This window comes from Cibotium barometz, chromosome 48 (genome assembly GCF_041138505.1).
Source record: "Cibotium barometz isolate CiBa-2024 chromosome 48, ASM4113850v1, whole genome shotgun sequence".
In the NCBI taxonomy this organism is placed as follows: domain Eukaryota; kingdom Viridiplantae; phylum Streptophyta; class Polypodiopsida; order Cyatheales; family Cibotiaceae; genus Cibotium; species Cibotium barometz.
This window is the reverse complement of record NC_141093.1, coordinates 4879102-4951190: the sequence shown is the minus strand read 5'-3', so window position 1 is coordinate 4951190 and position 72089 is coordinate 4879102. Positions and strand designations below refer to the sequence as shown.

The following is a 72089-nucleotide window of genomic DNA, read 5'->3' as shown; positions in this document are numbered from 1 at the left end:
GGCTAAGGGCTTCAAGCAGGAATATGGTGTGGACTTTGAGGAGATCTTCTCTCCAGTGGTCAAAATGACCACACTTAGAGCTGTGTTGGCTTTGGTTGCGCATGATGATCTGGACTTGATTCAGATGGATGTGAAGACTGCTTTTCTTCACGGTGATCTCCATGAGGAGATATATATGCAGCAGCCAGAGGGTTATGCAGTGAGTGGAAAGGAGAAGCTTGTATGCAAGCTGAAAAAGAGTCTTTATGGGCTCAAACAGGCACCAAGAGAATGGTATCATAAATTTGATACATTCATGAAATCTCAGAAATTCAGGAGAAGTGACATAGATCACTGCTTGTACACCAAGAAAGCTTTGGATGGCAGTCTATTGATTCTCATCTTGTATGTTGATGATATGTTGATTGCCGGGAAATCTCGTAAGGAGATGGATACCTTAAAGCAGAGGCTGCATCAAACCTTTGATATGAAGGATTTGGGTGATGCAAATCACATTTTGGGTATGCGGATACTTCGGGACAGAAATCAGCATGTGTTGTATTTGTCTCAGAAGGAATACATTGGCAAAGTCTTGCAGAGGTTCAATATGGACGGGGGGAAGAAGACTAGTACTCCTTTGCCTCCATATGTGAAACTCAGTGCTATGGACAGCCCACAGTCAGATAGAGACAGGGCTGATATGGCCAAGATTCCGTATGCTTCAGCTTGTGGCAATCTCATGTATGCCATGGTTGCTACTAGGCCGGACATTGCATTTGCAGTGGGAGTGGTTTCTAGATACATGGCCAACCCTGGCAAGAAGCATTGGGAAGCAGTGAAAGGTGTCATGAGATACCTGAAGGGCACACAGGATATGTGCATATGTTTTGGCAAACAGGATGCATTAGTGCATGGTTACACGGATTCGGATTATGCCGGTCATCCAGATAACCGGAAGTCTACTACCGGTTATGTGTTTACATTCACAGGAGGTGCTGTGTCATGGATATCCAGGATGCAGAAGTGCACTGCCTTATCTACTACAGAGGCCGAGTATATTGCAGCCACAGAGGCTTGCAAGGAGGCATTATGGCTATCTCGGTTAGTGGTTGATTTGGGTTATACAGGGGATATTCCATTGTTGCATTGTGACAGTCAGAGTGCCATCCAGTTGGCAAAGAACCCTGTCTTTCATGCAAAGACGAAGCATGTGGATGTGAAGTATCACTTCATCAGAGAGGTGATAGAGAACAAGCAAATTCAGCTTGTTAAAATTCATACGGATGACAACCCGGCTGATCTGTTGACAAAGAGTTTGCCTCCGGAGTGGTTTGCTCATTGCAGACACTTGATGGGCATTGGTGGATGAGGCCAGTTTCAACCTTGATATGGCCTTGTATATTATCATGTACATGTTGATTTTTTCTTTTCCTTTACTTAAGGGCACTTTGCCTTTAAGTGGTAGGTTGTTGGGGTAAAGGCGTTATGCCCACCCTTATAGTGTGTACAAGCCCATAAGTTATAGTACATAGTACACTTAGTACTTTTAATGTACTAAGTGCACTATGTGTACTAGTGCAATATACATGTGTGATAGGGGAGTCACACACTCACACTTGATGAGTTGACTTATCCCCACAACTCTCTCTCTCTTTCTCCCTTGTTCTTCTCTGTGTATGTCTCCCACACATAATTAACCTAACCCTAATTCCTGTTTCTCCCACACATCAGAGCCTTGTGCTGTTTATTAGGGTTTATGAGTGAGTGAGTGAAGAGGGAGAAGAAGCTGTGAAGCTTGCCATTGGAGCTGTGAAGCTTGGAGCACACCGAATCTTATCAGATCTGAGAGCTTGGCCTAACGGGTAAGGTCTTCTAAATATCCTTGAGCGGATTGCAGGTGATACAGGCAAAAGCAAAGCAAAATAGAGCAAATCAAAGCAAAGAAAAATTCTGGTTTTTGAAGCTTTCCATTAAAGCTTGGCAACATTGATGTATGGTGGAAATACATGTAAATCTGGCAAAGCAAACATGTATCTGACAATGAGAGATGTAATGGCAACTCTTATGCAAGCCCTATTGTGATTTTGGAGCAATTTGAATGCATTTCAAAGTGTGAAAATCTCTGGTTTTTGAGCCCTCACAAAACAGTGAAAAAGAAGCCCAAAATTGAAGCATTTGGAGCATGTATTTGGCAAAAATCAAAGCATTGGTGGATTGCACATGTGCCTAGGTGTGTTGGGCACTCAATACCATCATCAAATAGCACTTCAATCACTCCCAAAGAGCTCTATTTGCAGGCGGCGCAGCCAGAACAGAGGAAACAGGGTAGTTTTCTGGTTTTTTGCCTACGAGGAGATCAATTTCTCACTTGGTACTTGACATCTTCCACAATTTCTTTAGCAATTGGATGCTTTACACTTTGGAGAAGAGGGCTATGTGATTTGTTTGGTCAATGATGCTTAATTGAGCTGGGAATGAGCTGATTAAAACAGACTGTCCACTTTGGAGAAGAGGGCTATGTGATTTGTTTGGTCAATGATGCTTAATTGAGCTGGGAATGAGCTGATTAAAACAGGCTGTCCACTGGTTGCAGAGAAACAGAGCATTTTTAATCGAGCAATTAATCTTTGGTGTTTTACAATTGGACAAATTCCTCTTACATGGAGTTGATGGACACTATTGCTAAGCCAATGAATGCCTGGTTGCTCAATTTGGTGAAATATTGAAGAAATTAGAGCCAAATCATTACTGGTTTTTCTGGTTTTTTTGGTTTTTCCAAAAATAGAGAAAGGGGTTTTCAAAAATCGATATGTACACATGTCAGATGGTGTTGAAACTCAACATTGAGGTTCATTAGGTGTCAATGCAAGTTGCCCATACTTGATTGCACCATTACATTGTGATTTGGAGCCTTGGAAAGCGGATCAAAGCAGGGTATCCCGCACTGCGTGAGTCAGTTCATCTTGGATGATTACAGGTTGATTTTCTACATCAAATTTGGAGTTTGTTGGCTACCTTGGAGTATCTGGAACATTAATTGGAGTGTGGTTGAGCTGAGGAAGGCTCATTTACAGATTTGAAGTGTGCGGAAGGTGTACGCATTGAGTAACATGTCGGATAATCCAGTTCAGATTGTTGGTGAAAAGCTGGTGGATAGGAAGAACTTCCAGGCATGGAAGTACAGGATAAAGAGTTTCTTGAAAGGAAAAGGATTTTGGAATCTCATTACAGGTGCTGAGCCTGAGCCTGAGCTACCTCGGCAACCTACACAGCAGCAGCTTATTGCTCATAAGCAATGGTCAGAGAGAGCATTCAAAGTGCTGCATTATTTGTCTATATGCATTTCTGATGCTATGCTCATACACATTCAGGATGCTAAGAATCCCAAAGATGCATGGGATACTTTGGTCAAGATGTTTGATACAGATACGAGTGCTCGCAAGTCTCAATTGCGACAGTAGATACACAATGTGAAAAGAATAAAAGGAGCATACATGATTATGTGCAAGAAATCAAGAAGTTTGCAGATGCATTGGCCACAATAAATGCCCCCATGCCTGATGATGATTTGGTGGATATTACCTTGCGTGGTCTTGGCAAGGAATACAAATCCTTTGATACATCTATCTCAGTGAGGAGTACAGGTCTACCCGACTTCGATGAGTTGGTTTCACTCTTGTTGGTTGAGGAAATCAAGCTCAGTGATTCATTTCTGGATGCATCTTCTAGCCATGATGATGGCAGAAATCAGGCTTTCTACTCGCAGAGAGGTTTTAGAGGCAGGGGGAGATTCGCATCACGTGGACGTGGTGGTAATGGTCGTGGATGGCAGGATAGGCCTCCACAACAGAATTTTCAGCCTTCATATGGTGCTCGAGGTGGTCGTGGATATGCACCTCAGCGAGGCAGAGGTACCCCCCGTGGTCGAGGACATTGGCAAGGCCAACAAAATTCTATGTAAGATGTGGAATGCCATTATTGTGGCAAATTTGGACATATGGCGAGAGATTGTTTCCGCAAACAGAATGATTTGAGAGGGGGAAGAGCACAGCGTGGTGGTCATTATGGTGGAAACTATGCACAACATGGTGGCAACTATGCATCAAGTAGCAATGATGGAACTGCAAATCATTTGTTTGCCATGAAGCATGTTGTGGGTTCTATGACGACAAATGCTGAGAATGATGATACATGGTATATGGACTCAGGAGCATCAAATCATATGACATGCCATGGAGAATGGTTTGAGCATATGAAGCCCATGGATGTGAAGGGCTATGTGGAAACAGGTGATGATACTCAGCATGTCATTACACATGTTGGAAGTGTACCATTGGTCATGCACAATGGTCAGACAAAGTCTATGTCAGATGTGCTGTATGTGCCTTCGATCACTAAAAGCTTGGCCTCAGTTGATCAAATGGTGAAACAGGGATTACAGGTTCGCTTCAATGAGCATGGATGCTTCGTTGAAGATTTCAAACATGGATGTAGAGTAATTGCTAAAGGCAAGAAAGAAGGCAGATTGTTTAAGCTGGATGCTGGAATTCCTGAGCTAAAATCAGCCATGTTCTCAAAGAGTAGGAATGTGGTACATGACATTGATATGTGGCACAAGAGGATTGGTCATGTCAATATACAGAGATTAAAGAACATGCAAACAAGAGGCATTGTCAATGGATTGCCTAGGTTCAAATATGATGGACATATGCATGTTTGTGAAGCCTGTCAGTTTGGGAAGCAGGCAAGATTGAGATTTCCTAGAGAAGGAAATATGAGTAACAGGCCACTTGAGATAGTACACAGTTATATATGGGGTCCTGCACAAAACCCATCTATCAAAGGCAGTTTATACTATGTTACATTCATTGATGACTTTAGCAGGATGACATGGATATACTTTCTGAAAGAGAAGAGTGAAGTGTTGGAAAAATTCATGGATTTCAAAGCTTTTGCAGAAAAGCAGTATGGCTGTTGGATTAAATGTCTGAGGACAGATGGAGGTGGTGAATACACCTCAAAAGCTTTTGAGCATTTCTTGAGGAAGCATGGAATAAGAAGACAGTTGACTTGCAGGTATACACCTCAGCAGAATGGTGTGGCTGAGAGAAAGAATAGAGTCATATGTGAAGTGGCAAGGGCAATGCTTAATGAAAAGAGCATGCTAGATTACTATTGGGCAGAAGCATGTGCTACTGCAGTATATATATTGAACAAAACACCTACAGCAGTCATTCATGGAAGCACGCCAGAGATGCGGCTTACAGGTTACAGGCCAGACATTGGACATCTTAAAGTTTTTGGATGCATAGCTTATGTGCATGTGCCTGATGAAAGAAGAAGGAAGTTGGATCCTAAGGCAGAGAAATGTATATTTGTTGGATATGCACAGGATCGAAAGGCCTACAAGTGTTATAATCCACAAACTAGACAAGTGGTCATCTCACGTGATGTGGTGTTTGATGAGCTTGCTAGTTGGTACAAGGCAAAAGATGAAGGTGTTATTGAGTCACTTGAAGCAGATGTGCCTGTGAACTTGCCATCACAAGCAAGTTCTAGTTCTACTACTATGACTGGGCTAGCAGAAGCTGAGAGTAGCAGTGTACGTCCATGGTCAGGACGTTTGAGGCATGAGAGTGTAAGCACTGGGAGTAGTGCTATGGATAAAGGCAAAAAGAAAGTCGAAGGAATTAGAATCACAGGTTATGAGTCATCTAGTTCTGAGAGTTTGGATGAGGAGCTTGGCATACCTGTTTTACGCACACTTGGTGCTAGACAGGACAGATATGTGCCACCACATGCTAGAGTTACAGGTGTACAGAGTGACCCGCATGCATTGCGGAGATCCCAGAGAGTCAGATATCCTGTTGACAGATTGACATATAGAGATTTTGCTATGCACTATGCATACATGACATCTATGGTGAAGCATGTGGAACCTACATGCTATACAGAGGCTATTGGAGAGCATGTATGGGAGAAAGCAATGGATGTGGAGATGGACGCATTGGTCCATAATGATACATGGGACTTGGTTGCATTACCAAAGGATAAGAATGTTATTGGATGTAAATGGGTTTACAAAGTAAAGTGCAAATCTGATGGTTCTATTGAGAGACATAAAGCAAGATTGGTAGCAAAGGGTTATGCACAGACCCAAGGATTGGATTATGATGAGACGTTTAGTCCAGTGGCTAAAATGGGTACAGTGAGAGCAGTCATTGCTATGGCTGCAGCTAATGGCTGGGAAATGCATCAGATGGATGTTAAGAATGCATTTCTGAATGGAGATCTACAAGAGGAAGTGTACATGGCACAGCCAGAAGGGTATGTACACCCTAGATATCCCACTCACGTATGCAGGTTGAAAAAGGCATTATATGGTCTGAAGCAAGCACCACGTGCTTGGAGTGATAAGATGAGCAGATATCTTATCTCACTTGGTTTTCAGATTTCTACAGCAGATTCTTCACTGTATGTGAAGAAGACACAGCATGGGATTGTTTTACTAATCATCTATGTGGATGATTTGATTATCACAGGTGATCATGGTGCAGATGTGATGCATGTCAAGAAAGCTTTGAGTGGGCAATTTGACATGAAAGATCTTGGTGAGTTGAGATATTTCCTTGGAATTGAAGTGGTGAAAGATCATGCAGGTACTTGGTTAGTACAGCGCCAATATGCATTGGATATGTTGGCAAAGTATGGCATGACAGGGTGTAAGCCTATGAGTACACCATTGGAGCAAAATGTGAAGTTGCGGGCTGATTATGGCGAGGAATTAGATGATCCTTCTATGTACAGGAAGATGGTTGGTAGTCTCATATATATGACTATCACACGCCCGGATTTGAGTTATGCGGTGGGGCTAGTTAGCCAGTTTATGCAGAGCCCCAGGAAACCACATTTGGATGCAGTGAGACGCATCATGAGATATGTGAAGACCATAGCACATTATGGTCTACTTTATGAGAGTGCTAAAAGCTTGGACATACATGGCTACACAGATGCTGATTGGGCAAGTAGCGCATATGACAGGAGGTCTACTAGTGGATATGCTTTTACACTTGGAAGTGCCGTGGTGAGTTGGAGTAGCAAAAAGCAACCTACAGTTGCTTTATCCAGTACAGAGGTGCAGCCATTGCTACTTGCGAGGCTATATGGTTAAAGAGTCTCTTGGCAGATTTATGTGAGCCTCTTGATGGGAAAGTTGTCATTCATTGTGACAACATGAGTTTCATGCGAGGACCAAACACATAGAGGTCCATTATCACTTTGTCAGAGAAAAGGTGCTGGATGGTACAGTTGATCTTCAGTATGTGAAGACTAATGAGCAGGTGGCAGACATCTTCACGAAGCCACTTAGCAGGGAGAAGTTTGAGTACTTCCGGACTATGTTGGGAGTACATGGGATGAGCTTGAGGGGGAGTGTTGAGAGTCTTGTTATCCCAAGGTCATCTATATCTTCATCGACAGTACATCATGAGCTTGAGAGGGGCTGTTGAGATTCAAGCTCGATGTCAGTGTGAGCCAGCTATGCTATGTGCTGGCAGATTAGGTAGGAACATGTGTGAGACATAAATGATCGCGTGTCCAGTTGGTCATTGTGTGTGGACATTAGCTAGGGTTAGTAGAGTGTGGACACAACTCATTGTGTGTTGTGTGGATTATGGATTAGTGCATTATGCTTTGTGTGAGAGTGGATATGGCTTCCCTCTATGGTTAGGGTTTACAATATACATTAGGGTTTGCTCCTGTGTGTGTGTCTCCTCCTCCTCTACCGTTCTTTCAACATAGGGCACCCACATAAATTAGCAGAGAGGTGGAGAAGCGAGTATCCCCAAATATTCTAATCTCCTTTGCATGCCCTACTTGCATCACAGATGAGGACCTAGAACATGCTTGGCCCATGTGGGCTTGACCACCATCCAATTTTTTATTTTTATAAAAGACCTTTGCAAGCTAAATTGGTTCACGTGCAGTCACATAACTCATGATCCAAAAATTGATTTGATGTGTAGTAAAGCATAGAATAGAGAGGATCTCTAGGTTATCAAGAAGGGCACTATCCACCCTTTACCTCCCCTCAATATCTACCTATTACTTAGGTAAGTAGATGAGTGGTTTTGGGACATGCTTCTAATCATAGATTAGAAGCATGCTTCTCTCTATCCACAATTGCAATTGACGAGTAGTAAATCACAATAGATTAATTCTAGGCATGCTTCTCTCTATCCACAATTGCAATTGACGAGTAGTAAATCACAATATAAAGATGATAACATATTGGTGAAGGTCTGGTTTATGCCATCACTAACCTCCTACAATCATGGCTTTAGTTTAGGTGCTTCTTTTATCCTAATCTTACCCAACTTAAATAGTGGGTTAGCTTTAAAAAAATGATCATAACTTGTGAAGGAAGACTTTGATTGCTATGCTCGACAAAGCCTATAAATTAAAGGACAAGTTAAATTTTATAAATAAGCAAAAAATTGTCAAGATTAAACTTTATTATAAGATCAAAATTTGAGCATAAAGGTGAGATACATCACATCTTCCCCAACTTGAAGGATTCAAGATGGCCTTATTTTGAGAATAACTTCGGAAAATTTTTAATCAAAGAAGTCTCATCTTCCCAAGTGGCATACTTTAAGGGAAAATCTTGCCATTGGATGAGATGTTCCCTGATTGTCCTATTTATGAAAGTTCAATCTCTAGACTCTAGTATTTTCTCACCCTACAATTCTAAGGTGTTTCTAGTTGGAATTACAATTTGATCATCATTGAGAACATGTTTTGGGCTATGTATATATGGCTTTAGAAGGCTTATATGAAAAACATCATTTACTTTTAGGTGAGCAAGCAGATCTAGCTTATAGGCTTGAGTCCCTACACTTTTTTTTATCTCATATGGTCCAAAATATCTCGGACTAAGCTTCCTGTATTTTCCTAGAGAAAGTGTACTCCTCTTTGGCTTGACATAAAGAAAGATCTTGTCTCCTTTGCAAAAATGTATGTCTGACCTTTTTCCATCTACATAATTCTTTTGCCGGTCTTGAGCTATTATCTTAAACTCGACATTAAGGACGTGCTTAATTGTTGATTCTATCATGGTTTAAAAGTGAAAGACGTGAATGTGCTTAAGGTTCATTTTATCATGTTTTGGATGAATACTACAAGTTGTTAAGTGAAGAGAAAGAGGGAAGGAGAGAGCTTTTAGACACTTTATCTAAATTCATATCAATGTTATTTAATTCATAACATTATTAAACTTGCACTTAAATAAAGTTATATTAAATAAAGTCCTATCCCTTATCAGAGAAGGGATTTAACCACTTGTTGAGACTTTTCCTTAAAAGGCAAGATCAAACCTTGCTTAGACAATACTTGCTTTCTCCTCTTTTTTCACTCTTGTACCAAGTTGAATGGACCTTTTGGATGGAACTGCTGGTGTGTGTTTAACTAATTTGCCAATTGCCCAGGTCTGTTCTATATCATAATTACGGAACCATATCCATTGTGAAATTTGTCTTCCTTCAAATGTTTGCTTAGACCAAAATGATGGAGCAACAAGTGCTCTCCTACTTTCAATAACATTTGTGCATTGTTTTCCTTCAACTATTCCAAAACATTTTCTCTTGCAAAAATGAACTAGCATTCTTATTAGTGCCCACAATGACCTGTGAACATTTTCCTCTTCAACAATCCCATGATCTTCCATTATGAGATTCTAAACATGATTTCTTCCTTCCTCATCTAATTTATCCAACTCAACAACTATCTTAGGTGTCTTTACTTGCTGCTGAGATAAACCACCTTCAAACCTTATCTTTTGTGGGCAGCCACGTTCCTTGCGTTGATGAGCTACTATTGCATAGCCGGGTCGATGTGACCTATTATGTAAGTTGGACCTCTTCTTCCTTTGCACAGTCTCTTTGTCTCCATGAAGCACAGGCTCCTCAAACATTGGGGTTCGTGCAACCACACTTTGGAGAATTTTTGAGACATGCGCAAGCCCCGGTGTGCTTCCACATTGTGCTTTATTAAATAAGGTATCCATACCTGGACCCCTTCCCATATATCTTCCTGTTAAATATCCTTGTTGCTTTGCACATTGGATATATGAATTGATCACATCAAAAACACATGCATCATATAATGAAAGCTTCTTCTTTCCCTCTTCTCCTACAAGCCAACTTGCATGCACACTCTTTGAAAGATTTGTGTTGGGGATCAAAGCTCAATCCCAAGCGCTTCCATTATCCTAATATGCAACCATTAAACCAATAAATTGTTCAAAACTTAAAACATGTACTTATTAATCAAGATAAGATATTTGTGACAAGTAATAATAAAACATAAAGTACGTACACTCACTTGTAAACTATCCAATCGAGAAATTTTGTCTTCCCACCATGAAAACCATCTCTCCAAGGCTGAAATGTTATTTGTTGCCAAATCCCAATCAATCCACCATTTCATAGAGCACTATCTTCACTTGAGAGCATAATTTCATTGCACTTGATTGGTTTGCATTTCTCTTAATAGCTTCCAAGATGAATATTAATGCTAGCATCTTGATTGGTTTGCATTTCTCTTAATAGCTTCCAAGATGAATATTAATGCTAGCATCTTTTCTTTTAAATTTTTCTAGTATTATGATTCTGTATCTAAAGATAAAGTATGCCAAAGGAGTATCCCAAGTCCTCCATTTACATTTACTAAACCATCTTTAGCTATATACTAGCTCTCTCGGTAATGTGTGAGTGAATCAGAAAGCACAAAAAATTTAAATAAAATAATTAAAAAAAACATGACCAAGAAGATAGCCATTACCCTATGAGGAATCCTAGTAGGTCTTTGGAAAACTAGAAATGGTACCATAAGACCGATGCCTTGATTTCTCATAGGATGGGACCTTGTGTCTTTTCTTCACTAACAAACCATAATCGTCGGTTCTTAATATCCTTAGCGGGAGTCACTGGGCTATTGCTTTGGTCTCCATGGAGTGGTATCTTATCACTCTTCATTTCACAACAGAAGAAGAAGAAGAAGAAGAAGAAGAAGAAGAAGAAAAAGAAAAAGAAAAGAAAAGAAAACAATTTTGTTATGTAAGTAATCATCTAAACACGTATAGTTTTACTTCCAGAGCTAACATATAGCTCTAGATGGTTTATATGATAGTCATTTTTTTGAGATTGTGGTTATAACCTATTCATGATCGTAGACTTGTACCTATTTCTAAGTTAGATCCGCATTAATCTTCATCTTTGTAGCATCTTTGGGAAACTTAACCAGTCTTATCCCTGATTTCATAATTGCTTGTTTAGCTATTTCCTTGTTAACTTTTGCTTGTTTCTCAAAAAACAACTTACTTGTTATTAATTTTGCCATGCAAATCATTCTAAGCCTTGAATTTCTTTCCTCCTATGACCTCAAATCTTCTTCAACCACATCTTTCGAGGATGGAATGTGCTTTAGGAAGGGGGCATGTTAAGTGCCATCAAAGACTCTATCGAAGACTTCTATGGCACCATGGTCGGCCACCACATATTTTGACATTCATTGACCTAAGCATTAGAGAATTCATATCTCTTGTAATGGATTATTTTACATGTAAAATTACTGCTTGTATATAAAAGACATGCCATGGGATAATAAGGTTAGAGTTACTAGTAGCTAGGACAAGGTGTTTGCACTAGTGTAGGTAGTCTTAGATGCACTAAGACCTCATTGGCCGGCCAAGTGTGAACACTATGAGCCAAGTATAAAGGTCAAATTGTAACTCTATATCCTCATTCCTGTATGCATTCTTGTATGCACTCTTGCTCTCAAGTGAAGATAGTGCTCTATTCTTATCTCAAACCTTGCTTATCTCTTGCCTTCTTTAATGCTTGTGTGAGTGTGTGTGTGATGGAGGGAGTGAGAGAGAGCAATGGCTACACTTGAGGCGTGGTCATGGTGGCTTTGTTGAGCTACTTTGGTGTGCTTCTACTGATGTAGCTACCACAAGAAGTCTCGGATTCAAGATAGAGGTAAGTGAGAGTTTCCTCACTAATGCATTACATGTTTCCCATGGCATATTGGGTTTGGGTTGGAGTCTAGGCTCACCAAGGCATGAGAGAAAAGTCCCGTTGAGTGTTCAAAAGGCCCGACATACAGGATGATATGTTTTTTCCCATGTAGTTGCCTAACAAGTTCGTCAACTTTAGGGTGCACCGGGATTGTGTGCCATGGCATGTTGAGAAAATCCGCGAGCCAGGGTAAGTCCCACCCTTGCACATCTGCATTAACTGTGGTGATGTTGTTGAAGGGCTCAAAGGTTACCATGGTTGCAACAGGAGAAGAAGGTGTTTTGCAAGAAGATAGTGTAGGAAGTGTTGTAGGCAGAGTGATGTTTTGCAAAAAGCTTAGCATAGGTGCAGAGATGTAGATTCGAAAGCTCTATGCAAGAAGATACTCTGCATGCAAAAATATAGGCAACAGTAAGAATGGCATCACACGAGAATCTAAAAACTAGTTATCGTGCGTTGTTATATGCATGATTGCCACACAACCCTTGAGTGATCATGATTAACAGGTATTAAATCATTCGACTTTTCAAGCAAATCTGTGATGATTATCCCTAGAAGTGTGCTCGTATTAATGTGATCAATTTCCAAGTAGTAGATTACTAGCACCGCCTCATAAATGAAAGGGCTAGGTGGCATTGGCCTCTTGTACAAACAAAGGCGATAGCCGTTCACTGGCTTCTGCAAGTGCTCCCTCGTGAGCATCCCGAGTAGGAATGTTCCATCATAGAACTTTTCTATAGTCTAGAAGTGATTCGAACAGTAGGACTAGATCTTTGTCTTCGAACATCCGAAACCGGGAATGACAATCCACCCACTTCTTTCCTTGCTTCTGGATCATTGTGGTCACGAAGAAGCTATTGAATCTATCCTCATCCAGTTTTGCAGGAGCTAATTCAGGCAATGTTATAGGGATTCCTTTGGGACTTAGCTTTTTGGCTATGGAAATCGGGAGGCTCAACACCAAGAACTCCATTAGCACCACTGCTTCAGTGCCATATACTAGCTTGAACGAAGTCATCCCTGTGGACCTTATAGGCCAGTGCGGAATGCCCATAGTGCCCAAATACAACTTCTCATCCCAATCTGAGAGATTCTCATTTACCAACTTCTTGAGAATCCCCTACAGTATTTTGTTAGTGGACTCCCTTGACCATTGGCATGTGGGTAATAGACCATGGAATTCTTATGGATGATCAGGTGTACTGAGTGACCAGTTACTTGGATGACATCATTCACAAAGTGTTTGCCTTGATCACTTATCAGCTCTATCAAGAAGCCAAACCTGCTGATTATCATCTCATAGAGGAACTTCGCGATGGACTTGGCCATATTATCCTTAAGGGCTTTGGCGTCTACCCATTTGGTACTGTAGTCTATTTGCCACTAGAATGTATTTGTTACCTGTAAATCGGGCTGGCGGCTTGAATGGGCCCACAAAGTCAAGACCCCATTTTTGGGATGGTTCCAGTGGAAGGATTGGATTGTGAGGCATCCAATCTCTATCAATCTCTTGGTTGAGTCGCCTAGCACACATCACATTGTTTGGCCCATTTGTAGGCATCGCCAAGTACAGATGGCCACTAGAGACCAGCTTGGAAGATCTTCCTTCCTGTTACCTCCCCTGTAAAGTGACAGCTCACCCGTTGATCCCTTGATGAGATTCTCAAAGGATAGATTCCTGCTCATGAGGTGGAATTCACCTCCGGAGGATCTAATCAATGCCCTTTTTGTATAGCTGTCCGCCGGCTATTACTTAGAAATACTGGCTTCAGATAGCTATTCGCTTTCCATGATCTCAAGAAAGGTTATCCTCCATCAGACCTGTGGCCACAAATGCTAACATTTCATCGTGCCAGGTCTAAGGTATTGGCATGACTGGTTTTGTTGTACAACTCCCCATTGGTGGGTAAATCATCCACCAATCCGATCGGGGCTTCACTAGACTCCAGTCATGATAGGTAATCCAATCGGGGCTTCACTAGACTCCAGTCATCAGGATAGGTAATCCAATCGGGGCTTCACTAGACTCCAGTCATCAGGATAGGTAATCTAGTCGTCCAAAACAATTTGTTCATAGGCTCTATTCATACGGTCTACCATTCATAGGTTCTTTATTAAAAAGAAGCATTTTTTAATAAAGAGCCTTATCCTTTTACTTTACCCCCTCTTTATTTTACCCCCGCTACAACAATACACCTGCCGCCATCTCCCCAATCAGCGAACAAATTTGCCCTCCCTTCTCCTCCTCTGCCCCCTCCTTCCCCTATCCTCCCTCCTCGTTCACAACCCTAACCCTCCTACTACCCCTCCTACACACACAGAGAGAAAGTGTGTGTGTCTAGACAGAGAAGCACGCATCGTGCTTCATGAGTGAGAGAGAAATGAAAAGAAATGATATATTAACGTCTACAAAAGGCCAAAATGACCTATGAGACCAAAAAAGGTTACAACAACTGGTGAATCTCATAGAATGTCTGTGTGCTAAAAAAGACTAAAAAACTGAACTGAAATGCTGAAATACTGAAATACTAAAAAAGAGAGAGAGAGAAAGATGGCTTCACCATTGCTGCACAGCGAGAGAGATGCTCTCTCCAATGCTGGAGAGAGAGAGAGAGAGAGAGAGAGAGAGAGAGAGAGAGAGAGAGAGAGTCTCTAACAGCTAACAGAGACTGCAAAATGGGAAATACAGAGCTCCAAAATGTTTTGGAGGAATTGATGCCACTAGTACAAAACCAAAGGTGACTTGCTTTTCATTTGCGGGATATTAACATACGCTTTGACAATGCTAATGTTCTTTATGTTCTTCCATGTGTAGGTTTAAAATTATTGTGGCTTGTGAAAAACATAAGGAAGCTACGGTTATCGGTTGATAATATCCTCCAACTAAAAAAGAGATGCATGTTCCATTTTTTGCATGCAATAGGTTTTCCGGTCAAGTGGTCTTGATGACAAATGTCTTTTGTTTAAAATGTCTACTAGAGGGCCTGTTTCATGAGTAGACCTTGTGAACTAAATGCAACAAAGTGGACAAGGGGACCTTTGCAATGCATGGGTGCATTTTGTCTACACACACATAGAATTGAAGGATGGGTAACAATATCATGTACGATGTATGATACTAGGTAATTTGATTTTTCAGGCACACTAGCACTTCTCAATTTAATATTTATAGACTATTTAAATTATGTATTTTTAAGAATTTATTTTGTTCCTTTAGCTTGAAGGGCTTGATGGTAATTGTAGTTTGTGAAACAAAAGAAGAAGATGCTGATTCTCAAATCTTATTTTGGGAGAATCTCAATGCTTTTATGGTAGAATGTGGACATTTTGTACCAGAGTTTGTAGGGTTTATGGAAAATGAGGTAGGGGCTAGTTGGATTGCCATTCATACAGCACAGAATGTAATGGTGGGGAGAGAAAGATCATGTCTTTTTCATTGGGAGCAAAGCTTCAATAGGAACACAAAGAAGCTGATCCTTGTTGACAAAGGAACACATCATATAATGTTGTGTGAAGATTGGAGGCTTTGTGAATCAATGGTTGCTACAAACAAACAAGCATCGATTTCTCTCAAACCTTTCCTATCTCTTGACTTCAATGCTTGTGTGAGTGTGTGTGTGAGGGAGGAAGGGAGAGAGAGCAGTGGCTACACTTGAGGCGTGATGGCTGCGGCTTTGTTGAGCTACTTTAGCGTGCTTCTATTGACATAGCTACCACGAGGAGTCCTTGATTCAAGCAAATGAGTAGAGGTAAGTTCACTAATACATTGCATGTTTCCCATGGCATATTGGGTTTGGGTTGGAATTTAGGCTCCCCTAGGCAAGAGAGAAGAGTCCCATTGAGTGGTTGAAAGGCCTGACATAAATGGTTCAAGGGAACACTTGAAGTATGGAACTGCAAAAGAGAGATGTATGAAGAGCCAATTTTGAATACACCTATTTAAGTTGAAGCTCGTGAAGTCATTGCTTATCCTTTTACTCTTGATCTTGGTTAAGGACTTTGTAGCTACTTGTTGTCAAGAATGAAGATTGTTGTGTAGGTGTTTGCTATTGTAGAAGACTTTGTTGTTTCATCATGATGAAGTTGTAAAAATCCTTAAAAAAATCTCTACACATGTTGATTAGCCCCCAAGACTATATGAAGTACATGCCTGTTTGTCATTGATTAGTGCTCTCTTCTCTTACTATTTTTTGTTTTTTACTTTTTTATATTTTTTAATTATGAAAAACAAATAATGTTTAAGATGTTTACAAAGTATTAATGCTATACATGTTGGGCCAATACCAGTTTTTATGGCATTAAATTTTCCAACAAGCTCCCTCTCTATGTGAACTTGATGTGACCATTTCCAAATGCTATGTTGAGAAGGCCTAGGTGATGGTACACATGTGAGTGCTTGAGAAGTGCTTACATCCAATTAAAGGGGTGGCAATGTGCTTTCATAAGAGTGAATTTTTCTTAGGTACTCTTCATGATGTATTGGCATGTCTATTTCCTCTTGAGGGGGTGGTGCACTCAAGAGTTGGAGATCAGTAGCATCAGTTGATGCTTTGATGGGTGAAGAAGCCTCTTGGCAAGAAGGTCTATCGATTGTTGATGTTAATGCATGGTTTGAATCCCCCCTTCTTGAGCTATGTTGTATCTTCAAAATCTTTTTAAGTAGCCAAGTTTGGAGAGGTGGGGATGTTGTAGACATATCCATAAGTGCCTTGCCCTTGTCTACTCTCAGTGAAGCAATTACTACTGGTGGTGGTGTTGTCACAGTCTCTGTCCAGATAGGTTTCCTCTTCCAAGTGTGATTTAGACATTGGGGCACATTGGCCATGGTCATTAATAAAGAAACCTTGATGTACTTGGGATGGGGTAAGATGGTAGTTTGGTTTTGCTTAGGGACTCAAATCCAAGAATTTCCTTTATAAAAGCCTTGTGCTTGTAAAAGCTCTTTTTGGATCCACTGAGGAAGTAGTTTGTAGCTTTGACCTCCTCCATTTGTTGTTGTTGTTTCTCCTACTTCTTGTAAGCTTTGATTTTGGTGGACAGGAGTCAATGGTTGACAAACTATTGGAACTTCTTGGGAAGTATGCTCCCTAGTAGGTTCACATGATGTGGACTCTACAATACATTTTGGTTTTCATTTATGAGCTCTTTGGTGGAGAGGAGTCAATGGTTGACAAACTATTGGAACTTCTTGGGAAGTATGCTCCCTAGTAGGTTCACATGATGTGGACTCTACAATACATTTTGGTTTTCATTTATGAGCTCTTTGATTCTTATTTTTTGGATTAGTCGATGGGACAAGTTGAGGTCAAAGAATTTTCCATTGTCAATGGTGTAGAGGGGTTTGAGAAACTAGCTTCAAATCCATTTGATGCAAAGATCCCTCCTTGTGATCATCCTTGAGAGCTAGCAACTTTATTGAAGGGTGCGTAAAGACGAGAGTTTTGTAGTTTTTAGGATGTTCTACCATATGTTTACTCTCTTTTGCAGAGTCACTTTTACCTTTTGCACTTGTCAACTAATTGTAACCAAGGGTAATTAGGCCTTTGAATTTACCTTTAGGAAAGACTAGGAAGTCACCAACAAGGTGTTGATTATCACAATAGGTGCCAATTTTAAACCACCCCTCACTCTAGCTTCACTTGGTTCAAGCTCAGGTTTTCCTAGTTGGTACCAAGAAGAAAAAGAGATTACATTGTGTATGGTTTTCCCATCAATCAAAGCACTAAATTGCACTTTCCCATATGGACTAGCCTATTCAATGCACTTTCTTTTTGGTTCTAGAGCTATTGTAGCTGAAACCAATCCCAATTTTAGATTAACAAAGATGCTCCTCCATTTGAGAACATTAATAAGTGTTAGGTAAAGGTACTATATGCAAGATTCCTCCCTCCAGCTTTTGAGGTGTACAGGTGTAAGAACCTCCCCTTCTGATCTTGTAATTATTCCCCTCTCTGAAATAGAAAAAAGATCCTGTTTTATCCTGTTTTGGCATGGAGAGAGAAAATGTCTAGAGGAGGGAGGTAGTCCAGAATTGAGATATTTTTTGATATAAAAATCCTCCTAGTGTCTAAAATGGTTTCCCTTGAAAGATAAATTCAAAAAGAACTTTCCAATGTGCAATTGGAATTAATTGAAAATGTGTATAAAGGACCTATTGAGATATTTTTGGATATAAAAACCCTCCTAGTGTCTAAAATGGTTTCCCTTGAAACAAAAATTCAAAAAGAACTTTCCAATGTGCAATTGGAATTAATTGAAAATGTGTATAAAGGACCTTAGCCTAGGGTTTAGATTTTTTAAAAATTTTGGATTATGGTCCAATTAAGGTTCCTATGGGCCAATAGGATCAATCCAAGTGTGGGGAGGAGATAAATCCAATGAATAAAAGAAAATACCCAAAAATGAGTAAATGCCCACATAAGATGAACAGTTGACTGAGTACAAGGTTTATTAGTTAAAAACTATGAGATATTACTAAAAATGAGATATTTTGGTATAATGATACATTTTTGACACCTTGGTAAGGAGAAGGGGGGGACTTCAAGGAGGTGCCTATTTCACACATGTGGTGGAGTTTTTAACTCAAAAAAATTGTGATATTTTTATCTCTCCTCTCTCCTGGATCAAACCAAATCAAAAGGAAGCCAACTAGGTCCAAATCTTGTCCAAATTCAGCCAAACTGAACCTCGAAAATTCTAAAACCTAGTTGGACTAGGTTAGAGGCCTCCCTCACCTATAAATAGATCCTTAGTCTTTTGTAAAAAAATTTGTGAACTATACCATGCCAATATTATACTAAAATAATGATATTTTTTATTATCCTTTAAAAATCCTCTACTTTTGGAGAGAGTGAAGCCTCTCTCTCTCTCTTCAACCATCCTTGGAGCTTTCCTTTCAACACACAAACTAATTGATTGGTTGGGGGCTTCTTCTATGATTGAGAAGCAAGCAAAAACAAGAGGTACAGTGTAATTTTATGATTTTTATCTACTATTCTCAATATTTCTCACTTCTCAATCCCTCTCAAGCTTGAGAAGTTTTTAATTAAGTGGTTATAATACAAATCAAGCTTTTCTTAAGAGTTATAATGAATAATTAAGAAAAGTTTCCATTTATGCTTAATTTAGGATGCTTTTTATGTTTATCTCTCTCTCCCCCAAAGAATGATCATTCCTATGACCAATTCTCTATTCAATTGATGCTTCTCATGGAGAAATTCTCAATTCACAAATCAAACTCTAGGCTTATGAAGCTAGAGGTTAAGAAAATGGTTTTTTATACTTATATGCTAGTAAATTATGGTAATCTTATGAGTTAAATCCATAAATTAGATTTAAGGTTAGAAGATAGTTACACTATCATAATTATATTACTAAGTCTTATTCTTTTCAAAAATATTGAAAATTGTCAGTAATAGCAGCGGAGCTATGGAAATTTTTTTAAGAAATTGATACATAATTTATTCTTATGCATAACATGAAAAGAGAACTTCCTACCATATTCTAGGATTGAATATCCTAGGCTAAAAGAATGATTTTCATCACACTCAATGGACAGAGACTGTGACAACACCACCACCAGTAGTAGTAATTGCTTCACTGAGAGTAGACAAGGGCAAGGCACTTATGGATATGTCTACAACATCCCCACCTCTCCAAACTTGGCTACTTAAAAAGATTTTGAAGATACAACATAGCTCAAGAAGGGGGGATTCAAACCATCCATTAACATCAACAATCCATAGACCTTCTTGCCAAGAGGCTTCTTCACCCATCAAAGCATCAACTGATGCTACTGATCTCCAACTCTTGAGTGCACCACCCCCTCAAGAGGAAATAGACATGCCAATACATCATGAAGAGTACTTCATATAGTCTTGGGGGCTAATCAACATGTGTAGAGATTTTCTAATGATTTTTACAACTTTATCATGATGCAACAACAAAGTCTTCTACAATAGCAAACACCTACACAATAATCTTCATTCTTGACAACAAGTAGCTACAAAGTCCTTAACCAAGATCAAGAGTAAAAGGATAAGCAATGACTTCACGAGCTTCAACTTAAATAGGTGTATTCAAAATTGGCTCTTCATACATCTCTCTTTTGCAATTCCATACTTCAAGTGTCCCCTTGAACCGTTTATGTCAGGCCTTTCAACCACTCAATGGGACTCTTCTCTCTTGCCTAGGGGAGCCTAAATTCCAACCCAAACCCAATATGCCATGGGAAACATGCAATGTATTAGTGAACTTACCTCTACTCATTTGCTTGAATCAAGGACTCCTCGTGGTTATAGTCTTATCCCTGATTTCATAATTGCTTGTTTAGCTATTTCCTTGTTAACTTTTGCTTGTTTCTCAAAAAACAACTTACTTGTTATTAACTTTGCCATGCAAATCATTCTAAGCCTTGAATTTCTTTCCTCCTATGACCTCAAATCTTCTTCAACCACATCTTTCGAGGATGGAATCTGCTTCAGGAAGGGGGCATGTTAATAAGTGCCATCAAAGACTCTATCGAAGACTTCTATGGCACCATGGTCAGCCACCACATATTTTGACATTCATTGACCTAAGCATTAGAGAATTCATATTTCTCTTGTAATGGATTATTTTACATGTGAAATTGCTACTTGTATATAAAAGGCATGCCATGGGATAATAAGGTTAGAGTTACTAGTAGCTAGGACAAGGTGTTTGCACTAGTGTAGGTAGTCTTAGATACACTAAGACCTCATTGGCCGGCCAAGTGTGAACACTATGAGCCAAGTATAAAGGTCAAATTGTAACTCTATATCCTCATTCTTGTATGCACTCTTGTATGCTCTCAAGTGAAGATAGTGCTCTATTCTTATCTTAAACCTTGATTATCTCTTGCCTCCTTTAATGCTTGTGTGAGTGTGTGTGTGATGGAGGGAGTGAGAGAGAGCAATGGCTACACTTGAGGCGTGGTCGTGGTGGCTTTGTTGAGCTACTTTGGTGTGCTTCTACTGATGTAGCTACCACCAGGAGTCTCGGATTCAAGATAGAGGTAAGTGAGAGTTTCCTCACTAATGCATTACATGTTTCCCATGGCATATTGGGTTTGGGTTGGAGTCTAGGCTCACCGAGGCATGAGAGAAAAGTCCCGTTGAGTGTTTGAAAGGCCCGACATACAGGATGATATGTTTTTCCCCATGTAGTTGCCTAACAAGTTCGTCAACTTTAGGGTGCACCGGGATTGTGTGCCATGGCATGTTGAGAAAATCCGCAAGCCGAGGTAAGTCCCACCCTTGCACATCTGCGTTATCTGTGGTGATGTTGTTGAAGGGCTCAAAGGTTACCATGGTTGCAACAGGAGAAGAAGGTGTTTTGCAAGAAGATAGTGCAGGGAGTGTTGTAGGCAGAGTGATGGTTTGTAAAAAGCTTAGCGTAGGTGCAGAGATGTAGATTCGAAACCTCTATGCAAGAAGATACTCTGCATGCAAAAATATAGGCGATAGTAAGAAAGTAACAGCATCACATGAGAATCTAAAAAATAGTTATCGTGCATTGTTATGTGCATGATTGCCACACAACCCTTGAGTGATCATGATTAACGGGTATTAAATCATTCGACTTTTCAGGCAAATCTATGATGATTATCCCTAGAAGCGTGCTCGTATTAATGTGATCGAAAATAGTTATCGTGCATTGTTATGTGCATGATTGCCACACAACCCTTGAGTGATCATGATTAACGGGTATTAAATCATTCGACTTTTCAGGCAAATCTATGATGATTATCCCTAGAAGCGTGCTCGTATTAATGTGATCGATTTCCAAGTAGTAGATTACTAGCGCCGCCTCATAAATGAAAGGGCTAGGTGGCATTGGCCTCTTGTACAAACAAAGGCAATAGCCGTTCACTGGCTTCTGCAAGCGCTCCCTTGTGAGCATCCCGAGTAGGAATGTTCCATCATAGAACTTTTCCATAGTCCAAAAGTGATTGGAACAGTAGGACTAGATCTTTGTCTTCGAACATCCGAAATCGGGAATGACAATCCACCCACTTCTTTCCTTGCTTATGGATCATTGTGATAACGAAGAAGCTATTGAATCTATCCTCATCCAGTTTGCAGGAGCTAATTCAGGCAATGTTATAGGGATTCCTTGGGACTTAGCTTTTTGGCTATGGAAATCGGGAGGCTCAACACCAAGAATTCCATTAGCACCACTGCTTCAGTGCCATATACTAGCTTGAACGAAGTCATCCCTATGGAGACCTTATAGGCCAGTGCGGAATGCCCATAGTGCCTGAATACTTCTCATCCCAATCTAAGCGATTCTCATTTACCAACTTCTTGAGCATCCCCTACAGTATTTTGTTAGTGGACTCCGCTTGACCATTGGCATGTGGGTAATAGACCGTGGAATTCTTATGGATGATCAGGTGTACTGAGTGACCAGTTGGTTGGATGACGTCATTCACAAAGTGTTTGCCTTGATCACTTATCAGCTCTATCGAGAAGCCAAACCTGTTGATTATCATCTCATAGAGGAACTTCGCGATGGACTTGGCCATATTATCCTTAAGGGCTTTGGTGTCTACCCATTTGGTACTGTAGTCTATTTGCCACTAGAATGTATTTGTTACTTGTAAATTGGGCTGGCGGCTTGAATGGGCCCACAAAGTCAAGACCCCATTTTTGGGATGGTTCCAGTGGAAGGATTGGATTGTGAGGCATCCAATCTCTATCAGTCGCTTGGTTGAGTCGCCTAGCACACATCACATTGTTTGGCCCATTTGTAGGCATCGCCAAGTACAGATGGCCACTAGAGACCAGCTTGGAAGATCTTCCTTCCTGTTACCTCCCGTGTAAAGTGACCGAGATTCTCAAAGGATAGATTCCTGCTCATGAGGTGGAATTCACCTCCGGAGGATCTAATCAATGCCTTTTTTGTATAGCTGTCCGCCGGCTATTACTTAGAAATACTGGCTTCAGATAGCTGTTCGCTTTCCATGATCTCAAGAAAGGTTATCCTCCATCAGACCTGTGGCCACAAATGCTAACATTTCATCGTGCCAAGTCTAAGGTATTGGCATGACTGGTTTTGTTGTACAACTCCGCATTGGTGGGTAAATCATCCACCAATCCGATCGGGGCTTCACTAGAGTCCAGTCAGGATAGGTAATCCGATCGGGGCTTCACTAGACTCCAGTGATAGGTAATCTGTCACTGTATGGCTGGTTTGGAGTGTGCACGATGCTGAAATCGAACTCCTAAAGGATCAGCATCCACCAAGCCATGTTTCCTATCAAGCTTTGCTTATCAACAAGATAAAGCAAGGCCGAATGATCCACATGGATTGTGAACTTGTTGCCCATCAAATAGTAGCAAAACTTGTTGACTAAGTAGATCATGCCGAGCGCCTCCCTATGGGCGGTGGAATAGTTCCACTCTACATTTGATAATCTCCGGCTGGCATAGTAGACGGGCCGAAACCACTTCTTTTCGGCTTCCTGCATTAGGACACTCCCGATTGTTGCCACATCTGATGCATCCATGAAGACATGGAATGGCAATTCCCAATTGGGTACCTGGACTATAGGAGCTTTAGTTAGCATCAGCTTGAGTCACCTGAATGCAATGTCACATTCCTTCGTCCACTCAAGATTGGCCTGCTTCCGCTGCTGCTAGTTCAGTGGCATTTTTATTTGTGCCATTTGCTGGTTCAATGGGACTGCTATGTGTGATAGATATCTGAGCATTCGGCTATACCATCTGACTTGACCCGAGAACCTTGTTAGCTCCTTCACAACACTGATCAGGACCGGAGCTTTTCGAATCACCTCCACCTTGGCGGGTCTAGTGCAATGCCTTCCTGAGATACTATGTGGCCCAGGAGCATACCACTCTGGATAGCTAATGCACATTTTGTGGGGCTCAAGCTCAATCTTGAACCTTGGCACTTTGACAGAACAACTCCAGATGCGTCAGGTGTTGGCATGACTTCCCGAAGACACTGAAGTCATCGATGAACACCCGCATGAAGCTCGTCAAATGCTTGGTAAAAATTCCCTGAACCATCCGGAGCATTCTTTAGTCCAAAGGTCATTACATTGATGCAAAGGTAACCCATTCGGTGATGAAGCCGTCTTTTCTCGATATTTCAGTGCCATTTAAACCTGATTGTAGCCATTGAAGCCATCCAACAATGAATATATCTCATGGATGGCTTATGAAGAGCTTGTAGTGTAGGGGAGAAGGGCAAGAGTTTACACACTTACACCATCATTCTATGAAATAATGGTATCGACTCCTTGTCCCTTTTGGAGCATGGTGGGTCATTTCCTTGACAGCTTAGCTAGTGGTAGCTACTTAGCTGACTTGCATGTAGTAGTACCCATGCCATATCACAGTGAGGATGCACTCAGACTGTTGCCTTGTACGCCAAAGGAGGCATATATATTAGAATCAAATCGTGAGGATGATGAGCTTACTGACACTGAGTCCAACCCAATATATGAGTTATGGCTATCTGATGAGGATGAGTTGTTGGCAATGATTTCGAAATTTTTTTAAAGGTTCACAAGAAGCAACAATGGAAGTTCTCAACATTACAAGTACAATTCTATAAGACCAACTTTCCAACCATATAACTAACCAGGTGTATTCTCTCAAATATTGCTATTGTTTTCACTTTCGAAATTTTTAATATATAATTTCCATTTAATATTTGTTTGAGTGTTTGCGTGTATCCTCTTGTGTGACTGGCCTATCTTTCTTCTAGTTATTACTTGGATTACCATTAAGGATTTGTTCCTAGTTCAATCTTTACTTAGATCGACTTTGAATTATACCATTGGAGTATGCTAGGTACTCCAACTTTGTTAGTGTGCCCTCTTTAGTTAGAGTAGAGCTTCTAGGTGGATTGTGAAAGTGAGTAGTTTTTTTTAAGAAAACAATTTTAAAAATTAAATTTTAAAAAAGAAAACAAAAGAAAAAGAAAGGCCCAAGAAGATAACCATTGCCATGTGAAATCTTGGTAGGGCTTTTGGCTTTTAGTGATAGAGCCTTAGGACCGTAGCCTTGATCTTTATGGGATGGGACCTTGTGGCTAAACGGTCAAAAAAACCATCGCTATCGAGGGACTTGGCGGTTCTTAGATACTCTTGTATGAGTCTCTAGCCCATTGCTTGGGTCTTTGGAGGGTGGTGCCCTACTCTTACCTTTTTATCTTTGAAATAAACTTTATAATTTCTTTTTCTTTTTTTTAAGAATAAGAATAGTTTCATTTATGAGGCTAGATAATAGCTAGAGATGGTTTCACAACAATGATTATGTGTAGAGACTAGGATCATAACCCAAGACATGTTCTTTGCTCATTTTTGGTTTAGATAGAATTTGGACCAACCTTAATATTTACCCTTATTTTACCTAGGAAAATTTGATAAGTCAACAAAATTTTCTCATTGCTTGATTAAGTATTTGTATTGTGCTTAAAGTTCAATAATTTTCCATTAGCACACCTTATTGGTTATACCATGTTGCCTTGCAGACCTTACAAGACAACCGACATTTTCAACACCAACACACATTCAACATACAACCTCGACGCATCTTCATCGACATATTCCGAGGACGAAATCTAAGAAGGGGGGTATGTTAACCCTTGTCGAAGACCTCTATAACATTGATGCCGACCACCTTACCATCTTCAACAATTTTGGTCGAAGTTACTCTGGAAATGTTGGATTTCATTGGAATGTGCCTATAGTGTATAATTTTGTGTATGTGATCACTGCTTGTCTATTAAAGGTGCCCTGTGAGATGTTAGGTGGAGAGTACTATTTGTGGATTAGGTGTTTGCACAAGCGAGAGTGATTAAATGGAATGTGCTTATAGTGTATAATTTTGTGTATGTGATCACTGCTTGTCTATTAAAGGTGCACTGTGAGATGTTAGGTGGAGAGTACTATTTGTGGATTAGGTGTTTGCACAAGCTAGAGTGATCGAATGAGCCCTGGACATAATTTTTAACTTTGACCACGCCCAAGAGTGTAAACCCTAGAAGCTACACATAAGAGGCAAAATGTAACTCTCACCTCTCATTCTTTTATGCATAATGATAAGAGTTCTCTTCTCTACTCTTCTATACTATTACTTGTTTGCTTGCCTTCTACTTGTTTGAGCTCTTATGTATGCTTGCTTGCATGTGTGTGAGAGAGTGAGTGTGTAAGATTGAGTGGTGAGGAGGGTCGAGCTTCTATTGGCGTGCAGTGGTGCAGCTAGTGGTAGTGGAATGGAGCTTTCGGGTGTGGCTATGCAACAACATTGCCTCCTTTGAGAATCCCAAGCAACCGGCTTTCATGAGGTCAGTGACACCCCCTTGACCGTGCATTCATGTGCTAGGCCACGGTAAACGGGTTTCTCAGTTGAGTTGTTTGTGCTTCCCAGTGTGGTTGGGCAAAGCCCCATCACATTGGGTTGTTCCCTACATTCTTTCCATGGCACCAAGGCTTCCCACACCAATGTAAGCAAGATATTCCAAGACATCAAATTGCACAAAATAGAAAACGTATGTTGTGAACTACATAGATCCATGGCATGTGCGTAGCATCAACAAGATGAAGATGAAAGCGACAAACGTATGGGTCTAAGCTATACCCAAGGAAGCCATGTGATAATCCACACATGAAGGACCACGAGCTAGCTCCCACGATAGCTCAAATGAAGTACTCATGCGTACTCCAAGAATGACCATAGCCAATTACAAAATGATCCAAAAGTCCCAACGGCTCTATTTATAGTTGCTACCTAATAATAGGTTTATTCTATTTACAATCTTGGCATTTAAAATATCCCTTCATTACAGATACACATGTAGAATGCACTTTGCTAAAATGTAGATTGAATAACCCGAACATGAAGCTATGGTGTCCTTCTTCTACCCGCCTTCTTCTACCTGCCGAGTGTTTTACACCATGGGTTATAAGATTATTCCTCATTGAAAGCATATGCTGATTTTTATTTATTTTTTGTCTTTTACTCTAAAAACCATTCAGATAAAGAGTTGGTGGAAATGTGCCCTTTTTATTGAGTCCAAAACCATTTACAGAAAGAGAAGGTGGAAATGTGCCCTGATTTGGAAATGTCCACGTCAGAGAAGTATATCCACGTGTCAAAAGCTAATGCGTAAGTATTTTGGCTTAGGTGGCGCTTCCGCCGCTTCGTGCCGGTCGTCTCCTTCACACACACGTACCTCTCTTGAATCTCTCAATACGACAGGCACCTTGGAATGGGGCTCCTCTCCAACCGCGTCTCGCGAGAAGAGCTTCAGCCCGGAGACCACGTCTACTCCTGGCGCTTCGCTTACTCCTACGCGCACCACGGTACGGGTTTTCTGCACCTTGTGCTTGAATTTTCGATAGATCTGTTGTAGGCTTCGCCTCTGTATCCTGTGCTAATCACACAATTTCAAAAAATGCATTCATTGTTAATCTCTAGTAATTTGTGTGTGTGTGTGTGTGTGTTTTCGTATTTGAAATACTACGATGAAAAGTACTTAACCTCATGGGCTCCTCTGATTGCATTAGAAATGGGTCAATGTGTTATTTTCATGCAAATTTGCTAGGGTTTTCCCTGATCTATAGTATGGGAGGCTGCCCTCAAGTGGACACCAGGTGTGGAAATTGCTATTGTATGTAGCTATGGTTGGAGCTTATATAGGTGACTTGTAAGACTTCGGTTGAGTTACACACTGAAAGTTGCATCAAGGAGGACACTAGGCAGTAAGCCTGAGAGTTGTGGTATCTAGAGATTTCACCCTTGGTGAGTCAATCATCCAGCCTTTTGTATGGAGTAAATTCAGGACTACTTAGTAAGCCTGAACAAGGTGCACTTGCACGGACGTTACTCTCCCTTGGAATCATGGTTGTTACCTTCCATGTAGGGGAGAGAGAGCTTAAAATGCTATTGGTGTGAGTCAGTTATTGAACCTTTTGTATGGTTATTTTGAAGGGATACTTTATAGATTAGGGGTAAGCTAAAGGAATCTTGCGAGTGCTTCTCAGTATGATGGTTGGTATAAGCTGTGTTATGATCAGGAGATGCTTGCAGCAGGAGTATAAAATGAGGTTGACTTGAAGCTCCCCACACAAGACCCGGCAATTTGGACACGCTAAGTCTTTTCATATAGGGAAATCTGCACCCCTACCTCCGATTTCCTGTCAGACAGCCTCTTCCCTGGATGGCAGCACCTTTGACCATACTTTTGCTATTTGTCTCTCCTTCGGCTGAGTGGGTGAGACAGGAGATGGTGGTCCAGGCTCAGTTCTTTACTGCACACTGCTGAGCTCACCAGAAGGTCTTAGATAGGACCATGGATGATTATCTCATGGCATAAAAGAATAGCTCTTCAAGTTTAGGCAGCTATCTGTTGCATTAGGACGAAAGGGAGTATTATGGATCATACAGCTGGTGCAGGAGGATTAAAGGGAGTACAATAGCTTACATGACTTTTTGGTTTTTTTTTTTTTTTTTAAGGGGGGGGGGGGGATGTGTTTCTTGAGATCATGGACAGAACAGTGTCTTACACTCTTCTCTTTTATCTCTGTCAGTTCTGCAATATGCTTAGCATTTGAATGTTGTTTGTGTAAAGGTAAATATCTGAATTTTTCCCCTTCACAACTACAAATGCAGGCATTTATGTCGGTGATGGTAAAGTGATTCATTTTACCAGAGGACAAGGTCAGGAACTGGGGACAGGCACCTTCATAGACTTGTTCTTGACAAGCTCTAGGTCAACTCCTCATGCTTCCACCCCATGTGAGAAATGTGGCTCAAACAAAGATAGCAATGGAGTCTTGCTTTCCTGTTTGAATTGTTTTCTCTCTGGATGTCCCCTGTATCGTTTTGAGTACGGGGAAAACACAGCCGTTTTTCTTGCCAAAGGTCGGGGTGGAACTTGCACGCTTGCGTTGTCAGATCCTCCGGAAGTGGTGCTTCATCGTGCTAATTACCTCTTGGATAATGGGTTTGGCTGCTACCATATTTTCCGAAACAATTGCGAAGATTTTGCAACATACTGCAAGACAGGCCTTTTGATAACGAATGACAATACCATTGGGACAAGCGGGCAAGCTGTTTCCTTTCTTGGAGCACCTTTGGCAGCTCTCTGCTCTGCTCCTCTGAATTTTATCATGGCAGAGCCATTGGGGATGGCTGCAGTCACAGCAGGTATGTATTGCTTCAGCAGATATTTTGCGGATCTAGGCAATCGGAAGGATGTGGTAAAGGTTCCAGTTGAGGCCTTGGTTGCCAGAATAGGCCCAATTTCTGCAGTCTTGCAGCTTCAGGATGTTCGGTCTGCTCATCTGGTAGGTTAGAGAAGCAATGATGGGGTGCTAATGATGCCATATAATCTCTTAGTTTGAAGGTTTGGTAGCCTTAAGATGCACAAATGATAGGTGCTACCGACTCTGTAAAGCAGGAGATTAGGCTATGAACTGGACTTGATTCTAAGACTAGATTCAAGACATTCGATGGTTTGCAATGCAGTCTTTCTTGGTTTAGTCGAGGCAGTGCTATCTGATCCTTTCGGGGTTGAATCTTTCATAATGGGTCTTGATTTTCCTACAGTAGGCAGGTGAATGCAAGTAAAATCTCTAAGCTTGACCAAATTGTTTATGTTTAGTTAGTAAAAGGGAGTATTTTTAGAAGAAGTCTCAACATCTGCCAACATTACTTTATAACTTTTGGTATACCTTGGCATGTTTTCGAACATAGCTGTAAAAATATTGCATAATATTGGTATGAAGCGTTTAGTGCATTGCTTAAGTTTAAAAGGTTAGATAGAGCTTTGTAGTCATACGGTTTGATGCAAAAGGCTTCATGAGCTTGCTTACATCTTTAGATTTGTTTTTGAAAGCTTGAGAGTTGAGTTCCAGATTCTCGATGCTTTCTCTGTGCATTTCTGCATCATATGCTGTGGTAAGCTTTGTTGTGAAACTCCATGAGATTGATAGTAAGGTTTGATGTACCAATGTCAAAGTGAAAGGCAATTTATATGATTTATCTTAGTAATCATGTATGTCTTACGATCTGATGTACCAATGTCAAAGTGAAAAGGCAATTTTTATATTTTATCCTAGTTATCATGTATGACTTAAGAGTGCGTGTGATGCCATTGAGAAAATGCAAATTGAATTAAACTGTAGTAAAGGGGATGCAATAGGATTGTTAAGCAATGCCATTCAAATTGAAATAGACTGTAGTAAAGGGGGTGTTTTTGGATTGCCAAGTAGAGCTGTGGCTCAGGTGAAGGTGTTTTGCATGGCTTAGATTTGTTGGCTGCATTGTCATGCTTGTCAACTTTTACATACTCAACACCCCCCCCCTTCACACGTACATGCAAAATATTGAATGTGTGTGTGTGTGTGTGTGTGTGTGTGTGAGAGAGAGAGAGAGAGAGGTATTAACGTTGGTAGAATACAACACAAGGGCATATACGACCAACGGTGGGACTTGAACTCGGGTGGATTATGGCCATTATAAGGGCCCTCGCACTAGCCAATCTGCCCCACTTGTTGGTGGCAGAAAGGTAGTGCGAGGGTCCTCTTGTATTACACACACACACTATGGGAGAGAGAGGTATCAACGTCTACAAAAGACCCGAGGGCCTATGAGACCATTTTATCGTAGTTATCACGTATGACTTTTGAGAGTGCGTGCAATGCCATTGAGAAAATGAAATAGACTAGTGAAGGCAATGTATTTGGATTGCCAAGTAGAGCTGTGGTTCAGCTCAAGGTGTTTTGCACGGCTTAGATTTGTTGACGATGTTGTCACGCTTTTCAACTTCTTTTATAACTACATTGCAAAGCAGAAGTGTGCCCCGTCCCCTCCCTGCCTCTCCTCTTTGCCCCTGTCCCCAACCACCTCTTTCACACACATGTGCAATTATATTGAATATATATGAGAGAGAGAGAGAGAGAGAGAGAGAGAGAGAGAGAGAGATGTCTATAAAAGACTCCAAGGGCCTATGAGACCATGAATAGTACAATGATGCCGAGTGCCATGAAAAAAATAAAGAACATAAATACTGAAAATTGAATTATGACTCTATAAGAGTAATAGAGATAGATTGTTATCTCGACCATGAGTATTGGCTAGGTTTACAATGTATGAACTTGTCTTCTTGACCGCGAGTATTGGAAATCAATGTGTCATCCTTGTTATTTTGACTGCAAGTATTGGATAGCTCTACATTGTACCGCCCCATTCATATGGAGAAGTGGCTTTGTGTATGAGTACTGACATATCCGTATTTGGACATCATGGGGATGGCCCATAACATATGGGCCATCCATGGGTAAGGATGGCTTAGTACATACGTTTGGCATAATACTAAATAGGCTACATGCAAGCAGAAGTGTGAGATTACACCCAAATTGGACCACACTAAGGGTAGAGGGAAATCTTCTTGAGACACATGATCATTGGGTTACTATGTCTAAACGGGCACTAGGCAACCTCAAATAGGTCTAGATGTTGTACCATGACTATAGGCCTTCCGTTTCATATATTATAACCCAAATTGGGTGATGTGGTTCATTGGGCCCAACATAGGTTGGTCAACTCGACAACTGCCCCTAGGCAGTATACATATACATATTTGGTAGCTTGCCTTTCTATATTACATATACATATTTGGTAGCTTGCCTTTCTATATTACATATAGCTTTCTCACTGTCTATCTAAGCTCCCATGTGGGAGGCCATTTCTATCAATTGTAATATTGGTTTGTAATAGTAATTCAGATGATTCTCCATTTAGCTATCTTATTGAACCTTGTTCTATATATAGATCTTGGTGTTTGTGTTGACACACAAGTTGTAACTACTTACATGGTATCATAGCTTGGGCTTTAGGCAAGGATCTTTGGCAAGAAGTTATGTGCCAGTAGATTTGAAAAATTGGCTCAACTTGCAAGAAATGCCTCATGGGCTTAACTACATGGCGCTTTGGCAATGAAGGAAAGCTTGATGGAACATTACACTCTCGAAAAGTTTAAGATAAAGGCAATAGTAATATCGAATCCACAAGATCCAACTCAAACAATTTTGCTAGCTCACATTCTTGTTTTGGCATGTAGAAGAAGGATGCAAACACACATCCCTATATATGACCAATCAAGAACCGTGCATACATCTCTACAGCTAGTAGGAGATGTCATCATTATAGTGATCGAGAATGATGCCAAATGTCAAGCCAAGGGCATGGGTACTATCTCTTTTTGTTCAAGTAATGGTGTAAATAAAAAGATATCGAATGTCTCTATGTACCAAACATCAAGAGGCATGTTCTTTGTCACAGGTATCACTTGAATGTCGTGACATGAGAGTTCACTTCAATTGGGATGGTACACTCATCTTGGATGCTAGTGTGAATGTTGTTTGGAGAGAAACTAGACGTATCAATCTCTACAAACTCTTTAACTTTTTCTATCCAAGCCAATGTGGACACAAGCTATGATATGAGAGATTTGGACAATTGAGCTTTGCAGTCTTGAAAAAGATGTAATTGTGATTCACCTACTAGTATTTCTAGTGATGCCAAATGCATAAGAAGCTTGTATAATGGGTAAGCAACTTTAGCACCCATTTTCACAAGAAGCCAGTTATAGAATGAAGCCAACCACAACTTTGGGTGGTTCTTCCTACTTATGTTGATATTTATGGAAAGATGCCAACCACAAATCTGGGTGGTCCTTCCTACTTATGTTGTTGAAGATGTGAGAATATTTTTAGAATGATAAGGTTGAAGATTTTGGAAAGTTTAGAAATGTAGGTGTTAATGGAATGAGGCAGGGACAAAATTACATAATTCACTTCAATGAGATTCACACCTTACTGCAAGGAGCAAGCGGTAGTTTACCACACCCACCGATCATACCACCCAAGCAAAATGGTGTTCCAAAACACACGAATTTCATAGTTCTAGAGATAGCTTGAAGTATAATCAAGGTGAAAGAATGACCAAATAGATTTTGAGTTGAGGCAGTTAATACTATGGTGCATATTCTTAATGGGAGTTACGTCAAGGCATCTGTCAAGAGGATAACTCCCTAAACATGCCTACTCTAGAAAGAAGCCTTCATGTTCATATTCTGAAGCCTTTGAAGTCAATGTTTTATGCATAGTTCACATGAGTTTCAAACTCAAACATGACCAAGTGGGATCCAAAAATACACAAGTGCATCTTTCTAGGATACAATATCAAAGTGTAGGCTCTACAACCCCAAGGCAAGAAAGATCTTGAGATAAGTTGTGATGTGGTGTTTTTGGAATAGCCCCATCAAGTGGAGGAAGTGGATCCATCCACTTTATCTAGAACCAATAGCAATCATTACAACTAGATGCAAAACAATGATCTCCATGATCTCCCTTTCCAAAGAGACTACAAAGAGAACACTACCCAAGTGGCAAAGAAACTCTTGGATAGCAAGAATCCAACGACCATCCTTGTTGATGCACCACCTTAAGTATGCCATCAATTTAAAGAGGAAAAGGAGAAAAGAGGGGCCAAGCTGATATTTTCAATTATTCACTCATTGCAGAGATTATGGAAGCTAAATAGCCCAAAAGTTTGGAAGAAGCATAAGCAGATCCATGGATAGGAGCCATGCAAACATAGAGTACCGCTTCATCATAAAGAGCCACACTTGGGAGATCAACGAAAAAAATGCAAGGTCATGGGCACCACGTGGGTATATAAAGCAAAGTAAATATTGCTTACTCGAGAAGGAAAAGACCTAGCTTATGGTGAAGGGATTTACATGTTGAGGGATTGAACTTCTAGAGAAGACATTTGCTCCATAGCTAGATTGAACATAATTCCAATAGTCCTAGCCTTAGTTTCTTAACAAGAGTAGATAGTCATGCAAATGGATGTGAAATTAGCTTTTTTTTAAACACGCGTCTCATTTTTCAAGCGTGGTTACGCTTCTTGTAATCCATTTTTATGTAACCACGCTAAGCACGTAATGAAAAAGATATATGGGATGACCGAACTTATACGACTTGTGTAATGCTAGTCTCACAAGAATGCACCTAGATGTACATTGAGCTAGGAAGGTAGTTTTGGGCCCCCAATTATAAATGGGTGGCCGGCCATTTTAAATCAAAGGTGGCCTTATCCTCTACCTTTAGGGACCTAAACCACTGGCCAGCTTTGCCATCTAGGGTGAGGCCAAAGGCACTCACCTTCTTGACTTGATCATCCACATGGTCGAATGCCTCACATATCTGATTAAAGATTTCTAAGTGTGGTATGGGATCTCCAGTTCCATCGAACTTGGTGATCAACTTAGTGATGTTGGCTAGTTTGTTTCGCTCTTGTCTTGGCCCTTGTGCCACAACTGAACTAGTGTTGGCGATGTAATTTCGGCAGCTATCCCCCTCCCTATTTCCATGGCTATCTTTAATGTTTCAGAAGTTAGTCCTTGCCATGGCTGGAGCGGGTGCTAGTGGTTAGGGTAAGATAGGTGGGGGAACTGGGCCACGTAGATAATATACCATCGGGGGTCCGTGTCCCAAGGGAGGACCGATTTGTGCTTTATAAGGTCCCATATGGTATCTAGGGTGTGCCCCGCAAGGCGGGTACTGTTGGTACATTGGTGCTGCGGGTTGATATGATTAAGCTGGGTAGGCTCTCTCTCTTCAATAGGACGTTTCAAGCCCCTGGATAGTTGGTTCCACTGGCCTATGGTCGTGGTATGAGTTGGCCATTCTAGTGGTGGGCATAGCCCCCCAAACTGGTGGATTAGTCTGGGTTGGGATACTTTCGCTTTGCCCCATTTCTATTCTATGGTCTAGAGGTAGCGTGGGCTCTCTTTCGGGCTGCGTTCCATGCCTCTATCCCTGGCTTGCAGATTGTCTGATCGTGCATTTCCTAAGATAAAGTTTCGAAGTCTCAAAGTGAGACTTCTTTGTGAATGTGTAGGGGACTTTGGTTCTTGCTCCAAGGTAAGTGGTATGTCCGTGCACTGAGCCACCAGTCCTCCTGTCTCTAAGTCAGGGGTAGCGTGCCACGTGCTAGGATGCTCCTCACTCTCAATGGTGCTGTCAAAGACCAACACTGTTTGGCTCCATGCTGTGTTGATCAAAGGGTCTGGTCTTATAAGCGTAGAAGCGTCAGGAAGATCTATGTTGTTTGATGAACAGAGGGTTGTTTCACACCAATTTTCCCTAGCGTAAGTGCATGAAGGTGGGAAGCAGTAGTGCTGGATCTCCCTCTAGACAGATTCTACTTTTTTTTAAAAGGTATGGTCCTACGCTAGTTAAGGTACAGGTGTACGCTTGAAAGACAGAATGAGCGTTCGCTTTCGGAAGACACGGACATGGCTAATAGAAGGGTACGAGCATACGCTTGGAAGGAGGAAGAGACGGGCGTACTCTTGTGAAAGTCATGGCCATGGTGGGTAGAAGGAATGGGCATACTCTTGATAAGGACACGGACGTGTCTTGAGATGGTATGGGTGTGCCTTGAGATGGTATGGGGTGTCTTGAGATGGTACGGGCGTACGCTTCTTGGGTCAATTAATTGTGCAAGGTAGATGTGTCTTCTGACAGCCAAAAAGGCCTTCAAAGTTGGATACTCCGCCAAGGAACTCGATGGAGTCCAGTTGAGCAACTACACAACATAAAACAGAAGATTAGGGAAACCATTCAGGACTACATCAATTGGGTGAGGTATCTACATTCCCGCTGTAGTGATAGAGACAAGTTCTCTAATGAAAGGCCGATCGGGAGATTCTTTGAAGGCCTTGATGATGTACCCTCGCATAATTCCTTGTATGCTCTAGCCCACACTTCCTTTGAGCAATGCTGCAGGAGTGCTATGGACTTTGAGGATAATTTCAAAGGAACGTGTTCCCGAGAACTGCATGAGGGCACATCCAAGGCTTCCTTCAAAACAACCAGCATATGAGATTTGACACGAGAAAAGCAAGGAGTCCACCTCAGGACAACATGTTGAATGGCTAATGTAGCAAATGACCCAGCATTAGCATTGGAGAACCAGCCAAGGCCTGGATCGAGTCAGCCAACCCCATCTTTTCCTCAAGAGAGAACTAATGCAGTGTCCAATTTGTCGAGCTAACCATACTAGCAAGGAGTGTCCACATCTGAGATCGCGTCCAACTCTCTACTGCACTTATTGCCAAAGATGGGGCAATCATGAAATTGCTAATTGTTGCTAATCATCAGCAACAAAGAGTTGCTCAAGCTTGAGCCTTGCCTCAAGCCTTGTAGCAAACCCTAGGCAACCATTGGCCTTGCCAGCACCTGCACTACAGAATGCACCTCAACTAGGCCATGAAGTGGCCTAGAGAGGAATTCTTAGGGTATCAAAACTTTCCTTACCACCCCCTGTACTTCTACCACAACCCCCATTACCTCGAATCACCCCTGTTTATCAGTTAACCTTGATGGAAATCTTTGAAGAAGGTGATGAGGGGAAAGATGCTAAAGGGACCACTTTTGAGCCCCTTGAATTGAATAGTCCACCCTCCCAGATTCTAAGTCACTATGTGATAGAGGGAGACCAGATGTGCCCTGTATACCTAACCACCCTTGCAATGATATCATTGTGTAGGACCTCACAGAGTAGCTGAGTGCTCGATCAAAAAAGGAATGGCAAGTACTCCAGTGAGTGCTTCCACCTTAACCCCTTTATGCATAGGGTGCGGATTTGACCATATATACAAGGACTGTCTACTGAGAGCAGGCATAGTGGGAAAAGTTCATGAAGCTAATCCTAGCACTAGCATTAATTTGCTAAGTGTAAGAGACAGCTTCATCCCACATGGTCCCTCTTAATACAGTAATCAAATTGCAAAGTAGAAGAAGGACCGTAGCTCACGCTCCTCTACAACCATGATGAATCCGACGTCTATTAGTCTGTCAATTTCCTCCCGGACCATGATGAATCCAGTGTCTATTAGTCTGTCAATTTCCTCCCGGACCATCTTGGAGTATTTAGGATTCATGGGGTATGCTCTCTACTTTACTAGTCTCGCTTCATCTGCCATATAGGGATGGTATGTTTGACAACTTCGAGAGGTACACCCTTCATATCTGTGTACTTCCAAGCAAAATAATCCTAGAATTCTGTGAGAAGAGAGATGAGATAGTTTTCTTCTTTGGCCAAGAGGTCCCCTATGTAGATAGGCCTCAGAGCTTCGCCCGGGCCTGCCTGGTTAACTTCTTTAACCTTGGCTGGACCATCATAAGAGGTCCTTGGCTCTCCATTGTGGGTCCTTTGGGCCAAGTCATATTGCACAAAACGATCGGCCATCGTGAAGCTTCTAAAGTGCTTGGAGACTTGTTTAGTCTCCTTTTCTTTAGCACTTTATTCTTCTACCAATTTCTTGGCCTCTTTTTCTGCAAGTGCTAACTTTTTGTTTCGTGCCTTCTTGCGCACGGAGGAGCATCAAAACTTTTGGGGTTTAGGTTGGGGATCAACAAGTTCATTTCATGTGGAGGGGATCATATGGATCGGGTAAGAGGCCTTGGCGAGCTCCTTTCACCAAACTTGGCTGAAGTACTCGTGCGCTTCAATCGCCCCTACATATTTTAGCCAATGTGCATTGGAGTCATCATGGAAGACATATGTCTCCTCCCTAGAGAAACCATTGGGTTTACTAGTTATGCATGGATGGTTCCCCCGTAATGGTTCCTCATTGTTGTCATTTTCAGGCTCGTGATTGGTGACTTTAGGTAGACATGTGGTGCTTAGCATGTAGAGGGACATGATCTCTTGCACGTTAGCTATCTCCCGAACAACCGGGTTCTTGTGCGTCTTGGAAGTATATCCAAGGTAGCAAGGATATGCATCTAATTCTTAGAGTCTGCCGTCTTTGGAAGGAGTCTAAATTTCAAGCTATCCCTTTCCTCTTCAATAATTTTGTGGCATGTTTGGCATACTGAATCTTCCACAAAGGGTCAGTCACTCATGGGATGGACCTTCCAAGTGCGCAAGTTGATCTTAAATTTTTGGTCTTTTTTCAGGATATAGATGTGATTCATGTCCTAATCATGGATCATTTTCATTTCTTTAATAAAGGGACGTCCTAGGATGCAATCATATGAAACAGGCTATTTGTTGAAATATACAAGTGAATGGGTGTGTGCGGGAACAAGCCCTTAGCAAGAGGCTATAAAAGAGAATCTGTAAATGAGTGAGAAGCAGTGAAAAGGGGAGAGGTATCTACTGGGAGAGAATAAAGGGTAGCATGAGAAGATTTAGGATGTGTGGAGATATTCTGGGAAAAGTGAAGAGGTGGAGAGAATCAAGCAAAGGAGGTGGAGTGAATCAAGGAGAGATCAGTGGGATTAGATGCTTGGCATCTTGTGGATGTAAACTCTATAAATTGAGGCATTGGCCTAATGAGAATTTGCTGGTTTTTGAGTATCCATGCCTACATTATTAAGCTATCAGTTAATTGCTCACTAATCTCATCTTAATCATCATCTAATCTCTTTGTTAATGATGTCGACTCTTGCATTTGATCCACCATAGCTCATCACTTTGCTTGCATTTTAATATGGTATCAGAGCCTAGCTTCGAATTAATCCAATTTATGAGCTTATTATCTTGCTAATCACCCTATTAATTAGGATTAAGAGAGAATCATTTTTAAGACTTTTTTCAACCATTCTATGCATCCCCAGCTGGTGGAGGAGCTCCCTCTCCCTCCAGCCTTAACAATAGGCTTCAACCTTCTAACCACACCTCCTAGATACACTCCCCAAGCCCAAATCGCCGCTGGCTGCTCCTGGAAATTACAAATTTGCTGGCGCCTATTTCTGGAAGAAATTTGTAGATCTACTCCTCCACAGAAGCAATTGGTCTAATTCCTCTTGGCTTCAAGGGTTTTCAAGGGTGCTCTAGATGCTGGTGATGTTAGATTTGTGAAATTCTTCAAGGAGAAGTGGCATCAAGCTCTACATCAACTCTGCAAGTGACTTTGGTAAAACAGAGATTAAGCATTCAATGTTTGGTCAAATCTTTTGTTTCTTGGTTTAATCCTCTACTAGACTAACTGCTATTGATGCCTTTGAAAGGAGTTAAGCTCATTTGAACTCAAAGGCCCCAGATCTGGCCTCCCCGCACACAAAATAGGGGATTATTTTACTAATCAATGATTAATCAGCACTAATCATTATATTTTGGTACAATTGAGGGTTCAAATTTACCATTGTGTATCTGATACAGATCCCTATCACTTCATATTACAATTCGGAGATGGTTTGATACTCCAACCATTCAGTACAGATTTGTTACCCTTGGCTTTATGTAATTTTTGGTGAATTTATGCTGCTGATAAATCTGTTTGTAATCATCACTTAAACACCAGATTGAGTTGTAAAAGGGTAGATATTGCCCTTGAATCTTGAATTGGATCGAGGTAAGACCCCCTTCACATCATCTCATGAGCACGGCACAAGAGATAGCTAAATTTAATGGGGAGCAATTTTATACATGGTAAACAAAAACCATGTATTTTCTCATGAGGAAAAATCTGTGGGGGCTAGTTGAGGGAAGAGATGAATGCCCAAAGGTGATTGGGAAAAATGAGTGGAAGAGTAAGAATGAGAAAGCATTAGGACTCATCGCACTCAGTTTAAATGATGAAATCATTCACCACATCACATGGATACAATGGGTAAAAGATGCATGGGATGAACTCAATAAATTATTTGGCACTCAAGCAAAAAATTCAAAGATAAATCTGCTAATGCAATTCTACAAACTTGATATGAAGGAAAGTGAACCTTTAATCACACACTTGAACAAATACAAAAGCATTAAGCAACAACTGGAAGCCACCATTGGTAAGAAGGTAGAGGATGATGAGGCACTAGCAATGCTTCTGAAGAGTGTGGACAAAGGTGAATATGAAAATATCGTGGCAATCTTAAAAAATTTACCTGAATTGAAGCTGCATGAGATAGAAGGAGCTCTACTAGAGCAAGAGACCAAGGTCAAAGAGAAGGTCAAAGAGAAGAAATGGGTGGACTCAACAACTGGAGAGGAAAAAGCATTCTTCACCCAAGGAGGATTCTCACAAGGATAAGGAGGAAGGACCTTCACTTGCCACAACTGTGGGAAGCCAGGACACATGGCAAGAGACTGCTATCAACAAACCCAGTGGAGAAGGAATGACATCGGCAAACTTCATGGAGACTCCAAAAGAAGTGGAGTCAGATTATCTTTTCTGAGAGAGAGAGAGAGAGAGAGAAACCCCACAACCCAATGTAACCTACCCCAACAGAGTAAAACCACCTCTGAGCCCACTGATGATGTAGGCCATGTGGTAGATGTATGTGTGAGCACTTTAGTCAAGGTCACGAGCACTTGTAGGAAGCCTTGGACACATAGAGAGAGAGAGTGTCAAGGACTATGAGTTTAGGGACTTGTAGGAAGCCTTGAACACATAGAGAGAGAGAGTGTCAAGGACTATGAGTTTAGGGACTTGAGGCACTGGTCGCGGGTACCAAGTAAGAGGGAAACTTGGTATAGGGTCCAGGTGTGCTAGGATTATTCACTTGAGGGGAGGTGTTGAAATATACAAGTGAATGGGTGTGTGCGGGAACAAGCCCTTAGCAAGAGGTTGTAAAAGAGAATCTGTAAATGAGTGAGAAGCAATGAAAAGGTGAGAGGTATCTACTGGGAGAGAATAAAGGGTAGCATGAGAAGATTTAGGATGTGTGGAGATATTCTGGGAAAAGTGAAGAGGTGGAGAGAATCAAGCAAAAGAGGTGGAGTGAATCAAGGAGAGATCAGTGGGATTAGATGCTTGGGATTAGATGCTTGGCATCTTGTGGATGTAAACTCTATAAATTGAGACATTGGCCTAATGAGAATTTACTGGTTTTTGAGTATCCATGCCTACATTAAGCTATCAGTTAATTGCTCACTAATCTCGTCTTAATCATCGTCGAATCTCTTTGTTAATGATGTTGATTCTTGCATTTGATCCACCATAGCTCATCACTTTGCTTGCATTTTAACACTATTGGCCGAAATTCATCACCACAAAGGCGTGGTGGAAGTTGGTACCAAGAATCTTGATCTTGAAGTCCCTTAGGAGGCCTATGGGCCTTGTGGTGGCTCCATCAGTAAGTTTTACCAATAAGGTTGTGTCATCCATGGTAGGTGCTCCCCTATTTTCCGAGCATTGTTTAGTGACAATGCTTACTTTGTCTGTACGAGGGTAAGAGCTTCATCTACTCTTCCCCCTTTGTGTTTGCCAGTTTTCCATGTGCAAATGAAACACATTGAGGTAAATTACGACTTCATCAGGGAGAGAGTCTTGGCAGGCGACATTAACTTAGCCTATGTCAGCACACATGATTAGGTCACTGACATCTTCTCACGAAGGCCTTGGGAGTTGAGAAGCTCTGTAGATTTCCAGATATGCTTGGATTTCATGAGCTGGAGTTGAGCTTAAGGGGGAGTGTTGAGATGTCAAGCTCAACATGAGCTGACACTCACGAGGCGCCTGCATGGCCATTCGACATTTACATCACTGGCGGGTTTGGTAGCTGGCACCGACATATCTTCGTCAGAGATTTTACACTCACCTACCCACTCCTCTTAGTATGTTCACATTATGGACCATTTGTATATACTCTATTATGTGTGTTAGTCGCTTTATCTTCTTTGTAGACCCCTTTTGTTGTGGTAAGAAGAAGAAGAAGAATTTTTAACCTCTCACCTTGTGTGTTCTCTTCTAGGGTTTGTGTGAGTGTGAGTGTGTGTGTGCTTGCAAAAGCCAAGCTCTCCTTTCCCTTGCATCTTTTCATTATTTTGGAGGAGGTTGAGGCGGATGGCTCCGAAGTTAAGATATAGGAGTTGGGTGGGGTTTTGGTGGGGAGGAATAGTGAGGGTAGGGAGCGTTGTGGCTGTGTCCATTAGCACATCTACCTTCTTCTCGACCGCCCTAGGGACAGGGCTAGAGGGGGTGGGTCGGGGTCGGATGGCCTAGGCTTCTTTAGCTTGGAGTTGCTAGTTAGTGTAAGAAATTCTTTACTTATGATAGTTAACATGACCAATGCTAGTTAGTGTAAATGGGTGTTAGATGGGTCTCTTTGTCATGCAAGGCACCCTTGGCGACTTCCACTGCTGGCAAGGATGATGATGCGGTTATCGTCTTCTACGTGGGCCACTCTCTGTCAAAGGTCATGGGTTTCTGTTTGGCTGAGGGAGAGGGCATGGAGGGCCTACTGCTCGGCATCTTGGGCGGCATGCAGCTGAGGCTAAAGTGTTGTGAGAGAGGCCAGTGTGTTGGCAAGGGTGACTTCATGGTCCTCTAGGGCCCTTTGGAGGTGATGGTTTGCCAAGGTGGCCTCATGGAGGGCCTCCTAGCTCTACTGGTGGTGGTGGTGGTTGAACTTTGCTATCAGCATCTGTTGTGCTGCGCCAGTTGTGTTGCGCCACTGTGACTTGCTCTTGTTGATGCATGTAGTCAGTCATTTGTGTCATGAGCTTGTGGTGGTGGCTAAGCTGGAGAAGCCCTAGGCAAAATTAGGTACCGCACCATGGGTGGAATGGATACCCTTGGAGTATGCTTCCTGTGAGAAGAAGTTGCCGATAAGTGCCCAGCATAGGGTCTCCAAGGCGTTGCGCTGGGAGGAGGAGGCGGGGGAGGAGGTACCGGCTTCCAAGAAGTGAGGAGGGGAGGGGGAGGGGAGGGGGTGTCTTGTAGAGATTCTGATCAAAAAATTATGTGCGGCACTGCTACTGCTCTTCAATAGCCTTGCGGTAGGCTTCAACATCCTGTGCCACTGAAGCTATTCTAGCTGTGGCGTGGTAGGGAGCACACTACTATGTGTTGAGTGTTAGGGTGTGGCGCTTAGCGAGTGGAGAGGTTGGAGAGAGGCGAGGTGGAGGGGAATGTTGAAAGAACGATAGAGGGGAAGGAGACACACACACATGAGCAAACCCTAATGTATATTACAAACCCTAACCATAGAGGGAAGCCATCTCAACTCTCACACAAAGCATAATGCACAAATCCATAATCCACACAACACACTATGAGTTGTGTCCACACTCATCTAACCCTAGCTAATGTCCACACACTATGACCAGCTGGACACGCGGTCATTTATGTCTCACACATGTTCCTACCTAATCTGCCAGCACATAGCATAGCTGGCTCACACTGACATCGAGCTTGAATCTCAACAGCCCCTCTCAAGCTCATGATGTACTGCCGATAAAGATGTAGATGAGCTTGGGATATCAAGACTCACACACAGGAGCAAACCCTAATGTATATTGCAAACCCTAGCCATAGAGAGAAGCCATCTCAACTCTCACACAAAGCATAATGCACAAATCCATAATCCACACAACACACTATGAGTTGTGTCTACACTCATCTAACCCTAGCTAATGTCCACACACTGGGGACACGCGGTCATTTATGTCTCACACATGTTCCTACCTAATTTGCCAGCACATAGCATAGCAGGCTCACACCACTGACATCGAGCTTGAATCTCAACAGCCCCTCTCAAGCTCATGATGTACTGCCGATGAAGATGTAGATGAGCTTGGGATATCAAGACTCTCAACACTCCCCCTCAAGCTCATCCCATGTACTCCCAACATAGTCCGGAAGTACTCAAACTTCTCCCTGCTAAGTGGCTTTGTGAAGATATCAGCCACCTGCTCATCAGTCTTCACATACTGAAGATCAACTGTACCATCCAGCACCTTTTCTCTGACAAAGTGATAATGGACCTCTATGTGTTTGGTCCTCGCATGAAACACTGGATTCTTTGCCAACTGTATACTGCTCATGTTGTCACAATGAATGACAACGTTGCCATCAATAGGCTCACATAAATCTGCCAAGAGACTCTTTAACCATATAGCCTCACAAGTAGCAATGGCTGCACCCCTGTACTCAGCCTCTGTACTGGATAAAGCAACTCTAGGTTGCTTCTTGCTACTCCAACTCACCACGGCACTTCCAAGTGTAAAAGAATATCCACTAGTAGACCTCCTATCATATGAGCTACCTGCCCAATCAGCATCTGTGTAGCCATGTATGTCCAAGCTTTTACCACTCTCATAAAGTAGACCATAATGTGCAGTGGTCTTCACATATCTCATGATGCGTCTCACTGCATCCAAATGTGGTTTTCTGGGGCTCTGCATGAACTGGCTTACTAGCCCCACAGCATAACTCAAATCTAGGCGTGTGATAGTCATGTATATGAGACTACCAACCATCTTCCTGTACATAGATGGATCATCAAGCTCATCACCATAATCAGTCCGCAACTTCACATTTTGCTCCAAAGGTGTACTCATAGGCTTACACCCTGTCATGCCATACTTTGCCAACATATCCAATGCATATTGGCGCTGTACTAACCAAGTACTTGCATGATCTTTGACCACTTCTATTCCAAGAAAGTATCTCAACTCACCAAGGTCTTTCATGTCAAATTGCCCACTCAAAGCTTTCTTGACATGCATCACATCTGCACCATGATCACCTGTGATAATCAAATCATCCACATAGATGACTAGTAAAACAATCCCATGCTTTGTCTTCTTCACATAGAGTGAAGAATCTACTGTAGAAATCTGAAAACCAAGTGAGATAAGATATCTTCTCATCTTATCACTCCAAGCATGAGGTGCTTGCTTCAGACCATACAATGCCTTTTTCAATCTGCATACGTGAGTGGGATATCTAGGGTGTGCATACCCTTCTGGCTGTGCCATATACACTTCCTCTTGTAGATCTCCATTCAGAAATGCATTCTTGACATCCATCTGATGCATTTCCCAGCCATTAGCTGCAGCCATAACAATGACTGCTCTCACTGTGCCCATCTTAGCCACTGGACTAAACGTCTCATCATAGTCCAATCCTTGGGTCTGTGCATAACCCTTTGCTACCAATCTTGCTTTATGTCTCTCAATAGAACCATCAGATTTGCACTTCACTTTGTAAACCCATTTACATCCAATAACATTCTTGTCCTTTGGTAATGCAACCAAGTCCCATGTGTCATTATGGACCAATGCGTCCATCTCAACATCCATTGCTTTCTCCCATACATGCTCTCCAATAGCCTCTGTATAGCATGTAGGTTCCACATGCTTCACCATAGATGTCATATATGCATAGTGCATAGCAAAATCTCTATATGTCAACCTCCAACGGGATATCTGACCCTCTGGGATCGCCGCAATGCATGGGGGTCACTCTGTACACCTGTAACTCTAGCATGTGGTGGCACATATCTGTCCTGCCTAGCACCAGGTGTGCGTAAAACAGGTATGCCAAGCTCCTCATCAAACTCTCTGAACTAGATGACTCATAACCTGTGATTCCAATTCCTTCGACTTTCTTCTTTCCTTTATCCATAGCACTACTCCAGTGCTCACACTCTCATGTCTCAAATGTCCTGACCATGGACATACACTGCTACTCTCAGCCTCTGCCTGCTGGCCCAGACATAGTATTAGAACTAGAACTTGCTTGTGGCAAGTTCACAGGCACATCAGCCTCAAGTGACTCAATGACTTCCTCATCTTTTGCTTTGTACCAACTAGCAAGCTCATCAAACACCACATCTCGTGAGATGACCACTTGTCTAGTTTGTGGGTTATAACATTTGTATGCCTTTCGATCCTGTGCATATCCAACAAATACACATTTCTCTGCCTTAGGATCCAACTTCCTCCTTCTTTCATCAGGCACATGTACATAAGCTATGCATCCAAAAACCTTGAGGTGTCCAATGTCTGGCCTGTAACCTGTAAGCCGCATCTCTGGCGTGCTTCCATGAATGGCTGCTGTAGGTGTTTTATTCAGTATATACACTGCAGTAGCACATGCTTCTGTCCAATAGTAATCTGGCATGCTCTTTTCATTGAGCATCGCCCTAGCCACTTCACATATAACTCTATTCTTTCTCTCAGCCACACCATTCTGCTGAGGTGTATACCTGCAAGTCAATTGTCTTCTTATTCCATGCTTCCTCAAGAAATGCTCAAAAGCCTTTGAGGTGTATTCACCACCTCCATCTATCCTCAGACATTTAATCCAACAGCCATATTGCTTTTCTGCAAAAGCTTTGAAATCCATGAACTTTTCCAACACTTCACTCTTCTCTCTCAGAAAGTATATCCATGTCATCCTGCTGAAATCATCTATGAATGTAACATAGTATAAAATGCCTTTGATAGATGGGTTTTGTGCAGGACCCCATACATCACTATGTACGATCTCAAGTGGCATGTTACTCATATTTCCTTCTCTAGAAAACCTCAACCTTGCCTGCTTTCCAAACTGACAGGCTTCACAAACATGCATATGTCCATCATATTTGAACCTAGGCAATCCACTGACAATGCCTCTTGTTTGCATGTTCTTTAATCTCTGTATATTGACATGTCCAATCCTCTTATGCCACATATCAATGTCCTGTATCACATTCCTACTTTTAGAGAACATGGCTGATTTTAGCTCAAGAATTCCAGCATCCAGCTTAAACAATCTGCCTTCTTTCTTTCCTTTAGCAATGACTCTACATCCATGTTTGAAGTCTTCAATGAAGCATCCATGCTCGTTGAAACGAACCTGTAATCCCTGTTCCACCATTTGACCAACTGAGGCCAAGCTCTTTGTGATAGAAGGCACGTACAATACATCAGACATAGATTTTGTTTGACCATTATGCATGACCAATGGTACACTTCCAACATGTGTAATGACATGCTGGGTATCATCACCTGTTTCCACATAGCCTTTTACATCCATAGGCTTCATATGCTCAAACCATTCACTATGACATGTCATATGGTTTGATGCTCCTGAGTCCATATACCATGTGTCATCATTCTCAGCATTTGTTGTCATAGAACCCACAACATGCTTCATAGCAAACAAATGATTTGCAGTGCCATCATTACTGCTTGATGCATAATTTCCACCACCATGTTGTGCATAATTTCCACCATAATGACCACCACATTGTGCTCTACCCCCTCTCAAATCATTCTGTTTGCGGAAACAATCTCTCGCCATATGACCATATTTGCCACAATAATGGCATTCCACATCTTACATAGAATTTTGTTGGCCTTGCTAACGTCCTCTACCACGGGGGTTACCTCTGCCTCGCTGAGATGCATATCCACGACCACCTCGAGCACCATATGAAGGCTGAAAATTCTGCTGTGGAGATCTGTCCTGCCATCCACGACCATTACCACCACGTCCACGTGATGCGAATCTGCCCCTGCCTCTAAAACTTCTCTGCGAGTAGAAAGCCTGATTTCTGCCATCATCATGGCTAGTAGATGCATCCAGAAATGAATCACTGAGTTTGATTTCCTCAACAAGTAAGAGGGAAACCAACTCATCAAAGTCCGGTAAACCTGTACTCCGAACCGAGATGGATGTATCAAAAGATTTATATTCCTTGCCAAGACCGCGCAGGTAATATCCACCAAATCATCATCAGGCATGGGGGCATTTATTGTGGCCAATGCATCTGCAAACTTCTTGATTTCTTGCACATAATCATATATGCTCCTTTTATTCCTTTTCACATTATGTATTTGCTGTCGCAACAACTGAGACTTGCAAGCACTCGTATCTGTATCAAACATCTTGACCAAAGTATCCCATGCATCTTTGGGATTCTCAGCATCCTGTATGTGTATGAGCATAGCATCAGAAATACATATAGACAGATAATGCAGCACTTTGAATGCTCTCTCTAACCATTGCTTATGAGCAAGCTGCTGCTGTGTAGGTTGTCAAGGTAGCTCAGGCTCAGGCTTAGCACCTGTAATGAGATTCCAAAATCCTTTTCCTTTCAAGAAACTCTTTATCATGTACTTCCATGCCTGGAAGTTCTTCCTATCAAGCTTTTCACCAACAATCTGAACTGGATTATCCGACATGTTTGCTCAATGCATACACCTTCCGCACACTTCAAATCTGTAAATGAGCCTTCCTCAGCTCAACCACACTCCAATGAATGTTCCAGATACTCCAAGGTAGCCAACAAACTCCAAATTTGATGTAGAAAATCAACCTGTATGCATCCAAGATGAACTGTCTCACGTAGTCCGGGATACCCTGCTTTGATGCGCTTTCCAAGGCTCCAAATCACAATGTAGTGGTGCAATCAACCTGTATGCATCCAAGATGAACTGTCTCACGTAGTCCGGGATACCTTGCTTTGATGCACTTTCCAACAATGTAGTGGTGCAATCAAGTATGGGCAACTTGCATTGACACCTAAACAACCTCAATGTAGAGTATCAACACCATCTGACATGTGTACATATCAATTTTTGAAAACCCCTTTCTCTGTTTGGGAAAAACCAAAAAAACCAGAAAAACCAGTAGTAATTTGGCTCTAATTTCTTCAATATTTGTCCAAATTGAGCAACCAGGCATTCATTAGCTTAGCAATAGTGTCCATCAACTCCATGTAAGAGGAATTTGTCCTAGCACTACTCCTAGTGCTCACACTCTCATGTCTCAAGCGTCTTGACCATGGATGTATAGTGCTACTCTCAGACTACTCTGCTGGCCCAGACATAGAAATAGAACTTGTGGCAAGCGTCTTGACCATGGATGTATAGTGCTACTCTCAAACTACTCTGCTGGCCCAGACATAGAAATAGAACTTGTGGCAAGTTCACATGCACATCAGCATCAATGGAATCAATGACATCCTCATCCTTTGCCTTGTACCAACTAGCAAGCTCATCAAACACCACATCTCATAAGATAACCACTTGCCTAGTTTGTGGATTGTAACATTTATCTGCCTTGCGATCTTGTGCATACCCAACAAAAACACACTTTTCTGCCTTAGGATCCAACTTCCTCCTTCTCTCGTCTGGCACATGCACATGCACATAAGCTATGCAACCAAACACTTTGAGGTGTCCAACGTTGGGCCTAAAACCTGTAAGATGCATCTATGGCGTACTTCCATGTATGGCTGTTGTGGGTGTCTTATTAAGTACATACACCACTGTGGCATACGCTTCTGCCCAATAATAATCTGGCATGCTCTTTTCATTGGGCATCGCCCTGGCCACATCACCACAAATGACTCTATTTTTTCTCTCAGCGCAACACCATTTTGCTGAGGTGTATACCTGCAAGTTAACTGCCTTCTTATGCCATGCTTTCTCAAGAAATTCTCAAAAGCATGTGAGGTGTATTCACCACCTCCATCTGTCCTCAAACATTTTATCCAAGAGCCATATTGTTTCTCTGCAAAAGCTTTGAAGTCCATAAACTTTCCCAACACTTCACTTTTCTCTGAGAAATTAAATCCAAGTCATTCTGCTAAAATCATCAATGAATGTCACATAATATAGGCTGCCTTTAATGGATGGGTTTTGTGTAGGACCCCATACATCACTATGAACTATCTCAAGTGGCCTGCTACTCATGTTGCCTTCTTTAGGAAATGGCAACCTTGCTTGCTTTCCAAACTGGCAAGTGCTCAACCACACTCTAATAAGTATTCTAGATACTCCAAAGTACTCAAAAAACTTCACTGTTCATGTAGAAAATCAACCTGATAGATAAAGGGAAAAATAAGGTTGAAGGAATTGGCATTACAGGTTATGAGTCGTCAAGTTCAGAAAGTTTGGATAAGGAACTTGGCATACCAGTTTTACGCACACCAGGTGCAAGGCAAGATCTAGATATGTGCCTCCACATGCTAGAGTGACAGGTGTTCATAGTGATCCACATGCATTGCGGAGATCCCAAAGGGTCAGTATCCAGTTGACAGGTTGACATATCGTGACTTTGCTATGCATTACGCATATATGACCTCTTTGGTGAAGCATGTGGAACCTACATGCTATACAGAAGCTATTGGGAAGCATGCATGGGAGAAGGCAATGGATGTTGAGAAGGACGCATTGGTTTAAAATGAAACTTAGGATTTGGTTGCCTTACCACAAGGCAAAAATGTCATTGGTTACAAATGGTTTTATAAGGTGAAATGCAAATCAGATGGTTCCATTGAGCGCCATAAAGCACGGTTGGTAGCTAAGGGTTATGCACAAACCCAAGGCTTGGACTATGATGAAACATTTAGTCCAGTTGCAAAGATGAGAACAGTGAGAGCAGTCATTGCTATGGTTGCAGCAAATGGTTGGGAAATGCATCAAATGGATGTGAAAAATGCATTTCTAAATGGTGATTTTCAAGAGGAAGTTTATATGGCACAGCCAGAAGGATATATACACCTAAGGTACCCCACTCATGTATGCAGATTAAGGAAAGCATTAAATGGTTTGAAGTAAGCACCTCGTGCTTGGAGTGATAAGATAAGCCGATATCTTATCTCCCTTGGATTTCATGTTTCTTCAATAGATTCTTCACTCTATGTGAAGAAAACAGATCATGGGATTGTCTTGCTTGTCATCTATGTAGATGACTTGATTGTCACATAGGAGATCATGCTACAGATGTTATGCATGTCAAGAAGGCATTGAGTGGGCAGTTTTATATGAAAGACTTGGGTGAATTGAGATATTTTCTTGGGATTGAAGTGATCAAAGACCATGCATGGACATGGTTAGTGCAACGCCAATATGCATTGGATATGTTGGCAAAATATGGGATGACAGGGTGTAAGCCAATGAGTACACCTTTGGAGCAGAATGTGAAGCTGCGGGCTGATTTTGGTGAAGAGATAGATGATCCATCTATGTATAGAAAGATGGTTGGCAGTCTTATTTACATGACTCACACACACCTGGATCTTAGTTATGCTGTGGGGCTAGTAAGCCAATTTATGCAAAGTCCCAGAAAACCTCATTTGGATGCAGTGAGACGCATTATGCGTTATGTAAAGACCACTGCACATTATGGTCTTCTTTATGAGCATGGTAAAGGCTTGGATGTACACAGCTACACAGACATAGATTGGGTAGGTAGCTCGTATGACAGGAGGTCTATTAGTGGTTATGCCTTTAGATTTGGAAGTACAGTGGTGAGTTGGAGCATCAAGAAGCAACCTACTGTTGCTTTATCTAGTACAGAGACTGAATACAGGGGTGGAGCCATTGCTACATGTGAAAGAGTATGGTTAAAGAGTCTCTTGGCTGATTTGGGTGGGCCTATTGATGGCAAGGTTGTCATTCATTGTGACAACATGACAATATGCAGGAGTATGCATCTCACTTATTTCTAGCTCTCTAAATGGGTGCAGTGATGCAAAGTCTCTTTTGAAAGAACAAAAATCCATTTGCATAAAAATAATCATTTAGTTGCAAAGAATTGTTAGCATGTATGGCATTCCATGTAGGTGAAAAATTAGGATCATCAACATATGAGTCAATCATGGCATCAAAAGATTGCACTTGAATAGCAGACACATTATTCAAATAAGCATGTTTAAGTTCATCAATGAATTAGAATTACAAAGAGAACTTTGGTTATCATCAAAAGGTCTCTGACTAAGAGAATCTGCAACTACATTAACGCGGCCTCGTGGATATTGGATCATAGGGTAAAATTTTTGGATAAAAGAAGCCCATTGGATATGGTGATCCGATATTAAAGATTGGGTCAACAAGTGCTTTAATAGCTTGTTGATCCATCTTTGTGAGTACCTCATATTCCATGAGATAATGCTTCCATATTTTGATGGCATGGACAATAGCCAAAAGTTCCTTGTCATAGGTATTATACTTGGCTTCATTGGGTTTGAGCTTGCGGCTCTCATAAGATATGGGATGGTCATCTTGCATGAGGACTGTGCCTATGCCAGATCCATTAGCATCTGTGACAACTAAAAAGAAAGGACAATCAAAGTCAGAGGTAGTTGTAGGACAGGTGCATGGGTCAATAAATACTTCAAAGTTTCGAAGGATTTTCTTTAACTGTCACCCCATCGAAAAACTGTCTTCTTGGCAAAGCAAGATAGTCAATGGGAGAGCAATGAGCAAGAAATTCTTTATGAACTTGTGGTAAAAACCTGCTAGACCTAGAAAAGATCTAACTTCATGGGTGTTTTTAGGAGTAGACCAGCCTTGAATGGTTTGGACTTTCTTAGAATCTACTCGAATACCATCGACCGAAACTATATGGCCTAGATATTCCATCTCAGTTTGAAAGAAAGAACATTTGTCAGGGTTAGCATATAATTGATTTTTCCTTAATAAATCAAAGACAATGCTTAAGTGATCCATGTGCTCTTCTTCAGAGTGACTGTAAACAAGAATGTCATCAAAGAAAACAATCACAAAGTTTTGATAATCTGTTTAAAAAATTGTTCATCATGCGTGCAAATGTGGTGGGAGCATTAGTGAGACCAAAGGGCATGACAACAAAACTCATAATGTCCTGATGGAAAGCAGTCTTATATCAGCAGGATCCATACGGATTTAATGATACCCAGACTTTAAGTCAATTTTACTAAATACACTTGCACCTTTCAATTTATCTAATAGGTCATCAATTCTAGGGATTGGGTAGCGGTTCTTAACAGTCACTTTATTTAGTGCTCTATAGTCTATGCACATCCTAAAAGTTTTATTATTTTTCTGCATAAGCAAGACAAGCGCACAGGATATTTTATCCGCAAAACAATCATTAAATGAAGAAAGAAATTCTCTTTTGCGGATATTTTATCCGCAAAACAATCATTAAATGAAGAAAGAAATTTTGTTGTTGTGGTGAAAGAGAAGATTCTTTCGTTTCCACTTCATTAACATAAATCATGTATGCTTTCTCATGTTTCCTCAATGCACGATGTGCTTGTGTGTGACAGAGATGAGTGGAAACATTTCAAGAGAAGAGTGACTAGATAAAGAGATAGATTGATTATTGAAATTGAAAGACATCGTGTGTGTATGATAATCAATCTGTGGATTATGTTGGTGTCTAAATGGCATACCAAGAATAATATCTGTGGAGTGCAGAGGTGCAATAAGAAAATTTCATTTTATGGTCTAAGTCACCACAAGAAGGAGGTAGATGGGGAGGATAGTTATCCGCAAAACAATCATTAAATGAAGAAAGAAATTTTTGGTGTTGTGGTGAAAGAGAAGATTCTTTCATTTCCACTTCATTAACATAAATCATGTATGCTTTCTCATGTTTCCTCAATGCACGACATGCTTGTGTGTGAGAGATGAGTGGAAACATTTCAAGAGAAGAGTAACTAGATAAAGAGATCGATTGATTATTGAAATTGAAAGACATCGTGTGTGTATGATAATCAATCTGTGGATTATGTTGGTGTCTAAGTTGCATACCAAGAATAATATATGTGGAGTGCAGAGGTGCAATAAGAAATTTTTGTTTTTCCCTACAAGGACCAATAGAAATTTCGAGATCTTTTATTTCACGTGTGCCATTGTACTAGTTCCTTGAAAAGAAGATTTAACTTTATAAGCAGAAGGAGAAGTTTTAAGTTGGAGTTTCCTAACAAGTCTTTCTAAGATGAAGTCATGGGAACTACCATCGTCATGTAAAACAGATACTTCAGAACCATTTATATGACCTTTCATTTGCAATAAAGCATGTATTGAGGAAGGCATACCTGGATCAATAGATTCTGTGTTGTTCACCTCGGATTGAAGAGCATCTTCAGTCCAATCTGGAGCGAAGTTGAGATCATCAATAGCGCTATCCTCTTCAATATAGTGGAGTTTTGCCGATGAAGGATTGTCCTTTGGAAGCTTAGCAGGGCACTGAGATTGTTTATGGCTCGGCTTATGGAATTTATAGCAAAATATGAGATATTTGTGTTGCGAGTCAACACGGGGTGCGTGCACGCTATTGTGGCTAGCATTGAATTTACATCATTTGGCTTGGAGTTAGCCACATTAGATACATTTTTATTTGGAAAAGTGGGTGCACGAGCGTTGTTAAAAGTGTCATTGCGTAGAGTAACAAATGGCTTACGAAAGTTACGATTATTTGTTACCCAAGACAATTGTCGATTTTGAGTTGCCTCTTGTGGGGTTGGCGAATTTGAGTAGCCTTTTGAGAAGAGCGAACCATTTGGGCAATAGATTGAAACTCTTTCTCCACGTCATGTGAGCGACAGAAATTGCTTCATAGAGTGAAGAGGGTTTCAAAGTATTGATTTTTTCTTGTATACCACGTTGAAAACCATCTTCGTATTTGCGTTTAAGTGAATCCTCATGCACATCTTCAAGCATGCGAAGCAGTAAGAGGCGTTGCCAAAAACGCTCAGTATATTGGCTCACGTTTTCTCCTTCAATCCATGAGAAATTTGACCATGCGTGACATGCATGAAGATAAAATTGAGGTGGTAAGAATGATTATTTGACCTTCTCTTGAAATGAGGACCAAGTGGTAGGGTGATCAATGCTATTGCGGAGCACGTTCCACCATAAAGCAGCTTTATCATTCATGTGGTTGGTGGCGCACTTAATTTTGTCATGCTCAAAAAAAAATTCTTCGCATTCGTTTATGATACAAATCACGCATGGCAGACAAGTCCCCATGAGAGGCAACCGAGATAGCTGCTACATACAGCTTGACTCAACCATGATAAAACAATTTTTCCATCTTTGCGACCATCAAAGCAAGAAAAAGTAAATGAGCGATGACTTATCTTCTGTTCTTTGCGGGTTTGTTGAGCGTTGAATGCGGCTCTCAAAATTTTAGCAATTCGGTCATCTTCAGCAGCCAAATCCCCCAATCATTTGTCGCAGTCTTGTAATTGGCATTCTGCATCTTGAAGTTGTTGTTGCAACAAATAAATTTGTTGTTCCAGTGTAGCATCAGGCAAAGGAGTATCCATGTCGGAGTTATGTTGCAACGAATTGTCGCTTGATGACGGCATGATGAAGAAAATTGAAAGCTGAGTGGAAGTTACCCGAGCATCGATGAATTAAGTTTGTCAAACAGACCAAAATAAAAAGTGTTGGAAGGCTTAATGTAAAAGCCGTATGATAGGCTTTAATCCGAGTTTGAAAATCAAAAGGCTTGGGAAAAAAATGGCTAGGAATACAGAATTGGGAAGCTTAAAATAAGAGGTTTGGGAAGCTTAAAATAAAAAGGCATGCTTTCAATCAAAAGCTTCAATTGAAAGGGTGATTCAAAGGCTTTATTAGGCTTGTGAAATAAGATTATCAAAACCCTGTGAAAAAAAAGAAAGTGACGACCTTCTGTAGTAGAGGTAAATGCTCAGCCACCATTGATATTGAGAGGATGCTCGATTGTCGCCAATCGCCAGATGGAGGGTGGTTTAGGAAGCTTCACGACAGCATGACCCCATCCATGTATACTGATGTTGGCAAGTAGGCCGCGGGAGTAAAACCACCGAAGATGGAAAGCGGATTTGGAGAGTAGTTTTTGCTCTACATAGCCAGAAACCAGGGAGGATGGATACTTGGATGATTGAGGAAGAGCCCTTGAACACGGCTATGGCCGTAGTTTTGATTGTGGGCTGAGCAATTGTGATACTTGCTATGCTGTAGCGGTGGCGCTGTTATGCTAGCCCTTGTGCACCCGTGGATGTTTCCCACCTTGTTATAGTGGTTGGAGTTGTGTGACGATGCTCGCAGTTCGCGCCGTCATGGTGGCTGCGAGGGCCGTTGATCGCTCACTTTTTAGTGTTATAGATGGCGCCCTTCCATACGCCGTTATCCTTGGCCATCCGTACTGCACCCAATTCTATGGTACACGGTAAAAGGTATAGATGAAATAAAAGGCTTCCACAAATTTCAAGGAAGAGAGAAAAAAAACCACTGGTTAATAGCTTGTATTTAAGGGTAGGAAAAGAGACCGCTCCATCATGGGCATGAGGAGGCTTTGTACGATGTGACAAGATAACCAATAGAATATGAGCTTTGATACCAATGCTATCAATAATGTTCCATAACCATAGCTTTAAGCTTTCAAATAAACAAGAAGAAGATAAATATAGCAACTATGCACTACAAAGAGAGTGCGTTCAATCTCCCCCTTCCCCCCCCCCCCCATGCATGAGTGAGCACGCTTCCTTATGCATGTATTTATGTATTAGCAAAAAGCAAGTGCTCACAAATATAGCTTGATACATTCCACTTTGGGCCATTAATATCAAAAAAATAACTTGGTCCCCAAGCTAGTCTCTTTACATTAAAATTATAGCAATTAAATGAAACTATGGGCGGGTGACCATTGTTGCACATCAAAGTACAACGATTGCACACCCGCCAAAATCCATCGCACCCACGCTACTCCGTGCACTGATCTGCTCACCAAAAACACAAGGCACATTAAATCTTGCTTATCCACCCACCAACACAATGCGACCACTGCTCCATGCTCTCGCACATAGCCAGTCACGACCAGGTGGCAAATGAGCATACCATAAATATCGTATAAAATATCAAATAATTCCATAATTAATTCCACAATTCTCATTTCCATAACAGTTTTCACTCTCCCATAGTGCTACTTTGGCTACTCTTTGCAAGTTGAGTGTTCTCAAAACATATCAATTCGCCTACTCATTTGGTGACTTTTATAACATATGATTTAGGTTGGGTAGTGGTTGGTAGCTCCTTTAGTGTTGTTGTTGGCTCGAGATCTCCTTGGTTTTGCTTAATGAAGATCTCTTATTGCTTCTTTCATTCTTCATGTCGATGTCGTGTCCTTCTTCACATTGTTAAATGCTTCTTGGATCTTGGTCTTTGCTCTTGGGCTTGACTCTTGGCTCTTTGACAGGTTCTTTAATGTGGACCTCGTTCTTCTTGTTGCCACTTTTGTGCTTGGTGCTTTGATTCTTCTTCCTTAAGTGCAATTTGTGCTCCATTGCATATGCTTTCAGTGTGAGTGCCATACATGTGGTCACTTCATGCATATGTGCTTTTGGCATGCTTAGGAGAATGTTTTTTGCAATCAAATTATGCTTCATGAGAAGCTTGATATCCTCAAGATATCCCTAATGAACTTCCCAATGTTTACTGCCTTACGAGAGGGTCTTACCATGAGCTTGTGACAAGTCTCTATAGCAATTGAACTGTACTCTCTTACAAGATTAAGCTCTGATTTTTCGTGTAATGATTGATTTCAAGCTAATACGAATGATTTAGATGCAAACTATGTATTAAATTGAACTGAATGCAATGAAAAACACTCAAATTGAGCAATGAAAATGGATGAGATAGACTTGGATGCAAACTATGTATTAAAATTGAACTGAATGCAGTGAAAAACACTCAAATTGAGCAATGAAAATGGATGAGATGGACTTGGATGCAAAGAGGGCTTCCCATTGTATATTTACACCCTATTTTGAACCTTAATTAGTCTATTTTTTGCTAATAATGCACTAATGATAGTGATTAATGCTTAATTTGAGTGATTAAGAGTGACAAAAATTGGAAGAGCGGCAACATCTCCTACTACTCTTCTTGAGCTTAAGTGCATGTAAATGAGTAGCAGGCAAGCACTTCAAATGCAACATGATAAGCTCTGATAGAGCCTTTTGAGCAAGTCATCTTGAGATATTCTGACATAAAGGATTCTATAAGAAATTTACCTTCTACAATTGGACTCACAACTAGCAGTTTTTTTGTTACCAGGCCCAACCATGATTATGCAAGAAATAGAAGGACCTTGACTTTATGATGTGTTTGAGTAGCCAACCAAGAATGATACCAATAGTTTGTAGAATCAGCCTATCCACCTTTCACGAAGTTATGACCACCATGATCAAGAATCATGACCGTGATTAGATGGTCATGGGCGTAATTTTGTAGTCTCATGGCGTGATCAATAATCATAGTGTGATTATCAAACATGGTCATGATTGATAATCATAGCTAGGATTATTCTAACTATGATATATTTGACTTTAGTAATTATGAGCTTGATGATGATAGAAATAAAGCCTTGTAATGAGGACTATTAGTATTGACAAGGAATGTGTCTATGTGTTAATTTTTTATGTGGGTCTAGATGACTGCACAATACACGCATGGCCTTCCTTATATCCATAAATCTCTTATGGATTGCATATTTGCTTGGATGGTCTAACATTGATAGAAAGTCTATGATATATCTGACTTTAGTAATTCTGAGCTTGATGTTTATAGAAATAAAATCATATAATAAAGACTATTAGTACTAACAAAACGAATGTGTCTATGTGTTATTTTTTTATGTGGGTCTAGAGATGATTGCACAATACACACATGGCCTTCCTTATATGCATAAATCTAATATGGATTGCATATTTTCTCCCATGCTAAACCTTGATGGTCTAGCCCCTAATCCTTCACTAGAGATGTGCCCAAAGATAGGATAATTAAACACCCTTTTCATGAAGTTTACAATGTTGTTCACAAAGTTTGAAAGGTGGGTTTGGGGCTTGGGAACCCGAGGCTATGGATGTCACTGTTAAACAATGACAAAAAGCCCCGGCATCCCCACTACCTCAATGTTGTAGGAACATTGCTAGAGAATGTTGTTATGCCCTCAACGTGTTGTAATGAACCAATTATGGAAATCAAGATCAGCAACATCATGATCATGAATCTGTGGATAGAAATGGAGGTGATGGTGATGAAGATGATGACAATGATAAAACAACGTTTTTTGAGGAAGGGATAGACATTGCAGTAGATATTTTTGGAGCCATAGGTCTTGTAGAAGATGAACTTGAAAATTTGTAAGCTGAAATTTCAGTGCTAACCACCACATAACCTTGTTTCTAGTATGAATCTCCCGACTATGTATGAAGCTAACTATGGCTCTGTATGAAGATGACTAAACTTCATGTATTATGCTATGTTATGTATGGCCATGTTATGCCTAAAAATAGTACTATAATTTATTTAGCTAAAAATTAAATACTGAGCTAGCTAATGTATGTTATGGCTATGCATTGCATTATGCTATGCCTAAAAATATTACTATAATTTATTTAATATGACTATAAAAATTAAATACTGAGCTAGCTAATGTATGTTATGGCTATGCATTGCATTACAACGATCGTGGGTGCATAGCCCCAATTAAACATGTTAGGAAAGACATAGAAAATTGATTAAATACATTTGGAAAGATGTGGAAAATCGATTATGAATGAGTAACTGCAAACAAAATTTCAACTACGCTATGTATATCATGATAGTGGCTACAATTCTGCCTAACAAAAGTGTGATAACATAGCTCTAAAGCACGATCATGGTGCTCCAACGTGATCTTTAGCAATGGCAATTTCCCTAGTGTATTACTGCCGTCCATATCACTGCATGCAATTTTCTAGCATCCTTTTATTTTCAGGTAAATATAGCGGTGTGCTTTATGTCACACATAATCCCATTTGTATGGTCCTAGCCCCTTGTAGTGGATCCCACAAATGAGCTAACTAATATTTTAGAAAATTCGATAAATTATAGCAAGGTTCAAACTTCACTTGTGTTAGTAAAATCCTAACATAACCACTTCTTCTCACATGCTAACTAATAATGTAGATCATTTGATAGATTATAGCAAGGTTCGAACTACTTCACTTGTGTTGATAAATTCCTAAGGTAACCACTTTTGTCTCACATTGGGCTAGAATTAAATAAGTATGGCCATGCTTTTTGAACTAGGAACCATTTTTTTGAAAAACCAGAAGCATGGCCAGTGTCCATCATATTTTTAGTGATGGGCACATGCCGCACATTCTACCTCGCTCGTAGCATGGACACTCATGCTTTTTATTGGAGAGGTGGGAATTCAAGCAATCTCACCCCTTTAAAAACAAAAAGACGTCCACATCAATATCATGCCCCACATAGCCATGATTGTCAAAATGAAAAACACTCCTCAACCAGATACTAGGAAAAAAAAATTGACTATTTGGAGATTTCCTTATCAAACTTTTCTAAGAGATGTTGGCTCCAATGTGGAGGCATAGTTAGAATTGAGGGGGACATGCCTTTTCTTATGTGTAAAAGGGGGAAGCATCAAAAAATTAATGGCTTCCATTCCCTTTGGTTCGTTACACAAGCAAGCTATAAGCATTTTGGTTGTGTGCAACAAGCCTTAAACCACGTTGCATGGCCCACCCTTCCCTCCTTTCACCACAAAAGATGTCAAATGCATGGCAATCATGAGTGGATCTCCAAATAGGGGTGGGGTGGTGGTTTGTGAAGCTACCCTCATTATATAGGGCCCATTTGCACATAGTCCAAAATGGGAAACCATTTGTGATGGGGGAACATTGGGGAGAGAATTAAGAAGATAAAACCTAATTCAAATTATGTGGTTGCGTAACACATAGGATTTGCTTCGAGTTGGCTAACAACAAGTTGCCAACACTAAGCAAATCCCAAATCTTTCTCAATAATGTAGCACATAGGTCCAGAATAAGGTGGAGCATAGGAAGGAGCTCTCATGAAAACATTGAGACCAAGGTGGGGCATATGAAAGGGCTCTTATGAAAACATGCAAACCTTTCTCAAGAATATAGCATGGAGGTCCACAGGAAGATGGGCCTGGAAGGAGCTCCAATGAAAACATGGAGAACAAGGTGGGGCATAGGAAAGGGCTCTTATCAAAACATGGCAAACTGCCTTTTCTTCAATTTTGTGAATTCTGGACTCTAAAGTCCGGATTAATATCATTAATTAACTTTTATGAATATCATTTACCGTTTCAACTACAGCATCCCAAAAAGGCAAAGGTACTCGCCTTCTTTTCGGGAAACGGTTTGCTATCTGGAAAGACAGAAACCCCTTCTCTTGTTCTCCTCACAAATTAGCTCAGTAATGTAGCACCATATTCGTCGTTGCATGCACAGTAATGCTGCATTATACTCTGACTCTTCATTTTTCTCAGGAATTAGTGGACAAATCCGCATTTTCTCTCTATCTGAAGAGGAGCTGCATGCATTTTGATGAATTGGCTCAACATAAGCATGCTTAGTGTCAAAATACTGAATTAAGAGCCATGGTGCTCAGCTTGTTGACAAAACATCATGGAAAAGCTTGCTTGGAGGAAAAACACTTGTCTCAGATCTTGACTAAAGAAGAAAAATCGCTTGAAGTTTCATGATCTGGTTCATAATCTGTCATCAATAGTTTTCTTTCCGAGCTTTGTGGCTTTTTTTAGTGTTTAATCTTTCTCCTTGTTTCGCTGTCTTCAAAAGCTCGAAGAAAGCAAAACTCGTAAACTCAGACTGATAAGCAAGAGTGAAGCTGCCCTGCACAAAGCAGAGTCAAATGACAGTCAAGTGTGAAGCTATGGCGGAAGCTGGAGCCGCTCAAGCTTCTGAAAGGTCTGTTTAATAACGACGTGTTAAGCTGACTTTGTTTTTGTTTGCATTACATGATGATTTTTAGTATTTATTGTGTCATCACATATATGTAGTTGGGGTTTTAGCATAATTACATGATTAATTTTACAAAAATATATGATGATAATGTTGCTAATCATATGAAGACTTTATTGGCATCCCATTTACTTTTTACATGGCAGCAATCAAGTTTTAGCAAATGATGCATCAGCCATGACCATAGAGTTTCTGAGAGCACGGCTGCTGTCTGAGCGTGCAGCATCAAAAGCTGCAAGACAGCAAGCACAGCAGATTGCTGAAAAGGTATGGTCAAACACCTCCATAAGCTCAAAGTCTGAAGAAAAGGCATACTTAACAAGCCCAAAGTTTGCTGAGCTGTGCTAATCGCTTTTAAAAAGCTTGCTGAGGCGTGCTAATCACTTTTTAAAAAGGTAGCAAATTGCCTTAAACGTTTTTTAGTCACACCTTAATAGGCTCAGCAGATTGCTGAAATCTATCTAATCACATTTAATAAGGACATGCCAAGTTTAGTATCATTAGTCATGATCGATGTTGTTTGAAGTGCTTCATTAGCTTAATATACAGTGATTTGTGGTGTCCCTCCAGGTTTCCGGGTTGCAGGGTTGCCTCAACGTGGAGATTGAACACAGGAAAAAAGCTGAGGCTGCTATGAGAGAGGTCCTTACAGTGCTAAAAGCCAAAGGCCATGCCATAGATGACCTTGAATTGGCCTCTGCAGAAATTAAAGAAGATAAAACAGAAACAGGGATGTCAAGACTAGGTAGTATCAAAAAAGAATTGGAGAACTCTGAAAAGCACGTTTGTAATAAAGCACACCCTACCATTGATGTAGAAATGCCATCGAGATCATCAGACTGCAAAGATGAAAGCATAGCAAAGGGCATGACTGAACATGAAACGAATGGCCCTGATGACTCTGGTAAAGGTGAAACCCAAATGCACTTTGATGTGAAGAACTATGCAAAAAATCATGATGGAGACCAAAATACCTTACCATGCAATGCACACGGCTCTGATGACCCTGGTGCTGGCAAAGGTAAAACTGAAGCACACCTTGATGAGGAGCACTCTGTGGGGCATCATCACAAGCAAGTTGAGGACTGCAATGCACATGGCCAGGATGGAGTTTATCACACTGTTACCAGTACGTCAGTGCTTCAGACACATCAGAGTGGCCAGGAGTGCGCTGCTGACTATGAGAAGGAACTGCAAACAGGGGAGACTACTGAATACAGGTGTGTGGAGTGTTTCTTGCTCCTTTTTATGGAGTTCCTTAACCTTTATGTTGTTTTTGTCAAGCACCACAAACTATTCTTGAGATCTGCACTTCATAACACTTGTTCCTAAAACTGTGGTGGTACAGACTAGCCATAGCATTGAAATTGAAAGCAATGCTGCATCAAATAGAAGAGGAGGTGGAGGCTCTTCCTAAGGAACAGCCATGGAAACGTCAGCTTCAAGGCTGGGTTGACCATGTAGTCAATATGTTGGAGGGCAATGGGGCAAGTCTGAATGGAGGCTTGGAGCTGCATGGTTTATGTGATGCCAACACAGCTGATCCTAACCACTTGAAAAATGGGCAAACTAGCTTGATTCACATGGAAGGGCTTGTAAAGCTTGCAGGCGAGGCGAATGCTGAGGTCATTCGGCTAGCTGAAACTGAAGTTCCCTCAGTAAATCAAATGCAGCCGGCTAAAGAAGCTGACATAAAAGGAAAGTCAAATATGAATTTGTCCATCGTCCCTAGAGGCAAGTTGCAGGGAAAAATTCTCCACCCCTTCAAGAGTGTCAGTACAGAGCACCCTTCCACAATTTATATGGGAATTGATGCCCTTCCAAGATGTACAACACCACACAAAAGGCAATCATCGTGTGTGTCCTTCAAAGGTGGCAACGGGGTTGCTCGTGACATGTGTGTATGTCATCCAGAGATGGTGCAGTACAGCATCTCACAACCCACCTCATCTCACCCTCCTATGTTTGGTAATTGTCATCAAAGCAACTACATAGGAGCAGAATGGCCACACCTTGTTGAAGCTCAAAGCCCATGGTCTGATGAATTTTGGAAAGGCGATAACGGTTGTAAGGTGGAGCAGGTCCATAGACAATGGCATGAAGGCTGGCTTCAAACTAGAGTATCAGGCTTAGAGAGGTCAGGTGGGCTTAGATCCAAGGAGATGCTTCCAAGCCTCCCTTTCATGGATGGTCTTGTATATGATGCCTCTAATGAGGTCTATATGAATCAAAATATGACTTCTGCAGGAACAGCTTTTGTTGACTACAGAAACATAGAATTTGAAAGAGGGCATGCACATCATCCATGCCAAGCATACACGGGTCAAGGTAGAGATCCAATGGGGTTCAATGTGATGAGAACAAGGCATCCAACTTTTTCCATAGCGGATGAAAAAAATGAGAGACTCAGAGGTATCCTAACGGCTCTGCATGTAGCAAGGCAGCATGTGAACGATGAACAGATTCTTTATGCGGAGGACCAATTTGTTGGACCTCCCACACCAACAGTAGCAGATGCAGAACCTTACAGAGACTGCTATGGAGATGAAATGCGGCACGTTTCGTATGAATACCATCATGATCCTTGGAGGTCTCAGGCTCACAGCCATGCTCCAATCATTCATTTCCCTCCCTCCCCCAGTTCTGAGCATGGCTATCCTGCATGTGGGAGGCATGAAGAGCTTCGGAGGAGCAATTCTGTTTCCAGCAACTTCATGATGCCTAGTTTGGAGATGATCCATGTCCAACCTAGAGGAGAGGTGCAATTGGGTAATGGCATCACATTATACACTGAATGAGAAAGAAGCAAGCATTATGGCAAACACATCAGGCACGAGGGCATTAATCGTTTGATGTATATTGTGCATATGTAATGGCTTCATCATGCACTTTCGTCACCATTATAGAATTGATTATGCTTATGACAATACTGATGGACTAGATACATCATAATTAACAGAGGAAACCCATGTATTGTGCGAATAAACTTTTAAATAAATAAAATGACTAATTATGTTTTAATATTAACGGACACAACTCCTCAAGGAGTGCGACCTTCAAGCCTATACGCATTTAATCAACGTAATCAACAACTAATGATACAAATATTGGTGCCTTCTCGCCTCTTAATCAATGTAATCAACATTTCTATGGCCCATTGAGCCACATTATTTCCAATCATGTTCATTGACCCTGCAATAGCACCATAGCTTACCCATCAACGTTGCAACGAGTTATGCCATCGATCGATGGCAACGTTGCAACGAGTTATGCCTCAATCAATGATCAAATGTTGATGGACACAAGCGCTCTTTTGAACCAAAGCGTTGTGCCTCAAGCAATGATCAAATGTTGATGCACAAGCCTTTGGGATGATTGGGTCCATTCCTATGTTGCCCATTTTACAATTGTAAATAATATATTACATCTCTTTAGTTGACATTGTGTGGTAAAAATTGTAGCAAGCATGTGCATAGAGATGGGCATTTTCAACATACAAATCTTCTACATTGAATTGAAGAATTTTGAGTAAAATCGTGTCACAAGTGATCGTTGATGATTTGCAGTTTGCGAATAGTTTGTGAATGCTCAATTGTACTACTAGCATACAAGGAACGAAGTGTATATTAGGAGAATACAAGGAACGAAGTGTATATTAGGAGAAGAATGTAGTGGAGTATGAATGACATCAAATGTGAATAAAAGCCACGTGCTCGTATTGTAAAGTGTGCGTATAAGCACCCCAAACGGGTTTTTGGGGTCTATTTAATTTATTATTATTCTTTCAATGAGGACACGTGTCAGACATACAATTTTAGTTGTAAGGCATGAGCGCGTCTTCTGCATGCATGCTTTTTTGTTCGTTTTGCATGAGCGAGTCTTCTACATTGGCATCTTATGGAATGCTATTGTTGCGGGCATGGAATGCTTTCGCTTGCTTCTGGAGCTCCTTCGTGGCCGTTTGCATCGTCTCCACATCGTTGTTGATGCCGGCCAGGTTCTGGAGGTTGTTCGTGGCATCCTTTGGTCGTCCCTGCTTTTGGCAGGTTATGGTCCTTCTCCCTATTTGATCAACACTGCTTTTGGCAGGTTATGGTCCTTCTCCATATTTAATCAACATTGTGCTCGTCTTTTGGCTGTATCTACATCTTCTGTTATTACTTTTTGCTATCACAGTTGCTGTAGTCGTCTTCTGTCAAATGGCTCCTAAAAGGAAAGCCATGAATGATATTACAAATTTTATGTGTGTTGATCGCCGTCCTTCTAGTTCTACTTGTCGTGAAGGACATCCCTCTATGTTCGATACAGCCATGACTGCTTCTGGTGTCCCTTCTCGTCGTTCTGATGGAGTTGCTCCATGCATGCAAAATCAAGCACGACCAGCTGAAATTTTTGATTGCCCTACGGCCTGTACTCTGCCCTGAGAGGTCGCTGTGGCGCCCCGCATTACCACTCCACCGGATGGCCCTTCCACAGTGCGTAATCTCCATGCTATCAAGCAAATAGCAAGATCCTCCGGTCTGTAAATTTTATTTCAAAACTTGGTTTCTGAATGTTGCTTCGTCTACGTAATTTCTGCTTTTGACCTTTGTTTCTGTTCACCGTGCAGGAAAATGATTACATGTCCATTTCTTTCATTAGGAAAAAAAGCTTGGAGCATTCGCATGCACTCATTTGCATGTGTCAATTAATAATACTTCTTGTTAATTTCTTATAAAAACCGGTTGCGCTCTACATTTGTGAATAAATGTTACGTTGGTTTTTTTTAATGTATATGGTCCGCTTGATATATAAGGGCCGCTGGCATTTTGTTTCGATGCATTTCATGTGTATGCGCTCTCGAGCGTTTTTGTTTGCATACATATGTATGCTACTCTTTATGTTATTTGCAGCTCCGCTAACATTTTGTTCTGATGCATTTCATGTGTATGCGCTCTGGAGCGTTTTTTTTTGCATACATATGTATGCTACTCTCTTTATGTTGTTCACAGCTCTGTTTATTAGCAATAAACAAGGGTCCCCCACATCTCCTTTACATATAATAGTGTATAGTATTTGAATATACTATTTTTCAAAACTGGAGGATCGACATACTCGGATAAGAAAGGCAAAAAGCCAATAACAACCAACAAATATACAGACTTCGAACCATCAGTTCACAAAATACCTAAATTCCCAACTAAGAAAAACACAAGGCTATTTGAGGTGTCTGTCACTATAGGTATTGGGAATGGAGATATTAAGTTGTCTTCTTGGGAGCCATTAGAAGAGTTCATTAGAATGGAATGCTTTAAAGGCCTATTTGCATTAGAGAAAGGGGGCGAATCACTTGCACTTTCAAATGGTAGCTAGTTTAATGGCACCATCCTTGATTAGGATAGGGAAAACCATAAAGAGATACTTGGGTTGGGATCTCTTTAAGCCGAAAGGTGGCCTGGTGATGTGCAGAGGCCTCAACAGATTAAGATGCACACATTAGAAGGAATGATAGGCTATTGTATGAAGGACTTCCACAAACCACACTTTAAATTTTTCTCGCATACAATATTTCGACTGAAGAGATAACCAAAGGTATACAACTATATGCTTTGTATGACCAAGCCGACTTAAAAAATAAGGTTTGCCTCTCGCCTGTAAACTTGTTTTGAGAGAGCCTATGTATATATGGACAACTACATAGCTAATAAACTAGGAGCCTCATTGCAAAGCACTCTTCTAAAGATGGTGCGTACGGGTAAGTACTACCCGGCTGCTTCATGGATCATTCCCAAAACAGGTTTCGGGCATGAGCAAGCAAAGATTAGTTGCTGTTTGGAAAGTAATGAAACTCCCTCACCTAACCCAATGTATTGATATCGAAGAAATATTCTTCTTCGAAGAACCTGCCAAAAGATATTTCAACCAAATGAATCCAGCACCTCGAGCTCAACATGAAGATGATGATAGTGACAATGCCGAAGAAGACCAACATGTGAATAGCAACGACCTGGTAACTCGAAACAACTCGATTGTCATTGATGATTATGTGCCAGAACAATCACAGTAGAACTACAACACATCATTTCTTTCCGTGTGGGAAAGAACAGAAAACTTCAAAAGATCTATTGTGTGGAAGGACATAGTTTTGTGCCTCTGTCTCCTAAAGTATGTAAATATGTGGGCCTCAGTGAGGAAGATGGTTATTTCCTCTAGTTTTTTCTAAAAACTCACTCTCACAGTTCGAAATCAAGAGTGCTCCACTTGTAATTAAATTGTTTCACTTTATGTAAAATACACTGCAGCTTTGTTTTCTCTCTTGCCTTTTTTATTCTCATCGAATAAGAAGCAGAAGAAGAAGCAATTGCTAATGACTGTAATAGGATGCAAAAGAATGAGATGAAATGGGGGAAAGGGAGACAAACCACGCAATACCTTAGAAAAAATGCGGATAAGCACCAACACGCAATACCTTAGAAAACCTAACGTTACTAACCTTGTTAACCTTAGAGAAACTTGCCTTTGCACCTTTAAAAAAATCAATTAATATGCAAAGAGTGAATATGCAGGCAAAAGAGAGGGGGGGAAATGCAAAAGCTCTCTCCAAATGTTACTTGCCTTTTGTGTGCGAATAAGAGAGGGGGAAAATGCAAAAGCTCTATAACACTAGGGGAACATGCCCTTCCCCTCAAAAAGCACTTCCAATGTAGGGAGTAGTTTTTTCTTTTTTCTTTTTTCTTTTTTCTTTTTTCAAAAAAGGATGTACACAGGCGCATGTGCGTAATGTGGCGGTTGATATCTGCCAACCATGAGTGTGTGTGTGTGTGTGTTCACACTGCTACTTGTAGTGTCTGTGTCTGAGGAGTGTGTGTTGTTTAAAGGAAGCTATAACGGGTGTTAACATGCTTGCAAGTGACAATTGGGGTTTTTTAAAACTTTTCTTGTGTGTATATTTTTTTCAAAAAAAAAACTTTAAAAAGTTGGATAATCAAGAAGAGAACCAAGTTATAATTTGTTCAAGGGGTGTGCATTCACAAAGTGGACGGCTAAGGAGGACACTAGCGGCAGTGTAGTACTTATACTCTCGTGGAGTGCCCACGTACAGGATGCGACGTCGCATAGCCAGTGTAAAAGCTTGTTGCCTTAGTAGTGGTGGTGCTGCTTCTTGGAGATGATGCCCATGCATGAACCGCGTCACCACCAAAGGCTTACACCACAAATCGCCCAAAAGAGAAAGAAATCTAGTCTTCATGGAAAGTACCGCTGTTGATGCCCATAACCATGGTGATGAAGATAATCAAATATTCACATTTTACCTGATTATGTTGATTTTGTGTGATGTGAGACGGGCCTTTTTGATTAAACAATCTTCTCTGAAGATTTTTTGTTTAGGGGTATTATTTGCAAAATGGTTGGGCAAATCTTGAGCTCAAAAAACAGAGAAAATTGTCCCAAAAAAAAGCGAGAAAACTGACCTAAAATGACATGAATGTGTGTGTTTGAGAGAGAGAGAGAGAGAGAGAGAGAGAGAGAGAGAGAGAGAGCGCACATGTATGTCCTTACACTTTCTCTTTATGATGATAGCATGAAAAGCTTACTCCAAGACACTTTCATATAAACCTTGCAAACTCATCTTTCTTACAAGTTAATTCGGCCTTAGAATGTCTTCTTGTTAATCACTTTTGGTTAACATGGATCTTCACTGACTACATCCGCACATCTCTATATTATATAAAGTAAGAGTTTCACAGAGCTTCCATGTTGTAAGAATTTGGAAGGGTATGAGGAGGTTTGAGGAGCTTTGGGTAGAATTTGAATTTGGAAGTCTCAAAAGATGTGCGAAGCACGGGTCTACCCTCTAGTATTTATAATGGATACACCCATACTTATGTTGTCACTTGACATTGTAAGTGCCTTTAGGATACTCCTAAACAATGTACTTCAAGGTCCAAACAAGAAGATCCCAATTAGAAAGCCAAGCTATATGTAAAAAAACTTTGTAACTATGTTCTAGGAGACTTGGTGAGAAAAAGCTTGAGCTTATAAAAGCCAATTTCTCTTGCTTGTAGAAGATTCCATTTCTACAATTGAGCTTCCCTCTTGTGCTCTTGTGTGAAGTGTAGTGTGTGTGCTTTCTCTCTTTCTTTTGATGCATGCATGCTTGTGCATCATGGAACGCTTGTGTGATTGCTATGCTCTTCCCCTTGTGCTCTTGTGTGAAGTGTAGTGTGTGTTCTTTCTCTCTTTCTTTTGATGCATGCATGCTTGTGGATCATGAAATGCTTGTGTGATTGCTATGATCTTCCCCTTACTCTCTCCTTTCTCTTCTCATAGATTAGCTACTCTCTCTCGGTTGCTTAAGCATTCATGAGCATTACACTGAGGGAAGCTCTCAATAGCTTCATCTCCCCCTTGCTCCTACCTAAACATAGTGGCTCCTATTGAGTGACACAATAGGAGGTGAAGTTGAGCCCCTAGTGGCTTCACATAGAGGAGTTAACCCTCTCAGTGTGGCCTAAATCACATCCCTCAGTATTGACTCGTGCATTTCCCTTAAACTCATCTTGTGTACAAGGATAAGTGTTCCCGTTTAGTAAACATTTTTAGCACCATTGTAAGGGAATGGTGCTAGGCTTAGGTTCCTCTACTTTACCATTGTCAGGGAATGGTGCTAGGCTTAGGTTCCTCTACTTTACCATTGTCTGGTTTGAGTGCAAATATACCATTTTTTAGGGTCCCATCTTTGTCTGGTTTGAGTGCAAATATATCGATTTTGAAAAGAAAATTTAGTTTATTTTTGTTGTTTTATGTGCCATTGGAGCATTACAGTGGACGAGGATCCACAAAGCTTAGCTGGAATTGGAAGAAAGATCAAGTAAGTACACTCCTTGGTTCAAGATTCTTCAATATTTATGTTATTTGGGTTTCATGTTTTTTATTATGTATTCACTTAAGAAGCCATTAATCGTTATGCAAACAACATAATTAGGCATTATATAAAATTAGATAGGTGTTGCATTAGGGCTAAGGCCCCCATCAATGAAAACCCAAAAAACATAAGCTTTAGGGAGTAATTAGGGGATCAAGATTAACAAAAAAAAAAACTCAAAAATTGTGAAAAGTTTCTCTTGAGTTACCTCAGTCTGCTCGCAAATGACCATTCCCATGTTAGAAAAAAAAACATCCTTTAGTGTAATTTTCATGACTCAAATTGAGAAAAACTGATTATAATTTTTACTTACTCTTGAATTTAAAGGTTCAAATTTTATAAATTTTAGTTATAAAACTGGTTAAGCTATGTATTTTTTAAATAAAAACCAATTGACCTTGAAGGTCATCCTTTTTTCACTGGTTAGAAAAAAGGTTTTTTTTCGAACATTGGAACGTTCTTGACCTTAGGAACGTGCCAGATTTGCTTAACCCTCCGTGAGATGAATGAGAATTATTTATCATTTAAGACATTTAATCCCCTAATTAGAAGTTGTTGATAGGTAATTAATGGCCACGCATGTGGTACAATCATGGAGAAGACTCTCAAATATGCAGTCAGACAATGAACTAGTCTTTCCAATGCTAGTTGAACCCACATACCACTATGCCCCATCCCCTTGAATCAATTCCCATTGGAGTTGTATAGCCCTTGTCATAGAGGATACAAGTGAGAGAAAAAGAGATGCCAACATCTTAAAGCTACGATAAAAGAGGTTCCCTATGAGGCACGACATACCACAAGAATACATGTACTCTCATGGAGCAACACCTACACATGCCCTTGCACCTGCACCATCAACTGATTAAGATCCTATAATTGGTACCACCCAACATGCTCATAATAGCATTAGAAATACGGAGGGGGTAAGATATTTTGATGTAAATGTTTTCTGCTGGTTTATATATATATATTATATATATATATTGATCCAAAAAAATACGGAGGGGGTGGTTGGCACTACATCAACACCCGTGCACCTGCATCTATACCAATTATCACAACCCCTAGGTTAAAAAGAGAAAAGACCATCCAATCAGATTGAGCATAGGGGATGGGAAATGCCTCAAATGCCTTGAGATGGAAGATGACTTGCATATCTTTTTACATTTCCCCCAAGCCAAAAGATGTTTTGTCTCTCTAGGAAATTGTGTCGTCTTGGAATGGTCTTGAGCTAGGTTGGAAAAACCTAATTTTGGGTGAAAATATAGGTTGCTCCATAGAGCTTTGGTCTGTTTTGAGGATTGAAGTGCTTTGGATATTATGGTTATGCAGACTTGATTGCATTTTCAATAGTAATCCTACTCAACAAATCTAGCTGAAAGTGCAATTATACATGCAAGTGAAAGGTTCATCCAAAGGAGGCCAAAGGACCTGGAAAACAAGATAGCTCAGAAGTGCAAGGATGCTAGACACAGTCAGGATGACAAGCTTGCAGGGAATTCCAGGAATTAGTAAGGATGAAAAAGATTGTTATCTCCAAAGACATTTTGTTGGTCAAAGCTCTCTATTCTATGTGACTTCTCCTATTTCTAAATATAAATAGCCTTTTCCTTGAAAAAAAAAAGACCATCTACATATCAAAGTTTTATCCCAGTGCACATGGAGATGTTTAACCAGGCATTTAAACAAGCTCACGACAAGTCAAGTGCCCTCGGTCTCTCTTGAGGGAAAGGTTGGATAGCGGTTTAGTTCTTTAAATCTTGAGGGG

General features: G+C 40.9%; 2 protein-coding genes and 1 pseudogene across 4 annotated transcripts; 2 read left to right on the top strand and 1 right to left on the bottom strand.

The window, feature by feature from the left end:
* Positions 1–27254: 27254 nt before the first annotated feature.
* LOC147610731 (protein LEAD-SENSITIVE 1-like) lies at positions 27255–29595 on the top strand. Its single transcript, XM_086785241.1, has 2 exons — positions 27255–27414; positions 28724–29595. The coding sequence occupies exons 1-2, from the start codon at positions 27321–27323 to the stop codon at positions 29407–29409; spliced, it is 780 nt and encodes a 259-aa protein (XP_086641367.1). The 5' UTR covers positions 27255–27320; the 3' UTR covers positions 29410–29595.
* Positions 29596–42439: 12844 nt separating this feature from the next.
* On the bottom strand, positions 42440–54967 carry LOC147610730 (uncharacterized; annotated as a pseudogene).
* Positions 54968–60748: 5781 nt separating this feature from the next.
* On the top strand, positions 60749–64434 carry LOC147610729 (uncharacterized). 3 transcript variants are annotated; one of them, XM_086785197.1, is made up of 5 exons: positions 60753–60881; positions 61231–61359; positions 61560–61680; positions 61984–62633; positions 62762–64434. In XM_086785197.1, the coding sequence occupies exons 2-5, from the start codon at positions 61304–61306 to the stop codon at positions 64209–64211; spliced, it is 2277 nt and encodes a 758-aa protein (XP_086641323.1). In that variant the 5' UTR covers positions 60753–60881; positions 61231–61303; the 3' UTR covers positions 64212–64434. The 3 variants fall into 3 exon arrangements, with proteins under 3 accessions (XP_086641325.1, XP_086641323.1, XP_086641324.1); XM_086785198.1 differs by lacking the exon at positions 60753–60881 and adding an exon at positions 61010–61140; XM_086785199.1 differs by having other exon boundaries at positions 60749–61359.
* Positions 64435–72089: the final 7655 nt, after the last annotated feature.

Bases quoted from the DNA above. Each gene is read 5' to 3' on its own strand.
- LOC147610731 (XM_086785241.1), top strand. From the start codon at position 27,321: ATGGGGCTCCTCTCCAACCGCGTCTCGCGAGAAGAGCTTCAGCCCGGA. The intron at 27,415-28,723 runs GTACGGGTTTTC...CTACAAATGCAG, and splicing joins TTACTCCTACGCGCACCACG to GCATTTATGTCGGTGATGGT.
- LOC147610729 (XM_086785199.1), top strand. From the start codon at position 61,304: ATGACAGTCAAGTGTGAAGCTATGGCGGAAGCTGGAGCCGCTCAAGCT. The intron at 61,360-61,559 runs GTCTGTTTAATA...TTTACATGGCAG, and splicing joins GCCGCTCAAGCTTCTGAAAG to CAATCAAGTTTTAGCAAATG. The intron at 62,634-62,761 runs GTGTGTGGAGTG...GTGGTGGTACAG, and splicing joins GGGGAGACTACTGAATACAG to ACTAGCCATAGCATTGAAAT.